General features: G+C 46.5%; 2 protein-coding genes across 2 annotated transcripts in view; one reads left to right on the forward strand and one right to left on the reverse strand.

Annotated features, from left to right (window-relative positions):
- Positions 1-750, forward strand: part of LOC149280881 (sialic acid-binding Ig-like lectin 15) — a 3046-nt gene extending 2296 nt beyond the window's left edge. The window contains exon 3 of the mRNA XM_089499985.1: positions 658-750. Coding sequence (XP_089356111.1) covers positions 658-750 — 93 coding nt within the window. The remainder of the gene's footprint in view (positions 1-657) is intronic.
- A 5891-nt stretch (positions 751-6641) lies between these two features.
- Positions 6642-58787, reverse strand: LOC149280882 (ectopic P granules protein 5 homolog). Its single transcript, XM_089499986.1, is given in 45 exon segments — positions 6642-6824; positions 7793-7907; positions 8046-8261; positions 8765-8984; positions 9135-9377; positions 9559-9703; positions 14958-15167; positions 15312-15497; positions 16716-16891; positions 17204-17307; positions 17881-17956; positions 20110-20317; positions 20894-21054; positions 21253-21466; positions 22965-23159; positions 23574-23730; positions 23846-23988; positions 24563-24725; positions 24984-25155; positions 25278-25422; positions 25560-25683; positions 26122-26349; positions 26436-26602; positions 26686-26808; positions 28076-28186; positions 28720-28917; positions 29081-29225; positions 29559-29699; positions 30010-30248; positions 30667-30786; positions 31234-31398; positions 31815-31912; positions 31915-31954; positions 32316-32470; positions 33060-33217; positions 34212-34367; positions 35608-35758; positions 36218-36332; positions 37204-37309; positions 37441-37514; positions 39552-39659; positions 41022-41158; positions 41996-42239; positions 43105-43986; positions 58734-58787. Coding segments are annotated over 45 exon segments (7671 nt in total).
- Between the last annotated feature and the right edge of the window lie 2161 nt (positions 58788-60948).

Below are 60948 nucleotides of genomic sequence, written 5' to 3' on the forward strand. Positions count from 1 at the left end.
ACCATTTGAATGCCAAAGCGGGGGTAATTTGGAGATTACCCGGGAACTCTCCAGGGCAGGCTACCCAGAGCTCTGCTGGGGCCGGCTATGCATTGGGTGGGGCTATCGCTGGCCAGCCTTAAGTGGGCAGGTAGTGGGCGTGGCCTGGAGAAACAGAAAACCGATCCGGAGACCCAGGGAAGCAGGCAGGGCTTCCCTCAGAGACTCCGGGTCAAACCCAGAAAGCTCCCAGGTAGGGATGGAAGCAGGAGCTGGAGGACAGACCAGCTTGAGAAGGGGACTGTTGGAGAATGGGAGTAAAATAGGTAGGAAAGCAGGAGGAATGCAGGTAAAATAAGCTGGAATGGGTTGGGATACCGGTAAGCCCCTCGAATAAACATATGGTGCTATATAGAGGAAAATCCATCCCTATGGACCCTACGTATATGTTATCATTGCATTTTTTCTGTTAGAAACTGTAAGTACCCTGGAAACAATCAGAAAATACTTAAAACATAATTAGAATTTTCTTTAAAAAAAAATGTGACTAGTTTCAACCTATGTTGATTTTCCAGTATGTGCACGATGCTCGAAGCCCGTTCCTTTTTGTTGCATCACTAAACCCGTAATAATAATAATAATGTTCTCTCTCTTTTGTGTTGTTTTTCTTCACACCAGACGTGCCCAAGAGTCCACGTACGAAAACTACCGACAAAGAGAACAGTGAAGCCAGTGGATCACGTAGAGAGCCGTAAAGGATTCAGACCGTGATGTTGTGAACATCAAAGCATGCGGTGTATGTGGAATAAAAGAAAAAGGAGGTTGGATATAAAATGAATGTTAAGCAAACTTTGCTGTGGTCTTTTTTCTGGTAGGAACAGCTATACCATAACTTGGTCAAAACATATAAAATATGCATAAACATACACAGTGGTAATATAGTATCTTTGGTTGAAAAAAAGACACAAGCTCATCAAAGCTCAATCCGTTATATATCCCTGTATATTCCTCATATTACCGTATTTGCTCGATAATAAGACGACCCTGATTATAAGACGACCCCCCAAATCTGAATATTAATTTAGGAAAAAAAGAAAAAGCCTGAATATAAGACGACCCTATAGGAAAAAAGTTTTACCAGTAAATGTTAATTCATGTAAACTATTTTTTTTTAATAAAAGCTATGATTGAGAAAAATATTTTGGTTTTCTTTCCTTCTATTTTTCCAACCTGCCCCCCAGTTATGCACATCTGCCCCAGAAATGCCTTACTATATATATGCCACTGTGCCCCCCATGATATGGCTTTTAACCCTATATGCCACTGTGCCCCATGATATGCCTTTTGACCACCTATGTGCCACTCTGCCTCCAGAAATGCCTTATACCCCTATATGCCACTCTGGCATTTAGAGGGTTAAAAGGCATATTATGGGGAAGAGTGGCATATAGGGAGGTTTAAGGCATTCAGGAGGCAGAGTGGCGTATTGAGGGTTAAAAAGGCATTTCTGGAGGCAGAGTGGCATTAAGGGGGTTAAAAGGCATTTCACAAAGCACTCTGCCTCCAGAAATGCCTTATGCCCCCCATTTAACACTCCCGCCCCCCCCCCAAACTTACCAGTGCTTCTGACTTCCCTGTCATGTAGCCGGGGCAGCGTGTAGATCCCACGCACTTACGCTGCAGCCGGAAGGAGGCGTGGCTAGCAGCGGGGGTTGTCTGCGTCCATCACGCAGACCTTCCCCGACTGTCAGAGATCAGAGTTCCCCGCACCGGTGCGGCACAGGAGGATCCGTTCCCCTGCAGCAGCGGGGGATCTGGATCTTAGTCGTCTCATAGTCAGGCCTATTTGAGGTCTGATTATAAGACGACCCCGATTATAAGACGAGGGGTATTTTTCAGAGCATTTGCTCTGAAAAAAACCTCGTCTTATAATCGAGCAAATACGGTATATATTATATGCTCTCCCGTCCTTATAACCCGTTATATCCCTGTATATTCCTGATATTATATATTATATACTCTCCGGCCGTATAACTAATCCCGTCCTTATAACCCGTTATATCCTGTACATTCCTCATATTATATATTATATACTCTCCGGCCGTATAACTAATCCCGTCCTTATAACCCGTTATATCCTGTATATTCCTCATATTATATATTATATACTCTCCCGTATACCTAATCCCGTCCTTATAACCCGTTATATCCTGTATATTCCTCATATTATATATTTTATACTCTCCGGCCGTATAACTAATCCCGTCCTTATAACCCGTTATATCCCTGTATATTCCTCATATTATATATTTTATACTCTCCGGCCGTATAACTAATCCCGTCCTTATAACCCGTTATATCCCTGTATATTCCTCATATTATATACTTTATAATCTACCATCTTTATGTAGCAAGTTTAATAGACATTATTGCCAGCAGACATGTAATAAGTGAATAGCTTTATTGACTTCATGCAGAGTCCGACATACATACTTCATAAAATGTACATTTTTTACATCAACTCACAGGACATTTAACGACAAATTGTGTAAAAGTGACAGTTTTCAACAATTAACCTCATACCCTGTATCTCAAGAGTATACACTAATATTCTTTACAAAAACATGATTTTTGGCACAGCAATGAACAAAAAAACCCCAAAAAAAACCCTAAAAATTGGGAGTAATAGAGACAGGAATAATAATTCTCTGAAGTGATGAAGAATGCCTTCATTTACCAAAAGGGCCACCGTGAAGCAGCAACGGACCTTATTGGATTTGTCTCTTCAACAACCGGCCACTATAGGGGGGTTAAAAGAAATGTTTAGGAAAGGCCTGTAATGGTTTGGCTGTACAGACACACGCGAGGACAAAACACCAATTCACAAATCTCAAGCCAAGCTCACACCTGTGCACACGAACGATCAGTGGAACTCTGTGAAAAAGGAAATAATTCTACGTTAATTTCTCGAAATTTTTTTTAATTTGCTATTACCTGTTTTTCATTCATTTGCCATTAGAGCTCTTTTTACCGGTGCTATCTCAAAAAAACTCCCAGCATGCACCTGCATAGTCACTCATTTTGCATATTTGTGAAGGGTGACGATTATTAATAGGCCATTAGGGTAATTAGCAGGATGTGTTCCAAGGCCAGCACTTGTAGAATTAATGTAGAATTAAAACCACTTAAAACAATTTAAAACATTTGAAAATCAACAAATACAGATTTTTGCTGGTAGATTTTTTCCCCACTTTTTTTATTTTTTTTTTTTTACTATTAATTGCACATTACTCCGAGCGTAGCATTAACAAAAACAACATATATATTACAAGGAAAATGATGTTTTATATATATATATATATATATATCAAGAAATAATATAGAATACACGCGTTTCACATTGACAAAATGACATGGTGAGGTTTGTTTTTTTAATTGAAAAACAAAAATATATACCCTTTTGATAAAATACATATGATACAAAACAAGTCTTACATCACACTGAGATAAAAATGTGCATGGGATAATATAGTAGTCTTTACAGGGAAATACTGTCGACAGAAATGTAAACCCTTAAATGGTATAATCAATGGGGGTAAATACAGATAGTGAGGAGCTATAGGGCGGAAGAGAGAAAGTGAAAAGGATGGTAAAGTAAAATAAAGAGGACACTGCAGAGAAAGGGAAGAGAAGAGAGAGGAGAAAAGAGCGAGGTCAGAGAGAAAAGAGAGCGAGGTCAGAGAGAGGAGAAAAGAAAGTGCAGAGATGGGAGAAAAGATAGCGAGGTCAGAGAGAGGAGAAAAGAAAGTAGAGAGATGGGAGAAAAGAGAGCGAGGTCAGAGAAAGAGGAGAAAAAGTGCAGAGTGGAAAAAAAAAAGAGAACGGTCAAAGAGAGAGGAGAAAACAGAGTGAGGTGAGAGAGGAGAAAAGAAAGTGCAGAGGGGGAAGAAAGAGAGATCGGAGAAAACAACATGTAAGAACAGAGATAGGAGAAAATAAAGAGAGAGAGCGAGAGAGAGGGGGGGTGTAAGGGTCTGAGAAGAGAGAGAGGAGAGTAAAATACATCTCAATCCATAAGTCCATAAGTTGAAATCCACCCTTTTTATCTTTAAAATTAAGAGGCTGCACAGGAAGGGGGGCGCTATACCCTATTATCAAAAAACTACATATATATGGCTGAAGACCACATGGAAAGCCCTCTTGTGGGCTACCCCAGGCTGATATCCACGCTGCAAACCACGTTAACCCCCCCCCCCAAAAAAGACCAAGCCGCTTAGCATGTCATATGTTCATGTTCAATGATTGTAATGTTCGCGTGCAATCAGCTCTGTATTACACCCTGAGCTATAAATATGGACCGTGACGCCCCCAGCTATTTAAAACATCTGTATTTATACGAGATTTACGTTGCCACGGGCAACGCCTTTTAAATAACCTCTCTTTATATATCGTTCTATAATGTGTTCTTCTCTCGAAGACTTCTCCAGAATTTGGAGCGTTCTGGGCTGGCTCTTGTGGGTTTTAGCGTATTCCACTTCTATTAAAAGCTATAACTGCATCCCAAATGGGGGTTTCTCTCTCTCTGCTGTATCACAGATGAATCCCTACTTGAACACAGGTGACTTCTTTAAGAATATATACATTTACCTAACAAGTCATGGTTTCAAAAAGGGTCATTATCGGTTGCCATCATCATAGCAAGTCTCTCTCTTTTTTTTTTTAAAGAGTTGGGTCATTAAATGGTTAAAAGTCTCAAAACCAGCTCAAGTAGAAAGGGCTCGTCGGTACGGCCATCTCTCAACCGGACTGGAAATTTCCAGTGGTTAGGGAGTAGTCCACGTAGCCGGCAAGATCCCCGGCCCTGCTTATATCTGGAGGTAAATATATATATAGACACAAACATTTTCCAAACCACGTTTTGGTTTATATTTACTCTGCCCACGCTGACACCATAGAACACGAGGAAGTGCAAACTCAAACACAGGAAAAGAAACATTCTTGCAATAATAATTAAAAACAATAGTGCAAATTGACCCAGGATTCCAGTTTTTGCATCGTCCTGCGCCATTTAACGCCAGACTCCCAAGAAAGCGATTTTTTTTTTTTTTTGTGAAGGCGCGAAGGTTCTGTAAGTTAACTCTCGGTCATCTCAGATGTTTGTCTCCTAGGTGGAGAGGGGTTTTGTCTCCCTCTACCTTTTAGCTACATTATTTCAAACCTTTTTTGGGGGGGGGCCTTAGCGGATACCCCAACCCTGCGGGTGTCCGAATCGAGCTAGACAGGGTCAAGATATGACCCGAGAGAGGACCACCTGCCCCGGCCCGAAACTGAACCTCGTGGCAAGGTGGCCATGTGGGAGCTGCACAGATCTCCATTGATTTGGTCAGGGGAGATTAGAGCAGGGGTTCTCAAACTGCGGCCCTCCACCTGCTGCAGGACTACATCTCCCATAATGCTCCTTCAGCTAAGGGGCTGGCTGAGGAGTATGGGAGATGTAGTCCTGCAGCAGCTGGAGGGCCGCAGTTTGAGAACCCCTGGATTAGAGGATCTCGCCCCCCCCGAGTGGCCCACGATCCTCACAGACCACAAAATGCCCCCCACCACTTCCGCTGTAAGGCAATAAAAGGCATAACACAGTATTTTCAAACATGGTCACTCCTCATCCCAATTTCAAATTACGGACACTTACTATAAATATCATTTTCTTCAAAGAGGAGGAGAAAATATATATTTTTTTGCCTTTGACATTCTGTGATGCGAAAGACCATCAGTAGAGCTCAGAAGAACATTTTTCCATGGGCTTTCCCCAAGGGTAACGGCAAGTCCAGATGTGGACCTCCTTGGCCACTGGGTCTAGAGGCGTACCAACCCTTACATTACTGTTGAAGGCCCGAAAAAGTACTTGTAGGGTTCTCGGTTTCCTGGTGCGGACGACATATGTCTTGCATCAAGGTTCTAGACCACCCTTGTGGGTACGATAAGTCAGATCTGCTGATGGAGACTTGTCTTCTACACTGGTGCTAGACTGGTGGGGGGGGAGGGCAATTTAACCAACGATCATGATCTTTTACATCACAGGTGACAGCCTCTTATGTCACAACAGCATATTTTAAGCACACAAGTTCAAGATATATGGTGCTGTATACAGAACAAGAGAGCGTCTGACTCCATAGACGCCGCAGGACGGTGAAAGGTTAAATACGATATATATATATATATAAAGAGATGAGTGCAGAACATTTTCCAAATAAAACGTCCAATAATTTGACTGTTAAGTATTTTTGTTAATATATGAATATTGCAGATTTGGGTATTTCTTAGCATGTTTCAAGGAGGATAATCTGGCTCTCTATACAGATCCTCAATCCTCACTCAATGAGCATCACAAGACGAGTGGGTACTTCAGACTTTAGCAAAAGGGGCAAAGAGGTGGGAATTTAACTCTTGATTGCACCGATCCCCCCCCCCCCCCCCATCGGACAGTCATAAAGGACAAAGAACAAACTCCCATATATCCTCTGCTGGTTAAGGTCCCGTAAAGTCTCTTCCATCGAGGTTTTACACGCATCTTGTTATTTTATCCGTCATTTATAGATCGGAACGGGAGAAAAAAAAAAAAAAAGGGCTGCGCCGAGTAAAGAAATATTAAGGTTTTTTTTCTCCTATCTGATAATGTTGAGATAATGCACTTCTGGGTACAGAGAGTTGATGAGGAGCGCTAGCAGCGTGTTGCCGTCTTGAAGGCAGTGTCCCGGGTACCGGATGAACTGGGACGCCTGGGAAATTTCTTCCTGATACTCGGCGTACTGCTTGCTTGACGTCATTGACTCCAGGACGCTGACTGCCTGTTACGGGGACAGAAACGGTAAATGCAGCGCCGCGAAAGAACGCCAGCGAGATAAAATCGCAGCGTGGCATAACAGGCACACGAAGAGTTAACAAGGCAGATCCATTAAAAGCAGATATTATTTTCCTTTAGATGTTTTTTTTTGGGGGGGGGGGTTTCTAGGAGAAAATGGAGAAATTACAATCCCATATGTCTAATAAACGCTCAAAAATGCTGGATTAACCCTTTAATGACAAAGCACAAAATGCATCGTTTTCGATGGGTTTTGCGACCGCCCGTTGTCCTTAAGGGGTTAATTTCCATATTAGATTAAAAAAAAAAAAAAAAAAAAAAAAGAGGAGCACGTGCTAAGAAAGAGGAGCGTGTACGAATACGCGAATGTTCATTAGATTATTAGGCAAAAAAAAACAAAAAACCTTTTAAGCACATTTTAGTTTTGGAGAAAAAAAATCCAGGGTCTAACACACTTTAGATGATGTGTACCCCCGAACACCCTTTTCTTTCCAAAAAGTAACCAAACTTCTTATTAAAAGCGTCTCCCCCCCCCCCCCCGGCACCCGTGGTCACCAGAGATTTACTGCCCTTACTGCCAATCATCGTCCTCAGAACCAGGGCTCTCATAATCAGAAGTTTGTAAAGACGTTGTATCTATGACAACATGGTGATAAAGTCACCCCTTTACTGACAATGAATGCGTTACACTTTATTTTATTTTTTTTAATTAATTAAATTATTAACCCCTTAAGGACAATGGGCCGTCCCTAAACCCATTGAAAACAATGCATTTTGAGCCCTAACATGTATGGGCTTTGTCATTAAGGGGTTAAAAAAAAAACACAAAAAAGATCCCGATTTATATTCAAGTATCTGCCACTACTTGGCAAGCACCTCAACCTTAAGGGAGGAAGAACGACCCTCGAAACGCTGGAAACAAAGTATCCGGGCCAGTAACGGATGCCAACATACCTGCTGAGCCTTCGGCGACAAGTGCAATCCCGACCCTGCCTTAAGGCGGATTTGATTTTCCGCAGGGATCTGGACTAAAATGAATGCGGCCATACTCCGAGCGACGACCCGAAACCTGCAAATAAAAAGTAAATTACGGGGGGGGGGACTATCCAGAGAATGAGATAAAGGCGATAAACGCCCCAAGACGCCGGGTATAACGTTTCCACCGACTCCTCCGTGTCTGGCGGGGCATTGAGACACGAATTCCTACCTCGCGGAGAGAGGAGATTTTCTTCCTAACCCGATGACCCCGAGAATTCCGGAAGCCATCCTCTCCTCTCCCAAGACGGTCAGCCTGTTCTGCACGGACAGCAGGATCCGGATGATGGTCTCCGTCACCGCGCTGTCATTTTGCTCGACTTGGATCAGGGATAGCTGTAAGGCCTTGTGCCACCACAGAAAGAGCTTGGGCTCTTCGGTCACAGAGCTGACGGAAACATCGAGAAGACAAAAAAAACCCCACAAACAACGAACATAAAATCGGGGTTTTTAGTAAAAAGACGTAATTTCCATCAATCCTTAAATTATTATTTATTATCTTTTAGATTGTATTAATAGGGTTCCTGCATACCTCTCGTGGTCCCCAAGTGTCACACAGATAGCCCTAGGACAGGGCCTACATCTCCCATAATGCTCTTTCAGCTAAGGGGCTGGCTGAGGAGTATGGGAGATGTAGTCCTGCAGCAGCTGGAGGGAGTGGAGCTGGACACCCCTGCCCTAGGACCCCTGCCCTAGGACCCCTGCCCTAGGACCCCTGCCCTAGGACCCCTGCCCTAGGACCCCTGCCCTAGGACTTTCTTCTGACCTTTCCACCATGTTTAGGACAAGTCACATGGATTGAAGATCATCAGGGGAGGTCAGCAGCGTGATGGTAATGGGTGGGTTTTTATTTGGTCCTCTCTCATCGTGATAAGATGTCGGCACCCTTACCTCGGCTGTGCCTGCTCCAACCACTTGGAGATCCTCACCAGGACCCGGAGCTCGTTAGAGAGGGTCTGCTCGCGGTTCAAGCACTGCAGGACATAGACGTGAAGGGTTAAGTAGCTGCCCAGGGTCAGGCATTCCTGCAGAAACTCCTCCGTAGTGAGCTCGGGTACTTGCAGCGACGCCAGGATCGGCCCCCAGCCTGGGTTCTGATTGTGAAGGGTATCTATAAGAAGCGGAGAGACGGCATGGCATTATTCCATCAATGAAACACCCAATAGCTGGGGCATGGAGAAGGGGGCAAATGCACATGGGTGGGGGGGACTCTGCACGGTCATATACAGCGGCAATGCATAAGTAAAAGCCCCTATCTCACCATCTTTGAAGTAAGCCAGGATGCAGGCTTCGGTGGCCTCGGCCATGTGCCTGATGGACGCCAGACTCTGACAGGCGGCCGCTAACAAGGGCATCACAAACAGGCCCTGCACTTTGGCATCAATCCACCCGACGAGAGCCCCCCGCAGGGACTCGGCGGTGGTCACGCTGGCGTTATTCATCACCATCAGGAGCTCCATGAACAGGCTGCTCAGAGCCATGTGACGCTTCTGGACGTCAAGGTCTGTGGAGCACATCCCCGCGATTCACTGGTTACATCACGATGAGCGCATACATACACCATGCAATGCCGTTACAAGTTACACACCAAGATGTTCACAGCGGGACTACAGCTCCCATCACGCACAGTACGGAGAGTTTAGACTGAGGATCTAATCCCCGCACCAAGGTTCTCCGTCACTGACCTGGAGGAGTGAAGACGACGATGTCGTCCAGGAGCTTGGCCATCTCCTGCTCCATGGCGGGCAGAGCGATTTTACCGTTCTGCTCCAGCGAGCTCAGGAACTGCACCACCTGCTGAACGTAGATCCGGCATTTCGGGGTGACGTCCTGCGGCAGAACGAAGCGTTACCGAAACCCGAAGAGAGCCAGCGACCATACCAACCTACTGTCCTGCAGCAAGTCAGCAAGGACAGATACTACCGGCCTGTAGCAAATGCTTAGAGCAGAGCGTTCTAGATAAAACCAATGGCTATTATAGGATGTTTTAGGTGAAGAATACATGGAAACGTTGTACCCTGTTCACTATACTGGGGTATAAAACACACTTATACCAATATGACTGCATCTCTAAATAAAAATACAAAAAAGTAAACAACATGAGCTCAATTTACAAAGAAAAAATATATTTTCTGGGTTTTTACCAAAAAAGGAACCACTGCGAATGCTTTGTACCCACTCCGAGGTTTCTTATTATTATATACTATACGATAATATATTTAATATATCATTTATACATATTTTTATATATTAAGATATATATTTAATATATAATAATCTATATAATTATTATTAATATATATAATAATAATAATTATATATATTAAATATATATATTATATATATTTAACCCCTTTGTGACAAAGGCTGATTTTACTTTTTGTACCCTTCGTGACAATGGCCGTTTTAACATTTCTGCGCTGCTCGTGTTTAGCTGTAATTTTCTTCTTTCCCGTTTACTGAACCCACACACATTAGATATTGTTTTTTTCAGGACAAGAAGGGCTTTCTTTAGATGACGTTGTTTTGATTGTATCATATTATTTACTATTAAAAAAAGTATAAAATATGGTGAAACATTTAGAAAAAAATGACTGTTTCTAACTTTTAGTTATTATTATTATTATTATTATCCTTTATTTATATAGCGCCAACAGTTTACGCAGCGCTTAATACAATACATAAATTCAAGGGATATGACAAGACAAGAATTGACAGACTAAGACAAACCGATACATTTGGTGGAGAGAGCCCTGCTCGCAAGCTTACAATCTAGAGCAGGGGTGGGCAATTAATTTTCCCATGGGGCCACATGAGAAATTGGAATGGTTTTAGAGGGCCAGACCTCTACAAACTACAAACTCCGAAGCCTTGTCCATTTTGTTAACTTATGTGCTGTTTAATAAAGTTATTCAAGCCTACGTCATTGGTAGAGGTGCTTGAATAAGTAAGGCCTGAATAACTATTAGCACAGCACAGAAGTGAACAAAATGAACAAGGCTTCGGAGTGCATACCGTATTTTTCGCTCTATAAGACGCACCTGCTGATAAGACGCACCTAGATTTTAGAGGAGAAAAAAAAGGAAAAAATATTTTGAGCTAAAAAATGGGCTAAAATATTTATTACAATAACTGAATAAGCTATGAACACAGTAAGACACACGCAGTAAGACACACACAGACACAGTAAGACACACACAGACACAGTGAGACACACACAGACACAGTAAGACACACACAGACACAGTGAGACACACAGACACAGTAAGACACACACAGACACAGTGAGACACACACAGACACAGTGAGACACACACAGACACAGTGAGACACACACAGACACAGTAAGACACACACAGACACAGTAAGACACACACAGACACAGTGAGACACACACAGACACAGTGAGACACACACAGACACAGTAAGACACACACAGACACAGTAAGACACACACAGACACAGTAAGACACACACAGACACAGTAAGACACACACAGACACAGTGAGACACACACAGACACAGTGAGACACACACAGACACAGTAAGACACACACACACACAGTAAGACACACACACACAGTAAGACCTCCCTCCCTAACCCCCCTTCTCAGTATCTCCCCTCTAACTCCCTAACCCCCCCTTCTCAGTATCTCCCCTCTAACTCCCTAACCCCCCCTTCTCAGGATCTCCCCCCCCGCCCCGGTCACTTACCTTAAACTCCTGTGTTGGAAGCGTGAGGCGTTTGTCTCGGGTGCCGGCGCTTCACTGCTGATCGCCGGCGTCTGACGTCATATGCCGGCGCCCAGCGTAAAGCGCCGGCACCCGAGACAAACGCTTCCAACACAGGAGTTTAAGGTAAGTGACCGGGGCGGGGGGGGACACCGGACTCATTGGTGAGTCACCAGGACACTCTTTGCGGGCCGGTCCGAGCTATTCAGCGGGCCGGATGTGGCCCGCGGGCCGTGCTTTGCCCAGGTCTGATCTAGAGGGAAATGGGGTGACAAACATAAGGCATAGAGAAAGGGTGAGAGGTATTGTGGTGGTTGTATCGATGACAAGGAAGTTCTAGCAGCTAAGATGGCGCGGCTTCTCTGAAGAAGTGGGTTTTTAGATGTTTCTTGAATGTTGGGAGGGAGGGAGAATGCTGAAGGTTCCTTGGGAGTAGATTCCAGAGATATGGGGCAGCTCGAGTGAAATCTTGTAGACGGGAAAAGGAAGAGGTGATGAGTGAGGAGGAGAGCCTTAGCCCATGGGAGGAACGTAGGGATCGAGTAGGAGAGTATTTGCTAATGAGGTCAGAAATGTACGGAGGAGCAGTATTATGGATGGCCTTATATGTCAGTACCAGGATCTTAAATTTAATTCTAAAGGTAATTGGGAGCCAGTGGAGGGTTTCACAGAGGGGGGAAGCAGAAGAGGAGCGACGTGCAAGGAAGATGAGCCTAGCAGCCGCATTAAGGATAGACTGTAGAGGAGAGAGTCGAGACAGTGGAGTGCCAACCAGAAGAGTGTTGCAGTAGTCAAGACGGGAAATGATAAGGGAATGAACCAGGGTTTTTGTGGATTCTTGGGTGAGGAATGGGCGGATACGAGAGATGTTTTTTAGGTGCAAGCGGCAGGATCTGGCGAGGGACTGAATGTGAGGGATGAAGGAGAGGTTTGAGTCAAGGATGACCCCAAGGCATCGGGCCTGGTTAGTAGGAGAGATAGTCGTGTTGTTAATGGTGATAGAGAATTCAGGTAGTGGAGTGGAGATGGAGGGAGGGAAGATAATGAGTTCAGTTTTAGAAAGATTAAGTTTCAGGTAGTGTTGTGACATCCATGAAGAAATAACAGACAAGCAATTGGTAATACGGGACAGGAGAGATGGAGAGAGATCAGGAGAAGACAGGTAGATTTGGGTATCATCTGCATATAGGTGATACTGGAGGCCAAATGAGTTGATTAGTTAGTTGAAAAATCTTTTACTCATCTATAAAAGGTAATGAAAAAACCTGCAAAATAGATTCTACTATTTGTCCTGAGTTTAGAAATACCCAATGTTTTTATGTTTTTTTGCTTTTTTCTACCCATTATGGGGCAATAAGTACAGGTAGCGTTTTGCTATTTCAAAGCCATTTTTTCCAAATCTGGTAATTCTTCCCCCCATGTGCCATTTCGGGTATCTTTGAAGCCGGCCAATGCAATTTACCCCATCAAGTCATATATTTTTGAAAACTAGACAGCCCAGGGTATTCCAAATGCTGGTATTTTAACCCTTTCCAAGCACTAATTCTACCATCAGCCTTTGTCAAACTTTATGGTAGTAATTTTTTTTGCATTTGTTTTTTCACACACATTTTACTTCAGGTATAAATAAAAAGGTTCTGGTATATGTCACTATCACAAAACACCCCAATATGTGTTTAGCAACATCTCCTGAGTACAGCGATACCCCACATGAATGATTTTGCCTGGCTGTTTGGGGGCAAAAGGGCCACATTTGGGGCATGCGCATTTTTCAATGTTGAACTTTGGCATTTGGGGATCCACTGCCCATGCCCTATTTGGTACATCTTTGAGCCGGGCCATTTTAGTGTGGCCAATAAAGCCATATATTTTTGAAAACTAGACACCCCAGGGTATTTTAAATGCTGGTATTTTAACTCTTTGCATGCACACATTTTACCACCAGCATTTTTTCAAAGTTTGCAGTAGTATTTTTGTGTGTGTATTTTTCCCACACACACCTACTTTATGTATGAATTTACAGCTCCTGGTATATGCCGCTGTCACACGACACCCCAATATGTGTTCAGCAACATCTCTTGAGTACAGTGATACCCCACATGCATGGGTTTGTCATTTTTGGGGGGAACTAAAAGGCCACATTTGGTACGTGTGCATTTTTCTAATTGGAAATTAGATGTGTGGCCATCCTTCCCCCCGTGTTAATTGGGACGTTGTTGAACCTGGCCAATTCATTTTACCCGATCAAATCATACATTTTTTAAAAGTAGACACCCCATGGGCATTTAATATGCCAGTATTTAAAATACTGGCATATTAAATGCCCATGGGGTGTCTACTTTTAAAAAATTTATGATCTGATGATCTCTTTCCATGCGAGAATTGTTTTAAGCTAATGTGCTAATTTTATGACTTGCTCACAAAAATATATTTTTTATATATATACTTTATTTGTTTTTTTGCCTTTTTTAAATTTTTGTAACATTTTTTTTCAACTTGAAGGTTCCCCTGATAGTGACATCAGTGGGAAATTATTTTTACATTTTACTGTTTTTTTTACTATTTTTATTAATTATTATTAATTTTATTTTTTAATTTATTTTTACTAATCACACTGTGATTAGAAAGCTGGGCTCCATTGACTTGCATGGTTGACTGCAGTACCTGTATTCAACCTGCAAGTGGAGCCAGAGTTCTCTAGCGGGTCTGGAGACCTTCTAGCGAACTTTTGCATCTTTATTGGTTTTTTTCCCGCTCTCCGGAGCGGTCACAGTCCATCCTGGGGTATGTGTTTGGTGTCGCTGGATGCCTCCTGATTGAGGCATTCCAGCGACACCATTTAAGTTTAGGAGGTGATCGTTGATCGCCTCCTAAACGCTTTTAAAACGTTGTATGGCGGATGTTGACGCCCCGGGGAGGGGCCAGACATGGCCCCTGGTGCCGATCGTGGCGTTGCTGAATGCCTCGAGGTCGAGGCATTACAGCAACGCCGTTTGGGTGAAAAAAATAAATAAATAAATAAAATAAAAATAATCGATCACGGATCGATTTTTTTCACCCGTTTTAACAAATGACGGTCCTGGCACCTCATTTGTCATAAACGACTTGTTTTTCCGTGACGTGCCCGGACCGGCAATTGTCATCAAGGGGTTAATATATAATAATATATATAATGTTATTATTATTATTATTAACAACAACAACAACAATAATATATATATATATTTAGTTACTTACAGTACTTTGAGAAGCTGGTGTGATATTATGGAAAGTAAAAGACCCCCCAAATAATTCCACTGCAGATCCTACGGAAAACCAAAAGATATATTAACCCCCCCTTAGTAATACTCACAGAATAGATATTGTTATCTGGAAAACAGGTCAGTCCGGCTGAGACCTTTAACAGCTTCAGGAGAAGTTCGTCTGCAAGGTGAGCGCTCAGGATGACGGAGGGAGGGTAGTGGCTGCTGAAATACCCCATCACGTTCTGGTAAGACACGGCGTCCACGAGGTGCCAAGACAGGGTGCTGGCCTGACCCAGGAGATTAAGGAGCGGCGACCCCTGACAACAGAAAGTAGAGATCTTGGCTCCACAAACATGCCTTTATCACAGCCCCATTCTGCTACAGAAAACATGAATTGTATCATTTTAGTATATTTTACCGCTAACCATGCGCGAGACCTCTAGAGACTCAATCCAACTCACCGGCTCATTAATAAGCTTTTCCTCCTTAGCTAGGAAGACCATCATGAACAGGAGACAGACTAGCATGCGGTGGGTTTCAGGGCGAGGCACGGGACCCCAGGCGTCCGAGAGGACACTCAGCCAGTTGACGTCGCACAACACGGCCCCTAAGAACAAGAAGCAGCTCTTGGGGCTCCCTCGCTCCACCTGGTAGACGCGAAGCACAGACACGTCATGTAAGTACAGCTGGAGAAAGTTCTAATCATATGCGGCAAGAAAAAAAAATAGAAAAAAATGAACAAGCTTACATTTTTTTTTTTAATTATCATAAAATGTTATCAGAGCTCTTTAACCCCTTAAACCCATTAAAAACAATGAGCCCGTACATGTACAGGCATCATCATGAAGGGGTTAAAAGTAGGTGTCAAATAAAATATACTAGCCATACAAGAGTACACTGCAACCCAGAAAATGGGGCTCTGGGAATACTTTTTCGATATGAAACTCTGATTCCCAAACCCTAGATTTTATCGTTCTGTCCACTAAATAAATGTCTTGGTGTTTGCCGGTTAAAATTAGCAAAATTCAATACTGTTTAAAAGTTTGGGGTCACTCAGCTGTTTTCACGGAAAACAAGGACATTTCTGTCTGTAACATAATTACAAAAGGGTTTTCTAGCCATCAATTAGCCTTTTAAAGGGCCATTGGAACACAGGAGTGATGGGAGTGATAAAGAGCCACTGGAACACAGGGGTGATGGGAGTGATAAAGGGCCATTGGAACCCAGGAGTGATGGGAGTGATAAAGAGCCATTGGAACACAGGAGTGAAGGGGGTGATAAAGGGCCATTGGAACCCAGGAGTGATGGGAGTGATAAAGAGCCATTGGAACACAGGAGTGATGGGAGTGATAAAGAGCCATTGGAACCCAGGAGTGATGGGAGTGATAAAGTGCCATTGGAACCCAGGAGTGATGGGAGTGATAAAGAGCCATTGGAACCCAGGAGTGATGGGAGTGATAAAGTGCCATTGGAACCCAGGAGTGATGGGAGTGATAAAGAGCCATTGGAACCCAGGAGTGATGGGAGTGATAAAGTGCCATTGGAACCCAGGAGTGATGGGAGTGATAAAGAGCCATTGGAACCCAGGAGTGATGGGAGTGATAAAGTGCCATTGGAACCCAGGAGTGATGGGAGTGATAAAGAGCCATTGGAACCCAGGAGTGATGGGAGTGATAAAGAGCCATTGGAACCCAGGAGTGATGGGAGTAATAAAGAGCCATTGGAACACAGGAGTGATGGGAGTGATAGAGCCATTGGAACCCAGGAGTGATGGGAGTAATAAAGAGCCATTGGAACACAGGAGCAAACTTGCAAGGCATGCAAACTTCTAATAACTTATATCCGGGTCCAACTGAAAGACGCACCTTGAAGAACTCCTCCATCAGGGTCTGGTCAGGGTGCATGTCTTTCCAGGGCAGCTTGCAGTACTCCGTGTGATACGCGTACAGAATGTACTCCGGCAGCTTCGGCGCCGTGCACGACTCACAGTAATGCATGAGGTGCAGCCAGAGGGCGCTGCGCTGCCCGGGCAAGAGACGGTCTGCGCCCCCAAAGAAAAGGGCATGCGTTAGAAAAAAGGAAACCAAACTACAGGTAGCAGACCTTCCCACCATCCCTCCTGACGCTCTTCTATAAGTCTGCCACTGGGGGGGCTGTTTAAAATCACATAGAATCTGCCGGCGGATCGGCCCCATTCGGCCCCCCTCTAGCCGCCCGTTTCTCCTGCTGGAAAGACTCAAACCCTAATCAGTCGTTGGTCTCGTCTTAGATTCAGGAGCCATATGCCGATCCCGCGCATGTTTACATTCCCTTACTGCATTTGCCACTTCTGCCGGGAGGCTGTTCCACTCACCCTGATACTTCTGATGCAGCGTCAGAATGCAGTCGGTAAATAACTGGACCATGCCGGCGGCGAGCGGAGTGTCGCTCTCCAGCCAAGGGTAGCACCGCTGATTACTGATTGGGGGAAGAAATTATATAGCATGATATAAAATACTATTAAATAAAGGCTTTCCCTGCACGACTTTGCTGGATTTCTCGTCATTATTCATCACGGGACATAAAAAAAGTCGTTCACAATTAATAAGAAATGTAACAGTTTGAACGCGTTTAATACAATAACTACATTTTTCTTGAAACAAATGTGTCGAAACTGGGGCACCAATACAAATATTGGGGATATTTTCAGTGGAATTTACAGTAAAAAGTTTTTTTTTTTCTTTAAATGTTTAATTATTTTTTTATTATTTAAGGGAACAGCCATACCGTTTATTAATATAATAATAATAATAATAATTAATTATTATTATTATTAATAAATCATTATTAGCACCCATAGATCAATAACAAAACTAAGCACGGAGGGTAACATTTTAGGAGCCGTTTAGTTGTTACCCAGTTCACGGCCGTATGGAATGTGTAAGTTTGGGATAAAAACACAATTTTTTTTTATTTTTGGGCTCTTTTCTTATAACGGTGCTAATATTTTATAAATAACGGTTTAAGCCAGAAGTAGAACAGAAAGAATACCTGTTTTCCCCCTTATCCAGGACCATGAGCCACGGCTTGAATAGCTCTGTGATCACAGAATGCAGAGACTGCAGCGCTGACGAAAAAAAATACATTAAGAGTTTCTCAGCATTAGATCGTCAGGACGGCAGACAAGACCCCCTCGGCCTGTCCAGTCGGCCCGTTCTTCTACCTTCTACAGCGTCTCGGATCTTACTCTCGGCTTCAGGATAACCATACGCGGATCAGTCACTTTCCGCAAGCCCTACTTTTTACAGTTCGCTAAATATAATCAACCAATAACATTATATATGCCACAAAATACCACTAAATTACACTGAATACCACTAAATAACACGATATAAATGGCATTTACAGGTCGAAAAAAGTTTTTATACCACTCTTCAAACGTTTGGGGTAACTTATGGAAAACGAGGACATTTCTGGCCGTAACATGGTAAAAGGGTTTTCTAACCGTCAATCAGCCTTTTAAAGGGCCATTGGAACACGGGAGTGATGGGAGCAGGCCCGGACTGGCCATCGGGCACACCGGGCATTTGCCCGGTGGGCCAGGCCGCGGCAGGGCCGGATTGACTTAGGGGCTAATGGAGCTGCAGCTCCAGGCTCCTACCTTAAAATAGGCCCAGTCAGGACCGGACTGACTGGGCCTATGCGGCCTCTACGGCCGCATTAACGCAGGGCAGAAGGGGCACCTGCCCCTTAAGCCCGCCGCAACTGTGGCCGGGAAGCCCCCACCAGGGCACAGGGTTTAAATTAAAACAAACATCGGGGGTTTTTTGTTGTTACTTTATTTAACATTCTCAATGTTAAATAAAGTTTTTGTTAACTTTATTTAACATGGAGGATGTTAAATAAAGTTAACCCCCCCCCGATGTTTTAATTTAAGCCCTGTGCTTCCCGGCCCCTTAGAGTGGCGGACCCGGTCTCAGTTGCGGCGGGCTTAAGGGGCCCTGCGTTAATGCGGGCGTAGAGGCCGCATAGGCCCAGTCCTGACTGGGCCTATTTTAAGGTAGGGGCCTGGAGCTGCAGCTCCATCAGCCCCTAAGTCAATCCGGCCCTGCCGCGGTCCCGGTCGTAGTTGCTCCTTGCTCCAGCAACAAGGTAAGTAGGGTGAGGGAGGGGGGTGCAGTGAGAAGGGGCAGAGGAGGGTGAGAAATGGGGAGAGGGGTACATATTGGGAAGGGGGTACATAGTGAAAAGGGGGAACATAGAAGGGGCAGATAAGATGGGGAGAAGGGGTAGTGTGAATGCGTATGAGAATGAATGAATGAATGAATGTGTGGATGAATTGTGTGAATGCGTATGACAATTAATGAATTCATGTGGGGATGAATTGCTTGAATGATTTGTGAGACTGCATTAATGAATGTGTTAATGATTTGTGTGAATGAGTGAATGCAAAGATGGTACATGAAGGGTGGGCTTTAACAATAAATAAATAAATAAAAATGGGCTGCTCTGGCTTAAATGCCCGGGCCTAATTTTTGTCCCAGTCCGGGCCTGGATGGGAGTGATAAAGGGTCATTGGAACACAGGAGTGATGGGAGTGATAAAGGGCCTCTGTCCGCCTATGAAGAGATTCCATTAAAAAAATCAGCCGTTTCCAGCTACAATAGTCATTTAGAACATTAACCCCGTCTGTGCTGGATTTCTGATCTGTTCCATGTTATTTTAATGGACGCACTTTTAATTCTTTAAAAACCATTTCGGAGTGACCCCAAACTTTTGAACGGCAGTGTATATATATATATCTTGAAAACCCGAATGAATTTGTATGCCAAAGGAGCGGACATCTGAAAGGGACGACTTGCTGCCCCATACGGCTGATGCATATTAAGAGTAGGGAAAAAAGAAACCAGGAGAAACTCCCCACCTCCTCCGCGGTCCCACTTCTGTCCGCTCATTGAAACCAAAGGGTTTCTGTTTTCTGCGCATGCGTGGGGGGGGCCTTGTTAGACCTCCCCAAAACTCTAGCGTCCGTGAGACTAAAGTTGCCCGATAGCACACGTGGCAGACATCTGTCCAGCTAAATGCATCTCCTGCAAGCCTAGGGGATGGGGGGGCAGGGAAAGAGGCAAATGCATATGGCGGGCAGTTGGCAGGACTCCATCGTACAGGGGGCTTAGTTATTATATGCATATCCCGGGGCATTCCTTTAACTTCCTGTCCTCATTATGCTATCTCTTCTTTGAAGACTCTCGTCCGATCTGGCCCCAGGTGGCTCATTACCTGCCTGGATTGCGTGGCTCCCCATGGCTTCGTGGGCTAGGTTGGCAAGCTCATAGTCAACGAGACTCTTCACCAGGTACTCCAAGAAGATCTTCACCTCAGGGACGTAGGCGCTCCACTTGGAGTATAAACCGAAGCTCTGAAAGTCGGGCTTCGACAACCGCAGCTTGTGGAAGAAGTCTGAAAGCCATTTAATGGTCTCCAGAACCTGCAGACAACAGAGAGAGCTTCATGGTAACGCAACGCAATGTGTGGTATTTTGGGCAAAATAAGTTAGGATTGCCCTTGTTTCATTGTTTATAATAAAAGAGAGATGCACTGAAGATAGAAGAGACAGACAGGATGGAGACAGACGGATGGGGGGTTGAAGAGGCATCAAAAAGAGATCAGGGGGTCTCTTCCCAGCCCCCTCTTAAAATATCCCAACCGGCCCAACTCAAAATCTTCTTGCATCGTGAGTTCTTTTACTTTTAAAGTGTGAGCTGGTTGAGTGTTAGCGTGAGTGCTGGGGTCGGTATGTATGTGCATGTTAATATGGGGTTGGGGGTGCTGAAGAAATATTTCCCCCCCGTTGGCACTAAAGCCGAGGCTCGCCCCTGCCACAGCATATAACAAATTTATTCTCCGACATGTGGTTCCTTGGGGGCAGTTTCGCAATCTGCGGGTGCTATTGAGGCAACACATAGGCTTCCAAAAATCTTATTCATGACTGTCCCTGACCCTCCTAGTTATTGAGCATCATCCCCAGAACAGCTTTATCGGGGGGGACGTCGGAGAAGCCCACCTGCTCGGCCGATAACGTCGTTTTGTTTGCAGAGCTTGGAAAGGCGAGTGGATCGGGGGACTCGGGCTTCAGGGTATTTGGGGGTTTTCTCGGGGTATAACACCCCACGGCTTTCAGAGACGTCCTCCAGCATTCAGGACTTAAGAGCTGTTCTGCGGAACCTGGACAGCAAGAGGGGGACAAAAGGACATTAGCCAACTTTGGGCTCGTCAAGCGACACAAGGTCGGTCAGTCACTGACCATCGTAAGCTTAGCGCTCTCTTTTTGTTTATAATAAGTTACTTTGTATCCAGAAAAGGTTTTTTTTTTAGATCGATAATCATGGGACCCCCGGGGGGGGCTAACAGACCGACGCTCACTTTGCATTAGTAGCCGCAAGCAGTCGCTGTAATGGTCCGGGAACTGGTAGCGCAGGACCGAGCTCCAGTGCTTGCAGAAGATGTTGAAAGGCATCAGGAGATCCTCTTCGGGGACGAGGCCGCAGAGCGTCAGGGCCAGGTGGACGCACTCCAGCAACTTGGTCCGCTCCGACATGGACGGCTTGGCAGAGTTCAGCCAGTGGTTGAGATCAAACTTTAATAAATAAAATAAAATATTTGCTATTGATGACATCATCACATTTACATCCCATTTATCAATATAGCGCCAGCAGAGCCCGTGGCGCTGTTACAACAGAGTCTGGGAAATAATTTAAAGTCATGCACAATGACAAAGTGGTGCAAAAGGAGAAGAGGGCGCTGCTCCCAGGAGCTTACAATCTAGTCAGTGGTTGAGGGAGAGGACGGCTTGGATGGGGATGAGTCTGTCGGGTCCGGGTGATCTGCAGAGGTTGTTGGTGGTTCGGATGGGTGGATTAGGATGTTGGCTGAGAGTGTTGGGAGGAAAGATTGTGCGCTTTTAGAAAGAGGTGGGGGTTTTCAGAGAGCTTTTGAAAGTGGCAGACGAGGGAGAAAGTCTGACGGGACGGGGAGGGATTTCCAGAGGGGGGGCGCAGAGCGGGGCAAATCCTGAATGCAGGAAGAGGTAACGAGGGTAGAAGAGAGACGCAGGTCATGAGAGGAGCGAAGAGGGCAGTTAGGGGGGTATTTGGAAAGGAGGGTAGCGGTATAGGGGGTGCTGGGATGTTAAGGGCTCTGTAGGAGTTTGAATTTGATTCTGGAGGGTACGGGCAGCGATTGGCAGAGAGGAGCGTCGGGCGGACATATTTAAAGACGTACGTGTAACGCACATTTGCACTTTAATAGTTTGAATCACACTTGATCTATACGTCGCGCTGGGAAGCAGAAAGAAATCTTGACAATTTACTGTCATTTGCAGCAAACTTTCATTACAGGCTCGATTTCACCGCCCGATCACCCAAAATGAGGAACATTTTAACAGATATGTAATTAATGAAAGGAAAAAAAAACTGATAGGAGGAACAAAAAACTGCATCAGAAATATTTGAGCCGTTTTACAGGAAAAAGTGACCACAACATGAGCCCATTCTCACCCGTAAACTAACAAAAAAGGTCATTTTATCATTTCTTGCTGGTTTTTGCAGAGTTTGTAGCTGATCGGGTAAATACGCAGTTACTTCTGGCCGGCTGGCTCTTATGGCAATGCGTTTTCAGAGGTTTTTTCTTAACGGCGGGGGGGGGGGTCCAGCTTTATATGCAAACGTTCTCTTAATGTATTGATGTAACGTACAGAGGACTTGGGTCCATCTCACAAGGAGACTCGTGTGCTTCTACTGTATTTTAGGGTCCATCTCACAAGGAGACTCGTGAGTTTCTACTGTATTTCAGCGGCACAGCAATAAAAAAAAATAGCTATTTACAAAATTTAACCCCAGCAGTCACGGCTCCATGATGTAACGGTATGTGATTGATGTGATAGGTGATCACATGACTCTGGCGGACTCTAAAAGGTCCCCCCGTAGGACCAGGAACCAGCATAGCCACTTTCCCGACGGCATGAGCCGTTCTGAACAGGTTAAGGTTGTGGGGTGAAAAAGTCCCCGGTGGAACTGAAATGGGGGGTTGTGTCCCTTTAAGAGTAAAAGCACACGCAATGCGCATGCAAGGCATACCTTGGTCAGCAGCATAAAGATGACATCGCTGTTGTCTTCGCTTATGGCTTCCACCACCTTTTCGTACAGCAGGACGAACTCTCCCGGGGAGGCTGCCGGGGTGAAATAAGGAGACAGCAAGGTGCACAGCCTCCGGTTCTGCAAAATGGTATGGAGGATCGGCCGACACTCCGACTGCGTCCCGCTGATGAAAACCTAGCGATAGAGAGGGGGGAACCGCCTCGTCAATTCAGTTCGGAGTCCCGACTATATCGCCTGCATATCAGCTGGAAGTCAGTAAAGTATTAAGCTCTACCACTTCTGCTGAGAGGCAGAGCCTGGGAAGAGCCACCACTTAATGTAGAAAGCATACTGTAAAGGCAGGGGTATATATATATAAGAAACTCTTTTCCAAGAAGCTTCATTTACTAGGGTTTAATGCATGAAAGGATTGACCCTTTAAGACATAAAAAGACCGAGCATTAATGTGTTAACATGTGACGTGTCAAAGAAAAAAGTAACAACGAGGCTATGTTCCACAGCTGGCAGTGATGGGAGTAATCTTCTGCAGAGACCTTGTCTGAAGCAAGACATAACGATGGAAGAAGAGATAAATAAATACTCACATACCTGACCCAAAATCTCGATGCAGGAGGTGAAAAACTGGCGCGTCGGAGGGTGCCGCTGGGTCTCGTCGCACACAAACTCCACTACCGCGAAGAAGGTGCCGATCCCAATTTTCTGGATCTCCGGAGGAGACTGCACTTTGAAGGCGTTCACCAAAGCCCTGTGTGAACGAGCGGCAATCATAAAGCAGAAGAGCGCCTGAGTGTAAGAAACGATTTACCGAGAGAAAAGACGGAGACGGCACGGAGGAGAGCGATGCCCCAGACCGCACTCACGTTATGAAGTTCTCCAGGTGCACAGCGGTTTCGATGACGTTGATGGGAGTTGGTTTGGTGGCGTCTGCTTGTAACTGCTTCATCTCTCGCCTCAAGACGTGGAGCTGCTGGCTGACCGTCTCATCCATCTGCATTCCTTCGAACTGGGGGAAGAAAATGTCTCGCTGTGAGACCTTTCAACACTACACACGGCGGCAAACATCTCAAGCCAAGGACAACATGCGGCAGAATCCCATCAATAGGTCACGTCCCACGGCATTAAACAGAGAGCACATCTAAGTTTAGACGTTGGTAACCTTTTAGTGGCCAGAATATCCTCAGACCATGGCGTGGGACCTCAGACCATGGCGCGGGACCTCAGACCACGGCGCGGGACCTCAGACCACGGCGCGGGACCTCAGACCACGGCGCGGGACCTCAGACCACGGCGTGGGACCTCAGACCACGGCGTTGGACCTCAGACCACGGCGTGGGACCTCAGCTCATGGCGTGGGACCTCAGACCATGGCGTGGGACCTCAGACCATGGCGTGGGACCTCAGACCATGGCGTGGGACCTCAGACCATGGCGTGGGACCTCAGACCATGGCGTTGGACCTCAGACCATGGCGTGGGATCTCAGAACCTCCAAGATCTCTTCAGGTTCCTTCTTTAGAGCGATGAAAATAAGAAATCTTTATCCTCCCCAACTTCTGTAGCTAAATACCGGACCTCTTACCTTGACCGTGACGATGGCTGGGCCGGAACAGGATTTATTTAAATTCCCTCTGCATTCGATCTTCATTTCAATTTGCTCCTCCCGGTTGATGTATAACTTTGTGATCGTATCCAGCATCTCACTGTCTAAAGCGACTTGCTGCGATTCCCGCATGGATGCAGATCTAGAATACAAACCAAAAAAAAACCCAAACGAGGGCTCGGCGTGCCGGCAAAAAACTATTTTATTTAGTTACTCTCACGAACACGCGTTCAACACCCTCGCTGTATTACCCTCTACCACTTCTGCTGGGAGGCTGTCCCACTTCTAACCATAGATTCCACATAAAAATCCCAAATTACATAATATTAGGATTGTAGGTAATCATCCCCATTATATATATATATATACATATTAGTAAAAAGCATGGAGGGGATCTCACTTGGCATGCTGCTGCAGGACAGTAAGGTCTTTGTGGACAATCTTCATGGCTTCCTGGAGATTCCCGTAACACAGAGGAGGAATTACTGGCACAGGAGCTTTCATCAGCTGCAGGGTGATACCAGCGCAAGGAGAATTGTGCTTCTTCAGGTTACAGAGAATACGTTCCTTCGCTAGCAGAATAAACGACGAGACAAATCACGTTAAGAACAAACATCACAACCCACCGCCTTGTTATCCGCACCCCTCTAGGATCGCTACACGCAAGCCCCAACCATATCAGAACACGGGTTACCTGATACCGAGCCGGGCAGGTCCATGGACGCGGACGGCGTATGCAGACACGTGTCCATCTCTACCTTGATCTGGGTCCAGGCGTTTATGGATTCTTGAATTTCATAAACGATGCGTTCCATGTTAATGAACTCCATCCACAGACCCTGCGAGAACACGGTTGTTAGGGTTAGCTCCGGCTACGTGTCGCTGAATAAGCCGCAGACGCCGCCTTCTGGGTCGCGGTAGAGCCGTAGGCCAAATCGAACGGGTTTTGCGGCTTGGCCTAGGTGTGCCGACCTACCTGCTCGTTCTGCATGATCTTGGCCAGGCGGTGAGTATCGTACTGTTTGGGCAGCGACGGGATATACACATCGCCCTTCTGCAAGCTTTCATCCTCCAGCCAAACAATAAAAACATTAAATAACCTAAAATAAAAAAAAAAAACCAGAAAGCCTAAAAAAACATTATTTTAGACATTTTCTGATAATTTTTCGGACATTTCCACATTAGATTACATTCATATAATAAATGAATGTAGCGCCATATAATAAGGGGGAGGAGGGGTTAGTGGAAATAAATAAAAATATATGAATTGAAAAAATTAAATAAATAAATAAAAAAAGAAATACAGGAGTAATCAAACTATTACATGCACGCCTTTTGAAAACCTCCCCAACCCTTGGGGTCCCGGAATTAAGAGCCCACCATTATATAGCAATGATAGCAATGTAATGCCCCCCCCCTATAAGGTATTCAATTATAATAATAAATAATAAGTATTATAGAATACATAATATATAATATAGATGATAATAATGATAGGTGACATCCCTCATGCCAGGTGACATCACACATGTCCTTACTTGACGAGTTCTTGGTGCAGGTTTGGGGTGGCCATGCCTTCGTTGCCGCTGCTCCCAGAGTCCGACAGGACAGGCGACCCGTCCATGGGGACCAGGACCCTCAAGGCCCTGCTGGCCGAATGGTGGAAATCCGCCACTTCCATGAGACGGCGCTTCATCTGCTTCAGGAGGTGAGCGTGCGCCTGAGTACTGAAAAAACGCTTGCCAATGCATCCTTCGACCGGCAACCTACGGAAGGAGCAGACCACACCGGCTTGTTACGCGCTCTGCCAAAACAGCAGTCACGACGATATAAGCGGGGGCAAGAGCCATACCCGTACTGGGGTCCTGGTCGGTTCAGATAGAGAAGAAAGAACTTTTGCCAGAAGAAAGGTAATAGGGGGTGGTCTGCTGGTGTGGCGAGTGCCTGGTGAGCCCACCGGTATGTCATTAGCCTCTGGAGCGACGGCACAATGGGTAACTTCAGCTGCTGCTGGGCTTTCTACAAGGCAAGAAGAGACGCATTGGCTAAGTGCACCCCAAGGAAATTAATGGCCGATCCATGCGCGATGGACTTGCTCATACCTTCAAAGCCTGATCCGGAGACATGGATGGATTGTTGACCAGTTCCCATTCGACCACTCTGCGCAGCTGCGAATCCTCTTCAAATAGGGACTCGGTGTTAAGGACCATCCATGAGAACCAGATCTGAAAACATCGGCAACCAAGAAACGTATTTTACTGCGCAGGCAACGCGTCGTTCGGATAGGCGGCAATAACTTAATAGTTCCAGAGGCCTTATACGCGTCCACGAGGGTCAACTCGTCAAGTGTCAACTCAGCTGAAATCAAGCAACCCATCTTTTCACAAAACTTGACTCAAATGCCAACTCGGCTCAAGGATATCTACTCAACTATTCAGAGAAGTTGAGAAAATTATGATTCTTAGAGACCCACAATTGCATACACACTACCATTCAAAAGTTTGGGGTCACTCAGATGTTTCCATGGTAAACAAGGAAATTTCTGGCTGCCACAGAATTTGCAAAAGGGTTTTCTGACGATCAATCAGCATTTTAAACTTGGATCAGTGAACACAACGTGCCATTGGAACACACGAGTGATGGGAGTGATAAAGGGCCGTTGGAACACAGGAGTGATGGGAGTGATAAAGGGGCGTTGGAACACAGGAGTGATGGGAGTGATAAAGGGCCATTGGAACACAGGAGTGATGGGAGTGATAAAGGGTCGTTGGAGCACAGGAGTGATGGGAGTGATAAAGGGCCGTTGGAACACAGGAGTGATGGGAGTGATAAAGGGCCGTTGGAACACAGGAGTGATGGGAGTGATAAAGGGCCGTTGGAACACAGGAGTGATGGGAGTGATAAAGGGCCGTTGGAACACAGGAGTGATAAAGGGCCGTTGGAACACAGGAGTGATGGGAGTGATAAAGGGCCATTGGAACACGGGAGTGATGGGAGTGATAAAGGGCCGTTGGAACACAGGAGTGATAAAGGGCCGTTGGAACACAGGAGTGATGGGAGTGATAAAGGGTCATTGGAGCACAGGAGTGATGGGAGTGATAAAGGGTCATTGGAGCACAGGAGTGATGGGAGTGATAAAGGGTCATTGGAGCACAGGAGTGATGGGAGTGATAAAGGGCCTCTGTACCCCAATGAAGAGATTCCATTAAAAATCATGCTGGATTTCTGACCTATTTCATGTTTTTTTTTAATGGATACATTTTGCTTTTTCTTTCAATAACAAGAACATTTCCACCCAATAAAGGAATTTATCGCTCCCACATAGTGACCCAAAACTTTTGAATCTGTATTATAATATTTATTAAACGGCCAACTCCATGAAACTCAATAATGCCACAGCTTTTAGTGTGTTCTGTAATAGAACCGCCAACTTAACCCCATGGTGAAAAAAAACCCCAACACAAAATAATGACTTATCCGCATGGTGGGCACCTGGGAGGGGTTGTAAGCCGAATCAATGAAGGAGGGGGTGACATTTCCAGCCACAATCCACCCCACAAAGGAAGACAATATGCCACGGTCACAGTGATACCCCAAGGCGTCCTACAAGAGAAAAAAAAAAAAAGTGTACCCCAAAATTTAAGCCCCAATGCTACAAAAACAACAAAATGCATGATTTTCAGTTTGGCTTCGATTTGTTTTCTTCCAAAACTGCATCCTCGGATACTTTAACCCCCGATTTACAGATAAAATGCTGGAGATTGTTTACATTGCTTCTACATGAAAATTATGTTATAAATATCTTGTTTACCTAAATCGTATATATATATATCATATATTAAATATCTGAATCTTTTCCGTTTCTCTGCATATCAATTACCCACATCGCATGATCGTTCATATATATTATATTCCTATGGTAAATACTGACTTCAAAAGCATGTGCTAGAAGACAGTGGTCAGCCTTGCCTTGCACCAACAGTAGATGCAGCGGCGGTGGTCACCCTCACCTTGCGCCACTACCGACGGTGACAGCGAGCTGCCGGTAAGGCGAGGTGGTCGGCAGTACCCTGGGCCGCCAGTAGGGGCGACAGCAGTCAGCTTTGCCTTGCCCTGCTGCCAGCGGTTAGTCTTACCTTGTGCTGCTGGTAGAGCAACTTCTGCACGCAATCCTCCTGCATGTATCTGAATGCCGCCTTACACAGCTGGTCCATCAGGTGGAGAGTGCCTTTATCCCTGTGCCAAAGCTGCTGGCTGATGAGAACTTGCGTCCAAAACTCCAGCACCGCCACGGGACCCACTCCGTTGGGATTTTTGCTCGCAGCGATGTGGGACTAAGCAAAGAAATATTGAATGTTATGGAAACCGCGTTACCGCCGTACAGCACGAAGCCAGCAGAAGGGATCTCATACCTGCCAGAAAGGGAACGACAAGGACAACGGCCGACGGGCTGCGCGATCTCCCCCCCCCACGGACCCTGTCACTCGCGGCACATACCTGGACCATGTTCGTTAGGAGCTTCACATTTTCTCCGTAGTTGATTCCGGTGAGATGTTGGGTGACTTTATGCGTCATCTGCATCGTCATGCCCTGAGGAGCGCCGCTATCCAGCTGGAGGAAGAGCAGGATGTAGGAAAGGAACCTACAACAAATTAAAAAAAGACAGACACTAAATATTAGGAATTCTTAATATATGTTTGTAATGTAAAAAATGTGTGGTGCTCATTTTTTTTTCTCGAGAGCCAGAAAAATCGTGAAAAAGGGTGATCGGTGCTCGAAAAAGTGGTAGCCGAGTCCCCAGTCTTCGTCTTCTGGGCCTGCATTAGCCTTGGGTGGGCCAGGTCTTCTAGGATCTCCCCTAGAGGAGACCCACTGAAGTGGGTGAATTTAGTGCGCTTACCGACCCATGAGTAAAAATAATGTGCCCCCGCACACCACTCAAAGTGCCGAGTGACCCGGAGCCATGCCAACTTACAACTCATTCTTCAGGAGGTAGCTGGGGCACGGATAGAACATGGGGAGAACTTTATCCAAGATGTGGACCACGGCTCGTAAATTCCTGGCCTGCACCAGCTCTCCCAGAAGAGTCACACCTTCAGCACAGAACTTGTCCACGCTGCAGGGGAGGAAAAAAAAAACAATCGACACATAAATCCTTAATATAAGAGACAAAGTATAGACTGCAGGCGATCATCTTCGTTTTAGCGAGCTCCTAAAATTAATTGAACGGCCAATCTCTTAATAGCGAAGCGATTAATGTTTTGTCCAAGTGGAACAGCATCTTTAAAGACCAACGCTCGATGTGAAGAAAGAAAACACTGTATTAAATAGAGGAAAGATTAAGAACAACATGATTATCTCCAGCTACGCTATTCCGCCCCGTAGAACGAAGCAGATTAGGCGCAACGGACGCGGCTCTCGCTCACCTGTGACCCACGGACGCCGCGGCGATCGCGATGTAGCAGCCAATAGGAACCCCTAACTTGACGGCCTTCAGCGCCGGGTGAAGAATGGACACCTCGGTGAGATCGGGGACGGCGTCGCACAGCTGCTCGCGGCGGTCATTCCTGTGCAGCTTCAGCCTCAGGACCAGATCCCAGCTCCACTGGTTAAAGGAAGCTTCCGGAGTCTGGCCGGTTCGGACGATGCTGGCCAGGTAAGACACCTGCCGGGAGAAAGAGGTACAACGGTCCCAAAAAAAAACAAATCCGGGGAATTTATCACTCCTACACTCAATTCACCGACACCGAAAGAAAGCGGGTCTCACGCAATCAATACGCACAGGAGTCTGAATTATTGTATTAGCTACGGCTGGGAGGCTCTTCCACTTATCCACCACCCTCTCAGTTAAGTAAAACTTCCTTACATTAAATCTAAGCCCGAGACCCTCTAGTGTTAGATTCCGGTCTCTCGTAACTATTCTCCTCCTGGACTTTGTTTAACCCCTTTAAGCATTTAAACGTCTCTCTCCCATCCCCCACCCCAGGCAATGTTGAGATCTCTCAGTCTTTCCCGATAATCCATCGAATGTATTAATAAAATTGTCTGTTTCCAGGAGAGCGGAGGAGCGCGGCGCGGGGTACCTGTTTGATGCTCTCCGAGATGAGCCCCGCGTACGGCTTGTCGGTGATGTACTTCTGGTACGCTTCGAGGACCATGAGGGCGACTTCAACGTGAACCGACGCATCGAGGTGAAGAGTGTTCTGTGCGGAACAGCAATACGGGCATCGTCCCAAATGAATTTAAACAGTATTTTCTCACTCACACTCACTCGCTCGCTCACTCACCTTCTCAGCCGACCGCTCGGTGTCCCCCGGTGTCTCCCCAGGAGCCGAAGAAAGAAGAACAAGGAAATGCCCCCCCCCCCTAATTTAAAGCGCAGCCTATAATATGGTATTTATTTACTGTACAGAAGCGAAAATTGTAGGTTTTGGGGAATAAGGAGAGGTTTTTCCTCCATTATGGAATTTCTTCTTTCTTGACAAACCATAAGCCATTAAAGTAAAGCGAACGACACGAAGCACCCGATACACCTGCTTCAGCGCAATTACCGACACAAATAACCCCGCGTGGCTTTCTCGATCTAGTATTATCTTTACAGCCATTATTTTATAAACACATTAAAAGGTTTAAATACCCCCAAAACGCACCTGGTCAGTGTACCCCCAGTTGAGGCCTTCGAGTAGAACGCAGGCCAGCTTGTTTTCCACTTCGGAGAGGTTGTTGCTGATCAGCCAATCGCGGATCACGCGGATCTCGGAGGGGCTTGGGCGCCAGCGATAGAGGGGCAATTCTTTAAATAGGTACAAGGATACCTTTTGGGGGGGGGGGAGACAAGGGTTAAAGTTATGAACGTTCCATAAACACACAACACTATATGAAGACCTCCAAGCAGCCCTGATTTTTGGGGGCGACGTCCTGCGGTGGGGATCATCCGATGTCCCCTAACTGGCCGTGCTCCGTAGGAGGGCATCACACGGTGGCAACTGACCGCGTCCCCGAGACCACCGAGGCAAGCACTGGCTCAGCCCGATTTCAGTGCCATACCTCCGACACAAGTGCCCCCCCCCCATCTGGGCATCTGAAATGCTGTTGCCCCCCCCCCCGAGTTCAACCCAGAGTACGATTATTCATAAACTTTAACAATTCCATGTATTGGAAAATTAACCCCTTCAGTGCTTCTTGGCACTAAGAGCATTAAAAAGAGGGGGGAAAAAATCGTTTTTTTTACCATTCCCACTTTCTCGATGGTGTCACGGACACGTTCCAGGAGGACAGAGACGATGACGGTGTGGACAGCGGTAATGGTGGCCAGAAGCTCGCGGCCCACTTGGAGAACGTCTCCCTGGTTGTAAGGCACACGTAGGATACCTGCGGAGAGAGGCACGGTTCCATGACCCCCGAATCGTCTCGGATTATACCACTGAACGCCATATAGCTACATCTATAGAACATAGACTATGCCGGCAGATCGGCCCCACTCGGCCCCCGTCTAGTCTGCCCGTCTCTCCTTAGACCTTAATCAGTCCTTGACCTTGTCATAGATTCAGAAGCCGTATGCCTGTCCCATGCATGTTTAAACACTGGATTAGCTCTACCGTGTCTGCTGGGAGGCTGTTCCGCTTATCTACTAAACGTGGATATGTGCATATTGTGAAGGTGGATTTCAGTCTGGAGAGCCCTTAAAAACGAAGACACGAACACGCGATACCGCGCCGGCCGACCGTCCTACCTCATAGATCTCCAGAGCGATGCTCTTAACCAGTTCTTCATCCGCGTCCACCTGCTTAGTCTGAGCCATCTGAGCAAAAGTGGTGAGTAGACAGATCCCCTCGGAACTGTTCATCGTGGAGAGGTATTCCTCAAACTTCTGACGGGTTTCTGGGTCTATAAAAAGAAAAAAAAATTTGGATGAAAAGCCACTTAATTAAAAAAAAGAATATAAAACCGCAAAAAAAAACAACAAAAAAAAAAAAACACACAAAACCCACAAAGCAGACAAATAGATAAACTACTGACCAAAACTAAAACAAATGCTGCCAACGCTGCACGCATGTATAAGATTAACAATATTTATTATTATAAATACACTATTATTATTATTACTACTATTAAGTGTTATTATTAATTAGATCATTATTATATATTTGCTTCTGACAGATTTCCCAGAAGCGCAGTCACTCTGATTTCTAGGGGACTTTTAAAGGGATATACTAATAACAATAATAAATAATAAGTAACAACAATAAACAACAACAATAATAAACAACAACAAATAACACATATAATAAACAACTATGATAATAAATAAGTAATAACAATAATAAATGACAATAATACATAATAAGTAATAACAACAATAATAACAATATCAACTAATGATAATTCATAAGTAATATTAACAATACTACATAATTAATAATAATAATAATAATAATGTCACTATATCTAGATCTGGCTTGCAAACCGGAAATACCGTTTAGTTTGGATCTGCAGGCGGCCACATCGAGCGCAGGGTAGAGGTCCGCGGCGCTCTCGCTCTCGGCGTTGTGCATGAGATAAAAGAGTTTCCATAGCATGCCGTTTGAGAGAGTCCCGTACGGCATCTCGGACATAAACAGCCAGATCCCCAGCCTGCAAAATGGGAAATATTTCAGAAAATTGGATGTTTCTAGCGCTTCGGATTATCTGCGTTGAAGGATATACAGCAGCGCAGGGTACCAAATGACCTCTCAAACCTTTCTTATTGAAACATAGAGGTGAGTTGTCACACGGGGCGGCAGTTCCAGGCCACACACCCCACTTCCCCTGCAGCGGCAACGGGACCGGTCGGCAGGACCGGCCACTGACGCCAGCGGGACTTCCTAACCAAATCCGCTTAAAGGGGAGCAGCTAGCCCTATCGGGGCAGCCGGGGAGATCAGAGATCTACCTTGTAAGCAGCCCTCCTCCATAGTGACCTTACTCCTCTCCGCGCATGCAGAGCGCCGGGATAAGACGTTTTATCAGGCATGCCGCATAGAGGACCGCGGCCACTAAGGTAAGTGTTGGGGGGCAGCTGGGACAGGCTCCTAAGGCAGCGCTCCGGCCACGAGACGCATCTGGGTGCAATCCTCTGGACCACCACTAGATGGCCGAGCAAATTGGAATGTGAAAAAACAAACATTCTCAGGACAAGAAACGGGAAACGTTAACGAATTTAACAGATAATCCCAATTAATTACTGCGCGTCTATTCAAGTGACCGGCATCCCTATAGAGGATGTAACCCGACGCCATCAACACGTTAATGTCATCACATGACTCCAGTAACACGAGCAATAGAACAGGAAGAATGGGAAACGCCGCTGTGTGTCATTAAAGCGACTCCGTGTCTTTATATGATGTCGCTGTGTAATATCACATCAAGGAAGAGAAATGTATATGTGCTTTTTTTTTTAAATGGAGAAATTTGGGAATAAGAGGCCATAATCTAAAACTAAAGGGTCTACTTTACTGAGAGGGTGATCAATAAGCGGTACAGCTTCCCAGTAGAAGTGGTAGAGAAGTAGAGCAGCCTCCCAGCAGAAGTCATAGAGGTTAATACGGTGACCTCTATTCCGTTTGTTAATGTAAGAAACCGTCTCTTACCTTTTTGCTTTGAGGACGTAGAGCACTGAACGCAGGAACAGCTCGTCATACTCCACCTGCAACTTCCGCAGAGAGTATGGCTCGGGGGTCCGCTCAGAGTCACGGTTACTGCTCAGATACACAGCCCAATGATCACTCACATAGGACAGCGTCATCCTAGGGGAAAGCGGCACGATTAACCCCCAGACATCCATCTTTAAAGGGAAATCCCATAGAAAAAATGTACACAGTAATACCCCCCAGCACTTTATTACTCCCATCACTCCTGTGTTCCAACGGCCCTTTATCACTCCCATCACTCCTGTGTTCCAACGGCCCTTTATCACTCCCATCGCTCCTGTGTTCCAACGGCCCTTTATCACTCCCATCACTCCTGTGTTCCAACGGCCCTTTATCACTCCCATCACTCCTGTGTTCCAACGGCCCTTTATCACTCCCATCACTCCTGTGTTCCAACGGCCCTTTATCACTCCCATCACTCCTGTGTTCCAACGGCCCTTTATCACTCCCATCACTCTTGTGTTCCAACGGCCCTTTATCACTCCCATCACTCCTGTGTTCCAATGGCCCTTTATCACTCCCATCACTCCTGTGTTCCAACGGCCCTTTATCACTCCCATCACTCCCGTGTTTCAACGGCCCTTTATCACTCCCATCACTCCTGTGTTTCAACGGCCCTTTATCACTCCCATCACTCCTGTGTTCCAATGGCCCTTTATCACTCCCATCACTCCTGTGTTCCAATGGCCCTTTATCACTCCCATCACTCCTGTGTTCCAATGGCCCTTTATCACTCCCATCACTCCTGTGTTCCAATGGCCCTTTATCACTCCCATCACTCCTGTGTTCCAACGGCCCTTTATCACTCCCATCACTCCTGTGTTCCAATGGCCCTTTATCACTCCCATCACTCCTGTGTTCCAACGGCCCTTTATCACTCCCATCACTCCTGTGTTCCAATGGCCCTTTATCACTCCCATCACTCCTGTGTTCCAACGGCCCTTTATCACTCCCATCACTCCTGTGTTCCAACGGCCCTTTATCACTCCCATCACTCCTGTGTTCCAATGGCCCTTTATCACTCCCATCACTCCTGTGTTTCAACGGCCCTTTATCACTCCCATCACTCCTGTGTTTCAACGGCCCTTTATCACTCCCATCACTCCTGTGTTCCAATGTTTAAGTATAAAAGGCTAATTGATGGTTAGAACCCCTTTTTGCAAAGTATGTTACAGCCAGAAATGTCCTTGTTTTCCATGACCCCAAACATATAATCAAAATTAAACTTTGTGGTTCCCTGGAAAATACGTAAAGTGTAAATAAATATGGGAAAGGCTTCCAAAATTCTGACGCACCCCAATAACACAAGCCGGAGAGAGATGACCTCTGAACTCACCGTATAATGCGCCCTATGCGTTTCACGAACTGCCGATACCGAGCTCTGTTAAAAGTCTCCAGTCCGAGGGCCAGAAGGTCCACCAGCGAATTGGCAAAGGCAAAAATCTTCATCATCTCTTGGGGGGTCGTTTTCTCGGGGAAATATTCACCTGACAAGACAATAAAACCGTTCAATACGAGATCAGGAGGCGATACGAGTCTCACGGCCAAGTTTAACCCCTTCACGGCCAAGTTCAACCCCTTCACGACCAAGGCCGTACATGTACGGCCTCACAATGCATTGTCATTAATGGGTTTAAGGACAACCCGTTGTCCACTAAACCAAGTAAAAATGCTTCCCAATAAAGTAGGGCACCCACTAACATCAGCAAAGTGCATCCTATAATAACGTCACATTCATATAGCGCCAGCTGATTCCGTAGCGCTGTCACAATACCACACAGTAAAAACATTTACCAAAACCCATTTAAAATGGACAAAAACATTCTAGTGTAGAGAACGTTGGGTCCACAATTCTCTATGCAATCGGCCACAATGAAGGAAACGAGAGGTGGCCTCGGCTTTAGTGACTGTGGCTCGGTAGCCGGGTTGCCCAGACATGCACTTGCCTCTGGAGGTGAAGCCGAGGACGTTTCTGAACAGGTCGTGGAAAGGGAACTGAGCGAGAAGGGCGATGAGGTCATCCTCCGACAGCAACATCCAGCTCGACTCGGGGTCTTCATCCTGATACGTAAAAATATATACTTTTTTTTTTAAATGGCCCCATTTAATGAAGCCCCCAGTGCCCCCAGGTATGCTTCATGGACAGACAATATAAACCAAGTTGTTGTATCTTATGGCTTAACAGAAGTCGATTGCTTACAAAGGAAAATAGTCATAGAAATGCGGGTCTCCTAAAATACGTTTCATTTCTAGTCACATTAGCCAGTTTATTGGCATTTTACTGTCCCATGGGGCAAGAGGGCAAAGGGCGCACTTGAGCCACCCGACAGCCATGTCCCTGAATCCCCTTCCTATTCCAGAAAGGGGTTTGAGATCGAACTGGGATGGGACCCTGGCCCAAGCACCAAGACCCCTAGTTCCAGCTCTGCCATGCAGCCTCGCCAAAAAAAGGATATTAAAGTACACAAAGATTACTTGCCTTAAGGAGAAGCTGCAGCAAATCGCCCTCCCCTTCCATGGTCCCGTTTCTGATTGGCTGATTGGCCAATTGGCCGCTTTAGGCAGCGTATCAGAGGCAGGAAAGCACTCCCATTGGAATCAATGGGACCATTTTCTGAGCACAGGGGTCTCGTTCGACCCTCACAGAACATAGAGCGCCGGATCTGCCCGGCAGCGAGTACCAGGGGGGCCGAGCCATATAGCTAAGGGGCAGGGATTATTTAAACACATTATTACTTTATAGTACACGTGGCGGCTGGAGCGTCCCTTAAACAACGAACAGCAACTCCAGACAACTAATTTATATCCGAAAACAGAAGCGGTAATGGTCGGGGCGCAAAATAATAGAATATCGGGGACTTTAACATTAAGAAAAATATTAACTCCTCAAAAGAACAAAGTCCAGGAAAAAGGAAAGATCACCGAAGCCCACCTCCTCTCCTCCTTCATCCACCAGCGTCCAGTTTCCAGATTCTTGGCCAGAGGATGCGCTTTTCTTTTCATTTGATTTCATGTGAGATAAGAAGTCCCCTCGATTTCTAGAACAGACAAAGAAAAGCAATTCATAATTATACCGGGAGGTGCGACCGGACAGCAGACCCTCAGCCGGCCCCCGTACAGATTAATACCCCTCTACAATCATTATATCGCATGCTTTATTCTTCCTTACCGGACAGGAGACATGAGCACCGCGAGGAGCTGCATGAAATGAAAGACCCCCGCGGGATTATGCAAGACTCGGACCTAAAAAACCAAAACGGTACATTTTAGTCCTTTCAATTTTATTTATTTTATGTATATTTCATTTTTTTTTTTAATTTTTTTGTTCTTTTTCTGTTTTTTGGATGGTGGAGAAACACCTGTCTCCCTCTCCCCCTCCCCCTCGTGATGTGTCTGTGCGGTGAGCAATACCCGCGATCAGCCAGCAGGGGGAGCAATGGGAGAGCCCAGCAAGATCTAAAAAGACCCGGCTGAGGCTTCCACGTCCTCAAGTGAACTTATGGTGGGAGTCAGCGCTGACCAGAAGGGAACGTCCGATTATGTTATATTACTGTATACAGCGCTGGGGGGTTATATTACTGTATACAGCGCTGGGGGGTTATATTACTGTATACAGCGCTGGGAGGTTATATTACTGTATACAGCGCTGGGGGTTATATTACTGTATACAGCGCTGGGGGGTTATATTACTGTATACAGCGCTGGGAGGTTATATTACTGTATACAGCGCTGGGGGGTTATATTACTGTATACAGCGCTGGGAGGTTATATTACTGTATACAGCGCTGGGGGGTTATATTACTGTATACAGCGCTGGGGGGTTATATTACTGTATACAGCGCTGGGGGGTTATATTACTGTATACAGCGCTGGGAGGTTATATTACTGTATACAGCGCTGGGGGGTTATATTACTGTATACAGTGCTGGGGGTTATATTACTGTATACAGCGCTGGGGGGGTTATATTACTGTATACAGCGCTGGGGGGGTTATATTACTGTATACAGCGCTGGGGGGTTATATTACTGTATACAGCGCTGGGGGGTTATATTACTGTATACAGCGCTGGGGGTTATATTACTGTATACAGCGCCCGGGGGGTTATATTACTGTATACAGCGCCCGGGGGGTTATATTACTGTATACAGCGCCCGGGGGGTTATATTACTGTATACAGTGCTGGGGGGGTTATATTACTGTATACAGCGCTGGGTGGGTTATATTACTGTATACAGTGCCCGGGGGGTTATATTACTGTATACAGTGCCCGGGGGGTTATATTACTGTATACAGCGCTGGGGGGTTATATTACTGTATACAGCGTTGGGGGGTTATATTACTGTATACAGCACTGGGTGGGTTATATTACTGTATACAGCGCTGGGGGGTTATATTACTGTATACAGCGCTGGGGGTTATATTACTGTATACAGCACTGGGGGGTTATATTACTGTATACAGCGCTGGGGGGGTTATATTACTGTATACAGTGCCCGGGGGTTATATTACTGTATACAGTGCTGGGGGTTATATTACTGTATACAGCGCCTGGGGGGTTATTACTGTATACAGCGCTGGGGGGGTTATATTACTGTATACAGTGCCCGGGGGTTATATTACTGTATACAGTGCTGGGGGTTATATTACTGTATACAGTGCTGGGGGTTATATTACTGTATACAGCGCCTGGGGGGTTATTACTGTATACAGCGCTGGGGGGGTTATATTACTGTATACAGTGCCCGGGGGTTATATTACTGTATACAGTGCTGGGGGTTATATTACTGTATACAGCGCCTGGGGGGTTATTACTGTATACAGCGCTGGGAGGTTATATTACTGTATACAGCGCTGGGGGTTATATTACTGTATACAGCGCTGGGGGTTATATTACTGTATACAGCGCCTGGGGGGTTATTACTGTATACAGCGCTGGGAGGTTATATTACTGTATACAGCGCTGGGAGGTTATATTACTGTATACAGTGCTGGGGGGTTATATTACTGTATACAGCACTGGGGGTTATATTACTGTATACAGCGCTGGGGGGGTTATATTACTGTATACAGCGCTGGGGGGTTATATTACTGTATACAGCACTGGGGGTTATATTACTGTATACAGCGCTGGGGGGGTTATATTACTGTATACAGCGCTGGGGGGGTTATATTACTGTATACAGCGCTGGGGGGGTTATATTACTGTATACAGCACCGCACTGTATTTATTGACTCGTTATTAGATGGTAAGAAATATGTAGAAATCTACAAGAACCGACCTGAACAAAGGGAGCGGCCCATTTATTGATTCCAGCTGGACAGCGAAGGACATGATTGAGGAGGAATAAATGGTCTCCAAGACAACCGACTTTCAATAAGATCGATACCTGAGGAGAGAAAATAGAAAAATGTATTTATCCATAACATACATTGGGGGTGTGTATGTAATATACACTATTTTTTTTTTTTATATAGCACCATCATATTCCGCAGAGCTGTACAGAAACAAGGAGTAAGGACCGCCCGGCTCAAATGAGCTTACGATCTATAACGTGACCCCCACCAGCCGCCATTTTAATGCCGGGCACATCAGCTCGTTCGCTATAAGAGGAATCAATACTATACAGTTAAAAAAAAAAAATGGAATGAATCGGAGGATTAAATCGTTCCTCTGGTTGCTATAGCGATATGACCAGAATGGCTACACGTAACCCCAATGATTAATTTAATGAGCCAAAGCTGGGGGTTAGAATGAAGAAATGTAGTTAGTTTATGCGTATCCCGTATCTGCTATTTAAATATTTGTTTAAAGACGCTCTACTGATTAAACAATAGCCACCGGCATTGGCGTACGAGCCATTTCATCCAGGACACATCTCATTCATAAATGGAGCCTCCTGCATGGGGGGGGGGGGGTATAAACTCAATAACGTAATGGAATAATACCCCCGCATCCCGAGCTGATTAACAACGTGTAAAATGTTGCCTGTCCTGGTAAACGTCTTGAAACATTGGCAACTAAAATATATATATAATATATGGACATATTTATAAGAGTAAATGTACTTATATAATATACATTATTTATTTTTTATTAAATATTTTTATATTATTTTTATTTATATTTATTCAATATTTTTATATTATATATATATTAATATTTTATTATATTTTTTTCATGTGATAACGCTGAAGAAATGATCTCTGTTACAATGTAACGCAGTGAGTGTGCCGCCTCAACTATAACTCAACACACAGCCATTAAAGTCTAAACCAACAAAAGTGAGTACACCCCTAAGTGGAGTTCAGCCTCCTCTGCTAACGGTACGGAAAGTTTGAGTTTTGGGTTTGTTTGCTTTTTCTTTCTTCTATTTTGTAACACGTCTTAAGAATAGTTGACTATTACGTTTTCCGACTATACTCTGAACCCAGGAACCAGTAGCCAACTTGTGGCATCAAGAGGCCGTCACCGGCCAACAAAGCACTGATACTTTTCTGCGCTAATTTAAGACAGAATGGTGCATATCAGCAAGAAACAGCGATTTCTCTTGAAAAGTCTTCTAAAAAAACTTTCAGGTATTTTGTTTCCACAAAAGGTTGTTTCAAGTAATTAAAGCCGGTAATGCAAAGAATCGCGGTGGCCACACAACCCATTGGGGGGTTCCTACAAACAACAAGCCTGCAGCAGGGTCTTAAAGTGATGTCGTAAACATAGCGTGTTTTAAGTTCAGACGGGACTATAGAATTACCAGTTTCTGAAGCCAAAGGAGGACGTGATTCTGAAACTGAGCGTCGTCGATGGTTCTTCGCGTGAAACTGAAAAGGACGCTTATACATTCCTTCAGCAGGACTACATCAGAATGCGAGCCTTCCACCTTCTGGAAACCTACAGAGACAAAGTCAAATTAGCCAAGGGATGACATAAGGCAACCTGTGGCTGCGCAGGATCGATGGAAAACCCCATCAAGCCTCCATGAATGAAGGGTGAACGGGAGGATTTTCGGGACGTGGCTTGGAAAAGCCCTCAGAAGCCCAATACCAAGGTGTACAGCCACTGGTTCCGATACCGGTCCCAATGGAAACCCCAGTTTGTAAATGGTCTCCATGACACGGCCACCAAAATTCAAGCAGGTATCATGATAAACTTGTAAGAAATCAGTAAAGCACGGAAGAATGTGAAGGACCTCCCACCATACCGCCACCCTGAGAACGTCAAGTAAGACAGAACTACACCTTTAATTCATTACACACATTCACCGTGATTCATTCATTCATTCATTCATTCATTCATGATGGCGCTTCAACAACAGCAACTACAAAGCCACATGTTGACCGTGCCTGCCATTGTTCAAAGAGACGCGGAGTATAAAGGGAATTAAAAGAGAATGTTCTCTCAATGGTCACTGCTCCCTGGATCAGAGTGGCTGCTCATTCTCGGCACCGGCCTGCACTCAGCTGATCTACTCCAAATACATGATGATATCTTTACATGTATTATATTTAGATTGTAAGCTCATGAGCACTGCCCTCAAAAGTCCACCATTCCCGCCAGGAACTTTGTGTAAGCGTAACATAAGGCTCGATGGTAAGCTCACGGGGCGGGTTCTCATCTCCCGGTTTGCCCCCATTTAAATTGTAAAGCAATTAATACATTAAAAATATTAAATAATAATATTGTACATGAGCCAAGTATGAAAAAGTAGCCGTGATTGAACTGAGTTACCGTGGTCCGGTGTGTGAATGGCCACAGATCTCAGGAAAGGGGAGTTCTCCACCAATCCGTAGATGTAGGATTCAACTTGCAGACGGGATAAGACGGATGTATAGGAGTGAAGGGCGAACGTCTGGTGCAAGTGGTCACATTTCAGCTCAAAAAGACGCCTCAGGTCCCCCAACGCCGGCTCGTTCACTTCCGCTGTCTGGTAATGATGGTAGCCAACGACTTTAGCCTGATCTTCACAAAGCCCCTGCGGACAGACACAAGCCTTTGTAATGCTACCGCGTGTCAGGAACAACCGAGATCCATGCAAAAAAGCACGTGTTCCTTGATATAATGAGACGTATTGTACTACGCAGAGGGGGCTTATTCACTAAAGCAGCGGCTTGCTGGGAAGCTGACATTTTTAAGTCCCTCTCTTTGCCGTGCCTTATGAAGGGTCTACCCCGGTTTGCCGAGTGGGTCAACATTCATTTTAACATGGCTCTTACTGAACGTGAGAATCTGGTAACTTTTGGATAAGGGGACAGTTTAAAGCCCCACTAATGAAGGATGCATATTAATTTATTATTTATTTCTCCCAATATTTTATGGTTTTTCATAAAAAAAAAAAAAAATTGTAATATAATTAATGTAATATTTACTAATTTTATTCTTTTTTTTTATATTAAAAACATTTTTAGATTTTTTTTACTCATTATTGCTATTACTCTCTATTAGTTTTTTTATATCATTTTTTACTTGTTTACTATTTTTATATTCAACCATTTTTTTACTCATTATCCCAATTACTTACTATTGTTTTTTTTATATCATTTTTTTACTCATTATTCATGACTTTTTTCATTTAAAAAAAACATTTTTATACATTTTTTTTTAATATTTTTGTTATATTAATTTATATATTTCTCACTAAACAACTTTATTGCTTTAAAAAAAAAAATTAAAAGCCCAGACATAATGCAATAAAAGGTGTTACAATGTTAATAATTGCGCATGGGCTTATGCTATCCACGATATGACAACCTGAAAATAACAAAACTGTTAAAATAATAATAAAATAACTGAAAAATAATTAGTTCTCTTAATGTTAGGCACACGGGGTGTAAGATTACCTGCACAGTCATGTGCTCCTCTTTAAAGTCCCATATTTTGCTTTTAATATTCTTCCAGTCCGTTATCATGATCTGAAGCTTGGCCTCGGCCAGCAGCAGCTGCTTCCTGCACCGGCCGTAGTTCATGAGCAGCTCGTGGAAATCGTGCCTGTCCTGGTGGGCGACGCTCTCGAACTCCTCGGCGAACGATTCTACGTTCTCGATCCACGAGCACGGCTCAAATATTCTAAGCTGGTCCTTGGTGAACGCCAGGAGCCTCGGCTGCTGTGGGATCTCGGGATAGAGGCGCTCGTTATGGGACAGGGGCTTAATGGTCGCGACGTCCCGTCTCTGGTCAAAGATATCGACCGGCAGCTCCGGATACAGAGGCTTCACCCTTGGAACTTTGAGGATCTCCTTGGCTTCTACAAAGTGTTGAGGGTTCAAAGAGTCCTGAAGTTCCTTCAAGGAGAGGACCGCGGGGTCAGTAGAAGGACCTAGAGATAACTCAATGGATTTATTCAAACCGGCAAATAACTCACAGTTTTTCATAGCACTTTTTTCTGTTTTAGCTCTTTGTTCTTCTTGCTCGTTTTTGTCCGTCGAACGAGTTGTCTCGTCCTCTTTTACGTCTTTTGTGTCCTCTTTACTTGGTGGCACGCCAGGTTCCTCCATAACTTCGGACAACGCTTCCTTGGGGGAATTGTCCATCCTCCCGACGTCCTGCGCGCCCGCTTCATCATCAAGCTGGATTTCTGTGAAGTTATCAGGAGTCTCGCCGGCTTTAGGAGCGCGGACGGAGGAATCGGCATCAATGACTGAAGAAGTAACGGCCTTCTCTTTCTTCACCAGCGAAGGCTTCTCGGACACTACCTCCGCAAAAGCCTGCTGCTTCTTTTTCTCCTAAGAGATGAACAGAATGGAGTTACAAGCCACGAAAATCATAACCCTGATTTACAATATAATATATTATTTTTATATATATATATATATTTATATTTATTAAATTTATTATATATATATATATATATATATATATATATATATATATATATTATTTATAAAATGTAAAAAGAAATAATAAAAAAAAAATTCTGATACCTGAAAACATCTATACAATACTATATATTCCGTTTTTGAAGTAGGTTATCATATATGCATATGTGTGCAGTTTTATCAATTAACCCCTCCCCTCCACAAAATCAATATTTTAGCTATTTTCTGTTAATTAATTTTGTGATTATAAAAGTTTCACCTGGTCCAAGACAAAAAGGATGGAAATCCCTCGTTATATGTTATGATATATCATGTAATTGTTTTGGAGATACTTTTATTAAAATTAAAGGAGGTTTTGCTACAAAGAAGCCTAGGTCTGTGGCAAAACATGCGTTCCTTTTTTCCTCCCCCGCCCTAAAAATTGGTGCAGAGAGACGAAAAAGAACGATTCTAAATAAAAATAATCAGACTAATATAATATTATAAATACAATAATTATTATAAGCCTGAGAATTCGTTTTTAATTTAATAAATAATAATAATGAAAAAAAATAATAAAAAATAAAAATGTATTAGTATTTTTATTATTACCTAAAATGAGAAAAAACAAAAACAAAAAAACAACAGAAATTCTTACAGAAAGGGAGGCAGACCGCAGATTGTAGTAAAGGATTCGGGAAGTAGAGCATTGTGGGAAAATCTCTTCTATAAATTGTTCCTATGGTAACCATGTAAGTACCATATTCACCAGTCAGTATTCTCCTTGTAAGTGGATCGGGATGAGTGTTATAGTATCTCCATTCTGAATCAGCCTCAGAGCTTCGCTGAATGAGCGTACAGGACCCATCTTACACGAGCAGTCTGGACATGAGATGGGATTTTAAACAGTTAAAGACTTTTAACTGTACCGAGAGGGAGGTAGATAAGTGGAACAGCAGCCCAGCAGAAGTGGTAGAGCTAAACTGAGTGAGGAGATTTAAAGGTGCATGGGACATGCATACAGCTCCTGAGACGAGACCAAGGACTGGGCAAATTCTCTGTCTCTATGCCCCGGCATTCTACAGATCGATGACACGAACCTCCACGGGCCTCCTAACTGCGCCTGGGCAACTAAAATGCCTTTTATTGGTGGAAATACATTTTTAGGATTATTTGTTGGAAAATAAAAACCATCTAAAGCGTAGAAAGGTTAATCCTTATCTTGTACAACACCACCGCACGCTGACACACACCCACACCACCGCACACTGACACACACCCACACCGCACACTGACACACACCCACACCACCACCACACACTGACACACACCCACACCACCACCATACTGACACACACCCACACCACCGCACACTGACACACACCCACACCACCACCATACTGACACACACCCACACCACCACCGCACGCTGACACACACCCACACCACCGCACACTGACACACACCCACACCACCACCATACTGACACACACCCACACCACCACCATACTGACACACACCCACACCACCACCGCACGCTGACACACACCCACACCACCGCACACTGACACACACCCACACCGCACACTGACACACACCACCACCACACACTGACACACACCCACACCACCACCATACTGACACACACCCACACCACCGCACACTGACACACACCCACACCACCACCATACTGACACACACCCACACCACCACCACACACTGACACACACCCACACCACCGCACACTGACACACACCCACACCACCACCATACTGACACACACCCACACCACCACCATACTGACACACACCCACACCACCACCGCACGCTGACACACACCCACACCACCGCACACTGACACACACCCACACCGCACACTGACACACACCACCACCACACACTGACACACACCCACACCACCACCATACTGACACACACCCACACCACCGCACACTGACACACACCCACACCACCACCATACTGACACACACCCACACCACCACCACACACTGACACACACCCACACCACCGCACACTGACACACACCCACACCACCACCATACTGACACACACCCACACCACCGCACACTGACACACACCCACACCACCACCATACTGACACACACCCACACCACCACCACACACTGACACACACCCACACCACCACCACACACTGACACACACCCACACCACCACCACACACTGACACACACCCACACCACCACCGCACACTGACACACACCCACACCGCACACTGACACACACCCACACCACCACCACACACTGACACACACCCACACCACCACCATACTGACACACACCCACACCACCGCACACTGACACACACCCACACCACCGCACACTGACACACACCCACACCGCACACTGACACACACCCACACCGCACACTGACACACACCCACACCACCACCACACACTGACACACACCCACACCACCACCATACTGACACACACCCACACCACCGCACACTGACACACACCCACACCACCACCATACTGACACACACCCACACCACCACCACACACTGACACACACCCACACCACCGCACACTGACACACACCCACACCACCACCATACTGACACACACCCACACCACCACCATACTGACACACACCCACACCACCGCACACTGACACACACCCACACCACCACCATACTGACACACACCCACACCACCACCATACTGACACACACCCACACCACCACCACACACTGACACACACCCACACCACCGCACACTGACACACACCCACACCGCACACTGACACACACCCACACCACCACCACACACTGACACACACCCACACCACCACCATACTGACACACACCCACACCACCGCACACTGACACACACCCACACCGCACACTGACACACACCCACACCACCACCACACACTGACACACACCCACACCACCACCATACTGACACACACCCACACCACCACCACACACTGACACACACCCACACCACCGCACACTGACACACACCCACACCACCACCATACTGACACACACCCACACCACCGCACACTGACACACACCCACACCACCACCATACTGACACACACCCACACCACCACCGCACGCTGACACACACCCACACCACACACTGACACACACCCACACCACCGCACACTGACACACACCCACACCACCACCGCACACTGACACACACCCACACCACCACCGCACGCTGACACACACCCACACCACCACCACACACTGACACACACCCACACCACCACCATACTGACACACACCCACACCACCGCACACTGACACACACCCACACCACCACCATACTGACACACACCCACACCACCACCATACTGACACACACCCACACCACCACCACACACTGACACACACCCACACCACCGCACACTGACACACACCCACACCACCACCACACACTGACACACACCCACACCACCACCATACTGACACACACCCACACCACCACCATACTGACACACACCCACACCACCACCGCACGCTGACACACACCCACACCACCACCATACTGACACACACCCACACCACCACCGCACGCTGACACACACCCACACCTCCACTACACACTGACACACACCCACACCACCACCACACACTGACACACACCCACACCACCACCGCACACTGACACACACCACCACCACACACTGACACACACCCACACCACCACCGCACACTGACACACACCCACACCACCACCGCACACTGACACACACCCACACCACCACCGCACACTGACACACACCCACACCACCACCATACTGACACACACCCACACCACCACCGCACACTGACACACACCCACACCACCACCATACTGACACACACCCACACCACCACCACACACTGACACACACCCACACCACCACCATACTGACACACACCCACACCACCGCACACTGACACACACCCACACCACCACCATACTGACACACACCCACACCACCACCACCATACTGACACACACCCACACCACCACCATACTGACACACACCCACACCACCACCACACACTGACACACACCCACACCACCGCACACTGACACACACCCACACCACCACCATACTGACACACACCCACACCACCACCATACTGACACACACCCACACCACCGCACACTGACACACACCCACACCACCACCATACTGACACACACCCACACCACCACCACACACTGACACACACCCACACCACCACCATACTGACACACACCCACACCACCACCACACACTGACACACACCCACACCACCACCACACACTGACACACACCCACACCACCACCGCACGCTGACACACACCCACACCACCACCGCACGCTGACACACACCCACACCACCACCGCACGCTGACACACACCCACACCACCACCATACTGACACACACCCACACCACCACCACACACTGACACACACCCACACCACCACCACCACACACTGACACACACCCACACCACCACCATACTGACACACACCCACACCACCACCACACACTGACACACACCCACACCACCACCACCACACACTGACACACACCCACACCACCACCACACACTGACACACACCCACACCACCACCACCACACACTGACACACACCCACACCACCACCACCACACACTGACACACACCCACACCGCACACTGACACACACCCACACCACCACCACACTGACACACACCCACACCACTGTGACAGAACCCTCCATCACTGGGGTCCCTGGAGAGGCCTGAGAGCCAGCCTCCTCCCTATCGACTATGGGCCCAGGCCTTGTAGAGACTTCTGTGTGTGGATACAGGGGTTCAGTCTGCTGATGTACCCCATGTTTTAGCACTCAGAGTCTCAGAACTGTAACGTCAGCTGGACATCCTGTGGTAGGAAGAAGGCTGATTATCTGTACATTGTTAATGGTATAGGTGTGAAGTGTTTCCCCTGTTATTGTGTGAGTTAGCCCTTGTCTTAAGACCCCCTGTAGGTATGACTTGGTGTCACTGCTGCATACCTAATTATCCATTACATAACAGGTAGCTGTTAATCCTGTGAGCTCCTGTTATCCCTGTGTCCTGGCCATTGTCTGTCTTAAGCCAATTACATGTCTATCGTCATTCCACGTCTACGTCCCCAATTAATGTAATTATTTACGTCTCATGTCATTCTGTCCTTCCCCCGGATATTGTGTTGCAGGATTTGATCTAATTACTTCCTTCCTGCCATGGTAATTAGATCATGTGATATTTGTCTTGCCCCTTTTCTTACTTGTGTATATATAGCTCTGTCTTTGGTTTTAATAAATGATTCCTGCTTTCACCTCAACATGAGTGTTGCCTGATGTTTGGGGTGGGCTGTAGCCACACTGTGTAGCTAAGCTTCGGATAGCCACAGTGCCAATGCGGCTTCGGTGCAGCGACGTCCCTCCTTCTATCTACAACGCTGGTTCTGCCCGGTGCTGAAGGGGTTACTTGTTGGTGTCCCGTCAGGAGGAAGCAACGTTTGGCGGGAGTACCCAGTCGGGGTACAGGTCGGTCCCGTCACATTGGTGGCAAGCGGTGGGATGCTTCCTTAAAGAAATTTGTTATGGTCTGATTTCCGGGGCCGGAAGTTTCCTCTTTCACACCGGAGCGGGGACATCCAAAGCACCAGGATTGGTCACCCTTCGGGCAGAGAAGGAGCAACGCCAGGATCCTCAGCTATGGAACTGGAGTTCAGACGGCGTATGCAGGAGGCACGGGCCCAACCCGATGGACCTGTATCCGCTGAGGACGAGCTGCGGTGGAGGGATCATATCCGTCGGCAACTCTGGTGGGAGACTCTGCGATGGGAACAGGAATACTTGGGTAAGTGCCTCCCAACCAGCGAGGACATTTACTGGTTCCAGCTGGAGGCACGAATGCCGTTGCTGGGAAAGCAGCCCAGGGAGGAATGGGTGTCCGAGTTAGACGGGCTGGTCCAAACCGAGATGATGTGGGATGACGGATACAGGGCGTTACGATGGTATGCAGCCGAGGCGGGTTGGTGCCTGGAAGGTACAGAGCCCACGGAGGGCTATGACTTTGGCGGCCTAGGATTGTTATGGGATAGTCTTCAGGAGGACCTGGATTTCGGCAGTACAGTGGAGTGGCGGATTATGGACATCCGAGATTTCAGGGAATTGGACCTCCCAGGTGCACTGAGAGGTGATTTTGACTTTTTAACTACACAGGAGTGGGAACTGGAAAAAGCATATAAAAAACTGTTTGACCGTGTTCACCAGTATGCCCCAGTGTCCATGGATTTTGTCGATTATTCATCCGAGGATGTTAACCCAGGATGGGGGGATGAGGCTGCGGTCTTCCCACCGGGGTCCTCCGAATGCTGGGTAGTTCGCTCAGATCCACAACCCCCAGCTGAAGCGCCGACAACAGGGTGGGGAGCCCCTGGCCTCTGCCCCGTATCTGGAACAACAACAGGAATCCAGGGAGATGCGGTAGCTAGCCCACATCCCCAGCGGCAGCAGGAGCACGAGGGAGTGGAGGGTGCTGTCCCTCCTCCCCAGCGGCTGTTGGATAACCCGGGAGACAGCGCAGTCGGGTCATCTCCCCAGCGGCAGATGGAGAACCAGGGAGGGGATGCAGGCGGCATCACTCCCCAGCGGGTGGGCGAGTGTCCAGGAGATGGTGGAGCCGGCCAGTCTCCCCAGTGGCAGCTCACAACTCTGGGAGCGGAGGAACCTGTTCTCCCTCCCCAGCGGCAGATCCCAGTTGAGGGAGCTGAGAGTGTCGTCCCTCCTCCCCAGCGGCTGACAGATGAACTGGAAGACGGCGCAGCCGGCTCATCTCCCCAGCGGCAGATCCCAATCGATGGAGCCGAGGGTGTCGTCCCTCCTCCCCAGCGGCTGACGGATGACCCGGGAGACGGCACAGCCGGCCCATGTTCCCAGCAGCAGAAGGAGCATCAAGGAGGGGGTGCAGGTGGCATCACTCCCCAGCGGTCAAGTGAGTGCACAGGAGATGGCGCAGACGGCCAGTCTCCCCAGCAGCAGCTCACAGATTCGGAAGTGGAGGAACCTGTCCTCCCTTCCCAGCCACAGATCCCAGTTCAGGGAGCCGAGGGTGTCTTCCCTCCTCCCCAGTGGCGGGCAGATGACCTGGGAGATGGCGCTGCCAACCCATCACCACAGCGACAACAGGAGCCCCAGGGAGAAGATGCAGGCATCATCACTCCCCAGCGACTGGGAAGATTCCAGAGAGAAGGTGCTGTAGGCACTTCTCTCCAGCGGCAGTTGTATTTTTCTGGAGAGTCAGAGGTGGGGCGGGGGAATACTGCTCTTGGAGGGGCAGATTATTTGGGGCACCAGTTTCGGGAGGGCATTGATGGGCCAAGTGAATTAACTGACTACGGAGTCAACCCGTTTGGGGTTTCCTCCTGTGTCAGTCCTATTTGGAAGGGGGAGAAGTGTGACAGAACCCTCCATCACTGGGGTCCCTGGAGAGGCCTGAGAGCCAGCCTCCTCCCTATCGACTATGGGCCCAGGCCTTGTAGAGACTTCTGTGTGTGGATACAGGGGTTCAGTCTGCTGATGTACCCCATGTTTTAGCACTCAGAGTCTCAGAACTGTAACGTCAGCTGGACATCCTGTGGTAGGAAGAAGGCTGATTATCTGTACATTGTTAATGGTATAGGTGTGAAGTGTTTCCCCTGTTATTGTGTGAGTTAGCCCTTGTCTTAAGACCCCCTGTAGGTATGACTTGGTGTCACTGCTGCATACCTAATTATCCATTACATAACAGGTAGCTGTTAATCCTGTGAGCTCCTGTTATCCCTGTGTCCTGGCCATTGTCTGTCTTAAGCCAATTACATGTCTATCGTCATTCCACGTCTACGTCCCCAATTAATGTAATTATTTACGTCTCATGTCATTCTGTCCTTCCCCCGGATATTGTGTTGCAGGATTTGATCTAATTACTTCCTTCCTGCCATGGTAATTAGATCATGTGATATTTGTCTTGCCCCTTTTCTTACTTGTGTATATATAGCTCTGTCTTTGGTTTTAATAAATGATTCCTGCTTTCACCTCAACATGAGTGTTGCCTGATGTTTGGGGTGGGCTGTAGCCACACTGTGTAGCTAAGCTTCGGATAGCCACAGTGCCAATGCGGCTTCGGTGCAGCGACGTCCCTCCTTCTATCTACAACGCTGGTTCTGCCCGGTGCTGAAGGGGTTACTTGTTGGTGTCCCGTCAGGAGGAAGCAACGTTTGGCGGGAGTACCCAGTCGGGGTACAGGTCGGTCCCGTCACAACCACCACCACCACACACTGACACACACCCACACCACCACCATACTCTGATAGCAAACAACACACACGCTAACACCATGCAGTAACATACAGTTTCACGCTAAGACCATACACTAATACACACAAACTCTAACACTATATGCGGATATACACACTCACGATAATGTCAACACACACACACAACACAGGCTCACGCGCAAATACCCACCTCGTATACGAATGCATACACTATCCAAGAATATATATTGACATATATATATATACACACACACACACACACACACACACACTAATACTAATATATATGTGTGTGTGTGTGTTGGCGAGTATATCTATATACAATGTACAGTGTACAATAATAATTATAATAATGTTATAAAAGTATGATAGCGAGAGCGATGCAAGAGGAGATGCACACAAACCCTTACCAGCTCCCGTGAAAACCCTGTCCTTTTCATTTACTGATCACCCGGCGCCAGGACTTGCTGACAAAACACAAGGCTGCAAGCTCTGCTCGACATATGCAAGGTCTGCCAGCATTGGCTTCAAACTACAGAGCCACTTTTAACTCTCAGAGTGCCAGAGGGGCACACAGAACCTGGCAGATTGGCGCAGGATACAGGCGCCGGCCGGACGGATTTACCGGGATTTACTCAGCCGCCGGCACAGCAGATTTCCAAAGAGTTCTAGAACATTCCGGATAATAAAATATTATATAAAGCAAAAATTCATTGGTTTTCTCTTTTTGGCCTATACATTACGCTAGGCGGTCAACAAAATTCGTTTGGATCTAGTAGCCAGCAAAAAAAAATTAGGAGCCAACTTTTTTTTTCCTTTCCTAATAATGTTTTTATTTTCATTTATTACCCCCTGGTCGGCAGTTAAAAGCTGTTCATTGGGGCAATAAGACACAAAACACAGCGTTCTCCAGTGCTGCACAACTTTGTATGGTGCTGCAGTTAACCCCTTCACGACAAGGGGTATTTTACACCATTGAGACTCAAGCTTTAACCATTATACGCGCGCACGCACACTAACACCATACGTGTTAATGTCTTATGCTCACATGCACACACATGCTAGCATCATACACTAATACACGCACTATACGCCCCTCTCTCATCACGTGGTGACCTGCCACCCTACACTTTCCTCCGGGGGCCGATTCCCTCTCTTGAATGTTAAAGGGATACTCCAGACACCACGTGCACTTTAAAGCATTTAATCCCTTTAAATGTTCACGTTGTCCATTCTGCAAAATCCCCCTCCCCCCGTTTGAAATTGCCCCCTTTACCGAGTTAAATGCCCCGTAGATGTGTGCCAGCTCGGTGAACACAGTATGCAGGGGACTGTTCAGACACCCCCCCCCCCCCGGGCATGTATGGAGAGCGCTGCAATTGATTTGAATGGGGGCACTTTCCTCTTACTGATTGGCTGTTTTAGACACCCAATCAGAGGCCAGAAATATGGGATCATGGATGAGGAGGGCAGCTTCTGCAGCGGGTTAGGGTTGCTCACAGAGTACTTTTAGTATCCATTCTTCTATAGGGGGTCTCAGGGACATTAGGCGGACCCTTTAAGCAAATAAATCTTAACAGATTTCTCTTTATTTATTTTTTATTCTTTTCTCTGAAGGTTTAATTATATAAAAGCAATAAAGAGACTTTTAAAATGCCTTTTCAGTTTCTATGGCAACAACATATTGTGTCAGATAACAAGGAAAACTACAAATAAGGCAAAACTTTTTACATTATTAAGGAATTTCTGGGAGGGGGATGGGTGTTCAGCTGTACCAGGAACGTCATTTTTTTGTTTGTTTTATATAGCGTGGCCATATTCCGTGGCGCTGTACAATGGGTCCTAAGTAGTATATAACGTTTTGACTTACGAGCTTCCAATCTAAAGTGTTTAGGTAAAAAGTAGCATTTTAGTCATTTGTTCCCTTTCTGTTATCTGAGCCCCATCTATCAACTCCTTATGATCCTGCCTGTGGGAAACAATAGAATGCCTCAGTCTTAATCACCCAGACACAATTCATAAAGCATCGGAACAGTGCTGGTGATTGAGCCGGGAAAGTCACCCAAAACATCACGACGGGCTGCCTCCAGATAAAAGGAGGAACAAAATGAGATAAATACAATATTTCTTTCCATATTATAATAAAACGGCAATTTATTCTACGCCCTAAAAAAAAAAATATTCAATTGGACTGCCCATTTGGCACAGGACAGAGGATCATGGGAATTGTAGTTCACCAACAGCTATAAAAACATAGGACACCAACACATGCAATTTTTTTTTTTTTAAGTCAAACGTTTGGTTTCACCAATCGTACGTCGCTACTGAATACGATGGCGCTATATAAATTTTGACCGTGTTAATCACGGCCTCACGTTCCCAGATGCTCAGGATGACGTGCGGGTTTTCCTTATGACTAATTTCACAACTATACCGTATGTAACGATATATTAATCAAGGAAGAGTGACTAATAACTCAACTTACATCATGTGTTCCTCATCCCTTTCCTTCCCGGGCTCAGGAGGACAGAAACACACATGTTCTAATCGTGTGACATAGCGGAAGACATACATCAGCACGTTATGGGTAAGAATGTAAGGATTTTAATTAACATGTACTTGATACACCTAGTAATTTAGCGGCAGAATCTATGGTCACCAACAGCATGACGTGCAGAAAGCATGTATGACCGTGTGTATTTTAGAGTGAATTGCACATGCGTGCGTGAGCATAAACGTGCATGTATGTGTGTGTGTGTGCGAGGGTGTGTTAGGAAGAGAGTGTAAGTGTGTGTTAGTGAGTATGTGTGTTAGCGTGAGTGCCTACTTGATAGATCTGCGAGCCCAACCCTCTGCACCTAATGTATCGGCTCGTCTTTGTCAGTTCTAGTTTTGTGAGAATCTTTGAACGTAGGGACTGTAAGAAACGCTGCGGAGGTCGATGCCACTATATAAGTAAAAAAATAATATAATATTTATTATATGAATAGGAACACGTATATCAGAGTCGGCATTTTCTATAAGCTCCCTGATCACGTGCTTTCGCGTTACATCGCAGGGGGGATGAGATCTCAGCGGTGATAACAGCAGAAAGGGGCATTGACACGGGAAGAATGACGCGAGCCTGTTGCCGTGACTACAGCAGAAGCCAATTTTCTGGAGTGTTGTAACTTCATGCGATTAAAGGGCACGAGGACAGAACTGAACGCACATATATGTGATTCCTGGACCTGGTGGAACATGTCACATGATTCGCAATGAGATTAACGATCCTGAGCGCATGCGAAAAGATTCCCCAAAAATGCATAGTTACGAGATCCGGAACAGAGAACAGAACCAGCCTGTAACCCTCTGTGTGTATATATATATATATATATATAACTACATACACGTCATTTTTATGTGGCTATTCGCTGTTCTGCATATCACAGCAGTGTGTTGAGTGTCGCTGCTGCACTCAATGGCGTAGCTCCCTTGGGGGTTGTCCTATTCCTGGGCGCCATCGTCCCCCGACGCTCAGTCTACCAACACGTAGCACCGGGCCAGAACACGCCGCTGGTCGCCATCGCTTTTACTTTTAAATTCCCTTGTTAAGACTCCCTGCCCTGGACTCCTCTCCCTTCTCCTCATCACAGCCCTGCCAGAACCAACCAGCAACCACCAGCAACTTAACAAGAAGGGAGAGATAACTAAATGGAACGGAAGAAATCGCACCGATCATGAGATCAGGAACTTCAGATGGCTGCTCTCGTGGCTCACATAAGGCGGTACCACTACCAGTCAAAAGTTTGATAAAAAAAATCACATTTTGCCAATATGAAATGGACCAGAAATCCAGCACAGACGGGGTTAATGTTGTAAATGACTATTGTAGATGGAAACAGCTGGTTTAACAGAATCTCTTCATAGGCGTACAGAGGCCCTTTATCACTCCTATCACTCCTATGTCCCAATGGCCCTTTATCACTCCCATCACTCCTATGTCCCAATGGCCCTTTATCACTCCCATCACTCCTGTGTTCCAATGGCCCTTTATCACTCCCATCACTCCTGTGTTCCAATGGTCCTTTATCACTCCCATCACTCCTGTGTTCCAATGGCCCTTTATCACTCCCATCACTCCTATGTCCCAATGGCCCTTTATCACTCCCATCACTCCTGTGTTCCAATGGCCCTTTATCACTCCTGTGTCCCAATGGCCCTTTTATCACTCCCATCACTCCTGTGTTCCAATGGCCCTTTATCACTCCCATCACTCCTGTGTTCCAATGGCCCTTTATCTCTCCCATCACTCCTGTGTCCCAATGGCCCTTTATCACTCCCATCACTCCTGTGTCCCAATGGCCCTTTATCACTCCCAGCACTCCTGTGTTCCAATGGCCCTTTATCACTCCCATCACTCCTGTGTCCCAATGGCCCTTTATCACTCCTATGTCGCAATGGCCCTTTATCACTCCCATCACTCCTATGTCCCAATGGCCCTTTATCACTCCCATCACTCCTGTGTTCCAATGGCCCTTTATCACTCCCATCACTCCTGTGTTCCAATGGTCCTTTATCACTCCCATCACTCCTGTGTTCCAATGGCCCTTTATCACTCCCATCACTCCTATGTCCCAATGGCCCTTTATCACTCCCATCACTCCTGTGTTCCAATGGCCCTTTATCACTCCTGTGTCCCAATGGCCCTTTTATCACTCCCATCACTCCTGTGTTCCAATGGCCCTTTATCTCTCCCATCACTCCTGTGTCCCAATGGCCTTTTATCACTCCCATCACTCCTGTGTTCCAATGGCACGTTGTGTTCACTGATCCAAGTTTAACGTTAAAAGGCTAATTGATGGTTAGAACCCCTTTTGTAATTATGTTACACCCAGAAATGTCCTTGTTTTCCATGAAACCAGCCGAGTGACCCCAAACTTTTGAAGAGTAGAGCAGTGTATTTATTATTTATACATGAAATCAAGGCAAAATAACAGCTTGCCCCGCATAATGTATAACTCAATGGGAGGGGATACTGAAGAAACCTCATCGATTTAATTATACATTATACAGGACCAGCCAAGCTCTTCCTGCAGCAGACCCTCACGGTAGTTGGACCACCATAAAGTATAGCGATGTCAAGGGGTTAAACCCACATCTCTCCTGTGAACTCTCCGTTTAGCGAATAGACCCCGTTGTGTGCTTACGCAGCTACCACAAGACTCAAAGTAAATGTTATTCTCATTAAACAACAGGATTACAAACAGCCCCGGGCCCTGTATTCTGTTTGCTTCATATACTGATGGGATCTGCAATATACACATGATATATATATATATATACATATCCGGAGAGACGGAGGGATCTCAAAGGGACGTTTATTTCAAAAGAGGAGAAAAGTTAAAACAAGAGGCCGGAATCTCAGAGGCTGAGATGGAATGGAAGGAAGTTTTACTTTACTGAGAAGGTGGTAAAAAAGCGGAGCAGCCTCCCAGCAGAAGTGGTAGAGAGTAATACAGTGAGGGGATTAAGCATGCCTGGGGTAGACATACGGCTCCTGAATCTAAGACGAGACCAACGACTGATTAAGGTTTGAGTCTTTACAGCAGGAACAGCAGAATAGACGGGGGCCGAATGGGGCCGATCTCCCGGCAGATTCTATGTATTTATTCTTTTTCTAAAGATTTGGTGATTCTTGGATAAAGCTGCACCCAGAAAATAACTTTATTAGCCCAAATGGTATAGTGATGGGAGTTTCAGTCCTGGCATGATACGTACTCCCAGTTTGTGTTGGCAGGTGTGCTAGAACCTGCCTGTCTGTGTTTGGCTGGAAGTGATAGGAGTTATGGGAGTTGCCACCTGGCAGAACCTGAACCCTGCACTTTTCACGACGTCAGTATTTGGCTGGGGGTGACAGGAGTTGAAGTCCTGGCAGGATAGTCACCCCAGACATGTAAAGGAATATACTAGACGACATTGGTCTGACTGGGAGTGATGGGAGAGCCAGAGCTGTCCATTACCGGGAAGGCTGACAGGTGTGTGACAGCTAGTAGCCGTCTGGCTTTGGCTAAGAGTGATAGGGAATGACAGGTATAATTTCGCACCCGGTGCGAACTGACAGTTTTCTAGCAGAAGCTGTCACGCTGGTAGTGATAGGGGTTGATTCCACAGAAGCGGCTGGCGGCGGGCCTGTGAGGGAATACAGATCCGTGACAGCTATTATCTGCCTGGGCCTGTATGGCTGAGGGTGATAAGGGCTATTAGGCAGGAACGATGTGTCAGTGACATGTCCCTGTGTTTATGTGTCAGGTGAATACCGAGCGGCCCTCCTACCCAGTACTAGCAACACCGCGGCGGGGTTGGGTTACCTTGTCGTGCCGGGCCTTGCTCCGCGGTCTCCGGGTTCGCACCGCTTCGGCCATGGCTCGCAGATCTCCCGGACTCTATACAAGACGAGACCGAAACCATAGACATAATCCCCAGCACCGGGGGGGGGGAGTAACGTGACTGCCCGGCCCCAGCCAATCACACGGCTCTGCGTAGACTCCGCCCACTCCTGTCAGAGCGCTTCCCGGAATACGGACAGCGGCAGGGGACAATCTGCGTACAGAGTGCTGCTGTGGCAACGAGTGCTGACCCTAGAGAGGCTAGAGTCTAACTGAGCTAAAGCGCAGTACAGGTACCTGCAAGGTACACAACACCTCCACAGCCAGGCCTGCACCGGCCATAGATACCCAGCACCCCAACAGCCAGGCCTGCACCGGCCATAGATACCCAGCACCCCAACAGCCAGGCCTGCACCGGCCATAGATACCCAGCACCCCAACAGCCAGGCCTGCACCGGCCATAGATACCCAGCACCCCAACAGCCAGGCCTGCACCGGCCATAGATACCCAGCACCCCAACAGCCAGGCCTGCACTGGCCATAGATACCCAGCACCCCAACAGCCAGGCCTGCACCGGCCATAGATACCCAGCACCTCCACCGGCCATAGATACCCAGCACCTCCACCGGCCATAGATACCCAGCACCTCCACCGGCCATAGATACCCAGCACCTCCACCGGCCATAGATACCCAGCACCTCCACTGGCCAAAGATACCCAGCACCCCCACAGCCAGGCCATAATAATTTTGCTATAGTTACTCTAAGGCGCCAGCTCGTTGAAAGATACCTGGTTTGATTTTGCATCATCAGGTGATACACCGTGAAAAAACTGACAAGGTATTTTTGACTGAGCCACAGCATTTTCAGCTTCTTTGTTTTGGAGAGGGTGGTGGATAAGTGGAACAGCCTTCCAGCAGAAGTGGTAGAGGTTAAGGGAAATTAAACATGCATGCTTTCTGTGATCGCCAAACTCTTTTCCCGCCCAGCGGTAAGCTGCGGCTGTCCCAGAGATGCTCGGCTGGCCCCCAGACCTGTGAAAACTGCAGGAGAGGTAAGGGGGCGCAGAAGAGTGGATGAGTCAGTGCTGGGACAGGCGGGATGTTTTGGAGGGGGACAGAAGTGGCATAGGCAGGCTGTTTTAGGGGCAGAGGCCTACCGGCTGAATGTCTGGCTCAGTTTATAGTGATGGGCATTATGCTGTATCACAATCAATCTCTGGCTAAGTATATAGTGATGGGAGTTATGCTGTACCGCCATCAACGTCTGACTCAGTATATATATATATATATATATATATATATATATATATACACCGTATTGGCTCGGATATAGGCCGCACCCTAAAAGCTTTATTTTAAAGAAAAAGTTTTGTAATAGATATGCTGCCACTCTGTCCTCTTCCCCCCACCCCGACTTACCAGAGCAGACTCCCGATTGTCTTGCACTTAGCGGAAGTGCCGGCACCGGAAGTTGTATACTCGTATTGCGTAGATGTCCGCCGCCGGCCCCACAAGACACCCGGGAGTCTGCTCTGGTAAGTCTTGGGGGCAGAGGGTAAAACGCATCGTGCGGACATTCACCGGCTGCGGCAATGCACGTAAACAACCTCCGCTGCCAGCACGTCTGCACGATGCGCTTTAACAATCTCCCGTGCCGCACAACACCCCCCCCCCCCGTGGAAAGTGCTGGCAGGGGAGGCTGTCTGAGCGTATCGGAGAGTAGGATGCAAGTCCCCTGCACCACTGTGGGGATCTGCATCCTAACCCTGCTGCCTGCCCAGCGCCCGGAACTTCATGTCCCGGGCGTCGGGCGCTAGACCCCGAATATATGCCCCCAGTCTTTAAAGTGGGGGGGATAAGTGCGGCCTATATTCAGGCAAATACGGTATAAATATATATATATATATATATATATATATATATATATATATATATATATATATATAGTGATGTGAGTTATGGTGTACCACCATCAATGTCTGCCTCAGTGTATAGTGATGGGCATTATGCTGTATCACAATCAATCTGGTTCAGTATATAGTGATGGGAGTTATGCTGCACCATATCTATTCAGTACATGTTATTTATTTAAACTATTTTTTCAGATTTATAGTTTTTTCCAGTCGATATACAGTTTACATTCCCCAGTTTGTTGGAGAGTCCATGCCTGTAGTCCGGTTTCTACAATCCAATCC

Source organism: Sceloporus occidentalis, unplaced genomic scaffold, assembly GCF_023333645.1.
Source record: "Sceloporus occidentalis isolate IW3139 unplaced genomic scaffold, rSceOcc1.0.p SCAF_144, whole genome shotgun sequence".
Classification (NCBI taxonomy): Eukaryota; Metazoa; Chordata; class Lepidosauria; order Squamata; family Phrynosomatidae; genus Sceloporus; species Sceloporus occidentalis.